Consider the following 71,744-nt stretch of genomic DNA (forward strand, 5'->3'; position numbering starts at 1 on the left):
TTGGGTGCAGGCCAGAGGTGCGAGGGAGGAGACAGGATTCACCAAATACAGAGCTGGGGAGCAGAACAGGCAGATCTACTGAAATACGCTGCTGAGGGGAGCAGCGGGTGAGACAGGAGAGGTCTGCCGCGCCATATGGGTCAGCTCCCTGGCCAACTGGGGATGGAACTCATGCTGCAGTGGCTGTCAACAGCTCGACAGTGCTGTCTTTAACCCCTGCGCCACCAGGGAGGCCCCTTCCACAAGCAAACTGGTATCCCAGGCAAAAAAGGACCCCACAGGTAAGTCACGCACAAGCCCTTTATAAAAATAACACTCGGAAGATGGTCAAACACAGCTTTAACCTTAACATTTTCAAACACAGCTTTCAGATATTTGGTGACGACATTATCAAATCTCGGCTTCGAGAATAGATGACATGTCTTCTGAAATTATGTCTACTAAGTGGGGTTATCATCAGAAAGTGTCCACTCCTTTAGCAGAGCATTTTCTTCTCAAGTTGAAGGCAATATTTTGCCTACAGTTCATTTCAGGTTAAACATTTCAAACACATTCCGACCTGGTCTGGCTTGCTTTGGTAGTGCACAAATTTCTGTCAGCTGAGCGAATACTAAGTTGTTGCCAAGTAAGATATACCCAGCTCAAAGTCGAAGCATCTTAGTTTCCAGAATCCTCAGATGCAGCAGGAAAGTGTTAGTCATTCACCTCCATCCAGTGGATGTTTGTAAAGGTCTTGCTGTCCATTTTGTCAATGAACAGGCAGCCCTGCAAGTGGTCCATCTCGTGCTGGATGATGCGGGCTGCCCACCCGCTGGCTTGCCACACCACCTGCTCGCCTCTAGGGTCCAGCCCTGCAAAGAAAGTTACAGACCGGGTAAGGCCGTGCTAAACCACATCACTCTCTTAACTCCTTATCCCTTCCCCGCCTCCTACCCTGACTTCCTTATTTGTAAGAGGCAACATCAGAGGGGAATGTCTACCTGCCGACTGTTGACCACAGTCCCTATCCTTCCCAGAAAAGCTGCCTCAACGGGGGCCATTGCCAAGTGTTGGGCCTGGTTTCCCACTCTGACAGTTAGGTTACAGGGCTCCCTAGGGGGCTAAGACATGAAGTGATCTTCCTGAGGTGTTTCTCTTCTGAACACGCCTCCCACTTTGGAAGTATTGCTGTTTGCCTTCAATTCTTTTTTTTTTTTTTTAAGATTTTATTTATTTTTGCATAGAAGAACTGGGATGGGGGGAGGATTCACCAGAGACAAGGTGGGGAGCAGAACTGGCAGCTCTATTGAAACACATTGCTAAGGGGAGCCGCAGGCGAGACAGGAGGGGTCTGCTGCGCCCTTTGGGTCAGCTCCCTGGCCTGGACTGAACTCAAGCTGTAGAGAGGGCAGCGCTGAGACTCAACCCCTAGACCACCAGGGAGGCCCCTGCCTTCAATTCTTAAAAGTATTTAAGCATGGCATGATATAAAATAAAGGGAATACCATGGACTTCTGACCCTTCTGGAGGGCCGGGGGCGGGGTGGAGAGAGTGTGTGTGCCTCTCGCGTTAGAGGCGCAGAGCAAACGAGGGGGGGTCCACCGCCGGGCATCGGCTGTAACAGCGGAACTAGGACCTCCCTCCAGCTTGGGCTAGGTCTGCTCCCACAGGAGCCTCCTTCCCTACTGAATTCTGCCCACTCCCGGGTCCTGCTTTGTTCATGCCGGAGGCTCCGCTGAGAAACCATCCCCTTTACAGCCAGCTTTGCGGAAACCCGTGGGATCCGACCCCGCCGCCCCGCACCTGAGATCTGCACGGCCTGGTAGCGGGGCACGTAGGCCAGGAAGCCGGCGACGCTCTCGCAGCCCTCGGGGAAGGTGACCAGGCGGCTGTCCAGCACCTGCAGACTGGGGTTCACGAACACGCGCAGGGGAAAGGGCTCCATCTGGCGGGCCGCGCGCAGGGCCGGCGCGCAGGCGCGGAGCAGCGCCTCGGGGAACTCCAGGGCCAGCACCTGCAGCGGCACCCCGAGCTGGGGCGCGCTCAGGCCCACGCAGCGCCGGCGCCGCATCACCTGCACCAGCCGCTGCACCAGGCGCTGCAGCTCGGGCCCCGCCAGCTGCGCCGGCTCCACCGGGGCCGCCACGACTCGCAGCGCCGGGTCCCCGACCTGGCACACGTGCTGGTACGGCGGCTCCGGCGCCCCCAGCACCAGACGCCGCACGTAGCGCCAGTAGGAGCGCGGGCGCACCGGGCCCTCCAGGCCGGCGGGCGCGGAGCTGCAGGCCCGGGTGCCGATGGCCGCCGACCGCACGCCGCAGCGCGCCCGCGCCAGCAGCGCCCGCAGCAGCAGCCCGGCGCCCAGGCGGCCCATGGCGAGCCCGGCGCGCGCGTCCCGCCCGGCCCCCGTAGCCGAGCGCCCGCCCTCGGGGACGCCGGGAAGCAGCGTCCCCCGCGCCTTCCGGGAGCGCCGGCACCGCCCACAGGACGCCGCTGGCCTCCGGGAAGTCAACCAGCTTTATTGAATTCCGTTTCTTACTGTGTGATCAACCAGGGGGCTCCCCCTGTACTGTCCTCTCGTGCCTGCCGGCGCAGACACTCCCCCGCCCCCCACCGCCCCGAGCTTCCCGGGCCCGCAGCGCAGGCCGCGCCCGAGTGTCCTCGCGCAGGACATTCCATCCGGCTGGCGGTGCAGGCAGAGGCCTGTTAGGAGTCTGCGCCAGGCTCGGGAGCCTGCTGTGGCTCCGCTGGTTCCTCCTGCTGCTCACACTCTGAGAGCGCCGGCGCGACAGGGTCAAGGCCTGGCTCCTCCGTGGGGAGTTCCGGCGCGGCGAGCTCAGGCACCACCTCCTTTTCATCTAGACAGAAGACGGTCTCTCTCTTCGGCAGGACAGACACAAGAGGCTCCTGGACGACGCTCATGTTGACGTGGCCAAGGTTTCCATACTTGGAGAGCTGAGTGGGTGGAATGCCTGACCCAGATGGTAGGGAAAGTTAAATGGAAAAAAACATTTAATAAGCTTCAATATTGATGTGTCACGGAAGGAAAAATTAAACTTAGAGAAAGTAACAGCCACAATCACCACGTTTGAATATGGTTAAGGTCATCTTTGTCACATGGCACAAGAAATTATACTGTAAATCAATGCTGGGAAGGTAACCTGATCAGCACAGTGTAAGGCACAAAGAGAACCTCAGTGGGCACTGGCTTCCTGTGACAGAGGAAGGGAAAAGCTAGGAGGAAGTGGGGAGCAGCCACTCTGAGTTGTATGAGTGCTGGCCCTCTGCCTTCTGGGAAGTTGTGCCTCCTCACCCCACTGCAACCCAACCTCTGCAAAGACAGAGGGCACAGGAAAATGAAGGCAAATTGGGAAATATCTTTGTAAAACACTGTCTCTGGACATTTTATATAAATAATATGATATAACCTGTGGCTCTTTTGTGACTAGCTTCTGCCACTTAGCCAGATATGCACATATTGTACCATTCCATTTACATGAAATGTCCCGAAAAGGCAAACCTATAGCAAAAGAAAGTAGTTAGTGGGTGCCTGCAGCAGGATGGGTGAATGACTACAAATGGGCACGAGCAATCTTTTGGGGGTGGTGGACATGTTCTAAAATTGGATAGTGGAAATGAAGGCACATCTCTGTACATTTACAAGAAAACACTGAACTTTACCAAGGAGTGAATTCCTTAGTATATGAATTATATCAACAGAATAGTTTTAAAAATCCCCCTTCTCTTACCTAAGGTCTGTGCTATCTGAGCTGGTGGAAAAAGGACTTGGAGACAGCGATTTAAATATGGAACAAGGTCTTCCAGGAAGACTGTACAGAACTGGACGAAGAGTTCTTGCTCTCCACTGGTGAAGGCAGCCTCTTCTGCACGATGGAAGGCCAGGATTATTTTGGTTACCTAAGAGATAAGGACACCATCACCTGCGAGAGCAGTCTATCTTCATCAGCAGTGCATGAGACTGTGCCAAAAGGTACAGTCTTCAAGTTTCATGAAGAAAGTTACTCCAAACTGTGCATACATTACTGTCTTGTTTAATCTCAGAACTGTGGTCAATCTCCACAGTTCTGTCACTTCACTGATGTATTTCTGATCCAAGTGGTTTCATTACTGGCACAGTTTCCAGTTCCAGTACATGAAATTGTACCAAGAATGCATGGTCCTTGACTCCCATGGGAGAAGAACCAAAATTATTTTAGATCCAGGAAAATGAAGCAAAACTATAAAAGGTTTCTACTGAGTAAAGCCTCTGAGGTTCTAGAAGTTAGAACCACTAGTATGATAAAGGAAAAAAAGAAACAGAGCTAGGAGTTCCGGGCCTCTGGTGGCACAGCAGTTGAGCACTGGGCTGCGAGGCTGCTCGCAGCCTCTGCAGCACCGGTTCGATCTCCGGCCGCCAGCGAGGGTCCCACAAAAAAAAAAAAAAAAAAAAACCACAACAAAAACAGAGCTAGAAGTTCCATCTACAAACAACAGAGCAGTCCCGCTGACATTAGACACATATCACAATGACAGGGTGAAGAACACGGGCTGGTTCCTGGGGTCAAGTCCCGGCTGTGCCACTTAGCACTTATGTGACTTCCAAGTGGCTACCAGAGCCTTCTATGCCCTCTCTGCCTGTTTCCTCACCTATAAAATAGGGTCAGCAGCAGGACCTACATACACTTACAGGTTGTGAGATCTAATCTCAGTATGTGTAAAGTATGATGACTGCTACGCAGCGTGGAATAAGTTCTATGTAACTATTAGCTAATTACTCTCTTCTGAATTTTATGGACTTTAAAAAAGCGTCAGTGCTCATGCTTTCCTGATTTTTTTCTAAAAGATTATTTATCCAAGCACTGGGGTACAGGTCAGAGGTGTGGGAGGGTGAGAGAATTCACTAGAGACAGAGTAGGCAGACGGACTAGAGACACTGCTGAGAGGTCTGCTGTGCCATGTGGGTTTCTTCCTGGCCAGCCGGGATCGAACCCGTGCTATAGAGGCTGCGGACAGCTTCACAGTGCTGCGCTCAACCCGCTGCGCCACCGAGGAGGCCCGCTTTCCTAATTTTATAGAACACTAACAGGACGATTTTATACCATGTCACAATGCCACCTGGCTGACAGAAATTGTAAGATGCCATCAGTTGTAAAAAGGATTCCAATATCTAAAGTTTAAATGTATAGATATTGTGCACCATACTAGGGAAGTAGGAGGAGGAGGAGGAGGACTAGAAGTTTATGTGTCAGGTGAATTCTAAGAGGGCTCTGTGATTCCTGCCTCAATTGTGTAAACCCTAACCCCCGAGCGTAGGCAGAGTCTGTGATCTCCTTCTAAACAAAGAAATGGGGTGGGGGGGGGAGTATGGCCAAGGTGAAGGTTGTGCAGATATAACTGAAGTCCCTTAACAGCTGACTCTAAATTCATCAGAAAGGAGCTCATCCTGGAAGGCTCTGACTTAGATAAGACTATTAAAAGAGGACTGTGCTAAAAAGACTCAAGCATGAGATGCTTTCCTGTTGACCTTTAAGAATCAAAAAGCCATTTTGTGAACTGCCTGTGGAGTGAGCAGGTCCCGAGGAACTGTGGCCTCAGGCCCAGAAACCCGCCAAAGTGAATGAGGCGGAACGGGCTCCCCTCCCCAAGTTCCAGATGAGAATGCAGCCCAGTTGACACTTAACTGCATCCTGTGCCGCAAGGAAAATGAAAAACGTTGTTTTGAGCTGCTAGGCTTGTGGGAGTTTGTTATGCAGCAAAAGAAAACTAACACATTGCTGAGTGTAAGCCACTTCATGGCTTGTTCTAGGTCCCAAAAAGGGAAATTAACCAGAGCTTCTCAACTAGGAATACATATAAAACCACACTCCCGCTCTCATAAGTTAGCAGCACCACCAACAAATGGACTGGCCCCCTGTTACTCAGGGCCGCCCCAGGAGAGCCAAGAGTATGCACTCACCTTGGCAAGGGCCTGCTCTAGGGCCCTGGTCACATCCTGTGCCAGGGCCACCGGGCAGCAAAGGCGCAGATCATTGAAGGCAACCAGAATATTGTTGAGGAAGCAGGCAAGTGGTGGGAAGTCTAATAGCACCATGGGTGGCTGCAGGGTCCCTGGCTGAGCAACTGGCACAGCAGCAGGCAGGTTACTGCTGCCCAGGATGGCTGGAGCCAAGATGAGGGTGTAGGAATTCATTTCATCCTGGAACTTCTCCACCGCTTCCTGAACTGCTTTCTGGAAAGTGCTGATGGCCACCCGCTGGAAAACAGGAGCCAACTGGCCCCGGAAATCAGCCCCCACCCGGCTGAAGGAGAGCCCGAAGTACATGCACTGGCCCAGCAGAGAGTCCAGGCGCCCACCTATCCCCCGGTGAAGGTCGGTCTCCAGCAACTGCAAGAACTGCGAGACTTTCTGCAGAACCCAGCCATGGAAGATGGCACTCTCATTCACGGTGTGCTCCCCCTTGGGAGGGGGCAGCAGCGGGTCCTCGTCTGAGAAGATGGCACGGTACTGGGTAATGATATCGAACAGATGGACACGGCAGGCCTCGATGGTTTTTGTGATGTGGAAATAGGGATCATCATTGGGGATGGCAGTCAGGATGGAACGGAGCCAAGCGTCACGGGCCTGAAGAAACTTCACCCTCAGCTCAGCCTCTGTGAATACATCCATGCGCCGCAGGAAGCCAATAACCCGGAGGCAGGCAGGGAGCTGAATGTTGGTCCTCAGTTGCTGGATCAGCTGGCTCAGCATCAGTTGCATGGACTGGCGCACTTCATTCACAATGCCCTGACAGTAAAAGGAGGTGAGTGTCACCACAATATGAAAAACACACTCTGGAGCCCATTCCATGAACGCTGAACACTGTAGACCAACATTTCACCGCTTTCCCAACATACAAACTTGATTTCCTTAAGGCGATATTTTATAGGTTAGCTAGCAAAGATCTGATTGATTCACTTCTGCTTAAAATGCTTAAAACCCTGGGCCTCCTTGGTGGACAAGGGGTTAAGTCTCAGTGCTGGCATCATGATGGCCCACCAAGGGGGCCTGAGTTCGATCCCCAGCCAGGGAGCCGACCCACATGGCACAGCAGACCTCTCCTGTCTCACTTGCTGCTCCCCTCAGCATTGTATTTCAGTGGATCCGCCTGTTCTGGTTCCCACTCTGTCTCTGGTGAATCCTTTTGCCCTCTGCACCTCTGGCTTACACCCCAGTTCTATGCAAAAATAAGTAAAATCTTTTAAAAAAAATTCTTAAAGCCCTCAAAGACTTCCCATTCTAATCAATAAAATTAAAACTCTTCACAATGGTCTACAGCCCTATCTGGGTCTCCAGCCTCAGGTACTTCCTAATGCTCTCCACTTGCTCACTACAATCCAGTCACACACTGGCTTTTTATTTCTTAAAGCCTCAACTTTCTCCTTCCTCAGCTCTGCTACATATTCTTCCTTTCTAGTTTGCTCACATCTTCATATGGCTGGGTCCTTATCATCTGGAGCTCAGTTTAAATGTTCTCTCTCCAGAAAGGCCTTTCCTGACCACTCTACCTGGAGTAGTCTCTCTCTACCCCAGTCCCCGGTTCATTTTCTTCAGGAGCTTCCCACCATCTCAAAGGATCATATTATTGATTCTCTTATTTACCAACACCTAGCTTACATTCATGAAAGCCAGGAGGAATGTTTTATGTTCAACCTTACCTGACTGGTAGAAATTGAAGTAAAACATGCAAGGAGTTTCCCTAAGTTTTTTGCCTAAAGGTTCAGTGATGACTACAGAATTACTGATTACAAGAATATCAGTTAGAGTTCTTTCTGGGCAGGTTGGCTACCTGGATGACAGGGATGAAGGAGTATTTCCTTTCCAGTCGGTGTACATAGGCTGCAAGCTCCAGGGCTTCTTCAAAATAGCTGTTCCGGACACACGTGTCCATGAGCTGGGGGATCTCCAGGATCTCCAGAATCTCCGTGTGCCGGTGTAGAGTCAGGGTGTTCATCCGGCGGTTAGAGCTGATCTCTTCAGCCTCTTTCATAAAGTTCCTAGTAACGATCAGCAGAATGTTAGTCCCTTAGTGCTGTATACCTAAATCTAGAGTTGCCGAGCACTTACTATGAACTGGGTACTGGGCTAGAGGGATAATCTGATTTAATCCACGCACTAAACCTATGTAGTAAATACTACTATTCTTGAGAATCTTTAATCCCAGTGAAGGTAAGCAATTTGTCGAAGATGACACTAAGTGACAGAGATATGAATCCAGAGCGGCCACTTAACCAGCTGTGGCAACGTACTTAGGCTCTATGAATCTCTTTCCTCATTAGTAAAACAGTAGTAATAGGACCTATCTTATGACTAAGTGAGATGGTAAACCGCTTAACAGAAACTGACAGGACAAATGTTCCCTTAACAGCTTTTTTGGTTTTCTTAATAAAGTGCAAGGTAATCTAGAAGCCACAACCTTACCCACAAATTCTCTCCGCCTTAGTCTTCTCCTATGCTTTTATTCAACTTTTGTTCCCACCAGTATCCATTTCTTCTCCATAATTTCAGAGACCTACTTTATGAAGTGCACTCTCTACCTTTCTTAGGAGTGCAGGGGTCGTGGGAGAGTGTAAAAAAAGCTGTTGTCAGAGATCCAAAGACTCAAGAAAAAACAAACTTCTATGACAGAAGGATGGAAGGAAGAATTAGAGATGAGTTGTGATTTCAGGGAGACAGAATGTACTTCAAAAAAGAGGGATTTCTGATAATTTTTGCCTCCTCCACCTGGGACTCTTTCCTTGTCAGTTTTCTATCAGTGAGAGTTATGAAGCAGATCACTTGTTTTCTAAAAATACATCAACATGCACATATACTAAACTAACAGAGTGTTAACTAGGACAGACTCCGTTTAAGTGCTTTGCATGTATTCTCTTTATTTAGTGCTCACAACAGTCTTATCGAGGGAGGGACGTGCTGCTGCTGGGTTCCAGTTCTGACTTAGAAACTTGACGAGCTGCGCCTTTTGACAATCACTAACCTCTCTGTGCCTCAACTTCCTCGTACATAAAATGGGAGTAACACTACCTACCTCTAAGACTGTCGTGAAGCTTAAAGGGATTAAAAAATGCTCAGAGGAGCACCTGGCCCATGGCAAGCCCCGTGTAAGTGTCTGCTATTGTAGCTGTTAAAAGCCCCTTTAAGCGCCTGGTCCGCCGCACCTGCAGCTCTGCTGGAAGCTGGGCAAGCGATCAAGCAAGTGGCCGAGCGACGCCTCCACGTCGCCAAAGAGGCGGTGGATGCGCTCCGTGCACTCGGCGCCGCGGATGAAGGTCTTGTAGTTGGCGAAGGCCAAATCGCGGGTCTGCTGCAGGAGCTGCGCCCGCTCCTCCGCCAGGCGCTCTGGCTCGCGTCGCAGCCGCTCCAGCTCGGAGCCGCTCAACTCCCGGAGGTAGCGGCCCACGTCGGGCCGCTCCCGCCATTGGGCCTCCGGGAAGCGGTCCCGGAACAGCGACGCCAGGAGCCCTTCATCTTCCACCTCCCCGAGAGCCGCCGCAGCCGAAGTGGGAGTCGAAGACGGGATTGTCGCCGGCGCCGCCGCCATCTTCCCGGCCACAGCGTCACTTCCCCTCCGCCCCGGGGAGGGCGCTGCGTCCCAATCTTGGACCGGAAGCGGGTGGGATGGACTTCCTGTCTCTGTGGTTTCCTCGTCGGGTAGACCGGTCGGTCCTCCAGGCTGCGCGTTGCCGGCGCAGGAGCAAAGAGACAGCGGCTAGAGAGGCCGGCTTTGGGCTTGCCAGGGAGCAGCTGGCGGCTGATTTCCGCTTCCGGCGGCTGAGGCACGAGGATCCGGTGTTCCGGCCCAGCGGGAAAATGCGGCCTTTGACTGAAGAGGAGACCCGTGTAATGTTTGAGAAAGTCGCAAAATAGTAAGGGCGCGCGGTGCGGGGCAGGTGGTGTGCGTGTGGCGGCGCGAGTCGTGGGCGGGGCGCGGGCCCCGTGCCGGGCGAGTCGTTCTGGGCGCGACCTCCACTCCTACTTTTTGCCCTCAGTATCGGGGAAAATCTTCAGCTCCTGGTCGACAGGCCCGACGGCACCTACTGTTTCAGGCTGCACAACGACCGGGTGTACTACGTGAGGTGAGGCGGGGCGCCCTGGACGGCGTGGGCCCAGACGGGGACCGTCTGGTCCCCCCCCCCCCCCGTCGCCTTGGCGTGACGCTTTTTCTTCCTCACCCCTTCAGTGAGAAGATTCTGAAGTTGGCCGCCAACATCTCTGGAGACAAGCTGGTGTCGCTGGGCACCTGCTTCGGAAAATTCACTAAGACCCATAAATTCCGGCTGCACGTCACGGCTCTGGATTACCTTGCACCCTATGCCAAGGTTTGTGGGGTGGTTTCCAGTCTTCATGGGGGTGGCGGAATCAAGGATGAGCGCTCCTCCAGAGGGCAGATAATTGGGCAGCTCCTCTGCCACAGAGTCCCTCATAGTGCTTGGGTCAGTGCCCGCACATGGAGGTGTTAGGTTTTGCCGCTCAGGCGTCATGAAGGTTCTGAGGTAATGGTATTAGCTGTGTGGTCGCAGTTATCTCCGGCAAAGGAGAAAGCCTATACAGACCCAGCTGAATGTGGAAAAGCAAATTAGGTGTCTATGATGAGGGGCATAATGGGATCCGGGGGTGGGGAAAGCCATTAAACTGTCTGTGGGAGACGTTGCTTGTAGAGTTGAGGAAAGAACCTCTTCCTGGTAGTTCTGTTCAGGTGGTGCAATTTGAGAGAAACATGGATCTTTCCTTAAATTTCTTTCAGGAAATTAATCATAGATCCAATAGCTAGCTTATCTGCAAGGATATAATTATTAGCATTTTTATGTCTATGGCATTGAATTCTTTTTCTTTCAGTATAAAGTGTGGATAAAACCTGGAGCAGAGCAGTCCTTCCTGTATGGGAACCATGTTTTGAAATCCGGTCTGGGTCGAATCACTGAAAATACTTCTCAGTACCAGGGAGTGGTGGTGTATTCCATGGCAGATATCCCTTTGGTGAGTAGACATGGTAGCTGTTACAAAAATCAAGTATTCTTTTGTTCAGGAAGGATGTCTGTGTGCTTGACAAACTAAATGCTAGCACTCTTTGAATTCCACAAAGATAAGAACTTTTCGTCTTTGTTAATTCTAGCCCTTGATACGTACTTGTTGAATGACTTGAGTGAACCAGTGTCTCTTCTTTTGAATCCCAGGGTTTTGGGGTGGCAGCAAAGTCTACACAAGACTGCAGGAAAGTAGACCCCATGGCGATTGTGGTATTTCATCAAGCAGACATTGGGGAATATGTGCGGCATGAAGAGACATTGACTTAAAACGAAATCATCGCAAGGACTTATGGCTGTGTGGAAGGGCCTAGCTTTGTTTCCTGTGTGTGTAGGCTCCGCCATCATGTTGAATTTTGTCAACACTGTGACTTCTTCAGGGGCTTGGTTTAATATTCTCTTAATTACAGATCCATGCAGGCTGATTTCTTACTGTGCAGAAATGGCTCAAAAATGGGGTATCAGATCGTTGTGTTTGTGACTAAATGGAACACTGTGTCTTATGTTTGAATCAAAAGACTTCTTGTTTTGAGTAACAAGTTCTACATCCTTGGCACTGAGCACAAGAATGGCTTATCTGTGTTATCTGTGATAACTGTTTTCTTAACTCATGATAAGAACTCAATGGATTTTCTTCATTGTTTATTTTGTGAAAGGTAGATAATGCTTATATGAGAACAGTGAGAGGTATGGGATTTTACAAATGAAATTTGACAAAAGTAATGAGAGTAGTTTATAATTTTCTATTTAGTAGATGCTATGTGGCATGGACGAAAATCTTGGATTCAAACCCCAGTTTTGATCGCTAAGTGGCTTCAATGAGTTGTTGAACTTTGTTTCATTCTTTTTTAAAAAACAGTTTATCGTCTCCCTAAGGATGGTTTTTAGAATTAGAAATCATGATTGTAAAGCACTTAGTACAGTGCCTGGCAAACAAATGGTAAGAATTATTTTCATATTGCTTTTACTGTAATTGAGTATGATAAGTAGGGTCTTAAGAGTATAATTTGATTTTATCATCTTGGTTTTTACAATCTGTTTTCTGGATCTTTGTTTTTCTTGGATGGTGTGATCCCTGGCTGTAATGTTTTCATCACCTTGATTTCCATAGAGAAACAGAATTTTTCTATGAACTTTTACTTACCTGACTGGACTGGACCAAAAGCAGTGATCAGACACCCTGAAATAATTCAACAGTCTTCCTCACTCCTCCCCAAACTGTGTTTAGAATTATTAAAGTTTTTTTTTTTAATGAAAAACATTTCACAAAGTTTTTGAAAGTACTTGTAAAATAATTTCTTTAATACACTACTTAATCTTGAATTCCAAAGGTGACTTATCTAAAAATAAAACATTTTTCAACTACAGAAAAACAGGCTACCCACTTCTGACTTTGTATGTAATATGTATCCCACTTTTTTCAAGTCTTCTCCCTTCCAAGTTTGTCTTGTTAAGGTGCTGTTGTATGATGAACACGGTTTTGGTAACACTTAGCACGTTAGAAATAGCACCAAAATTTCTTTATTGCTATTTTGCTTTGTAAATGAGAGCAGTAAACAAAAGCTTTCTGACTAGAGAAATTTATTATTTCCAAGAACTGCAAAGCTGATTTGACTAAAGTAAAGCTTTGACAAAGCCTCTGCCCCAGAAGAAAAGAAGCAGGGTACTGTAGTTAGCTTATTAACATCTTGGCTTGTTTGTGTCGGTAGTTGTTGGGGCATTGAAGAGGCGCTTCAAGAAATACAACTGCAGGACCCCAGAAAGAACAATGACAAGGCTCTGGATTGTTGACCACCAGTTCACATAGTTATAGTTTGATTGGAGAAGGAAAAAGTCAGCCGTTTTCCTCATGCGGGCAAAGTTGTAGTGTCGCCACATGTGAAATATGTTCCTCTGCACCTTCCGTGTACTCTCCTGTGGGAAAAGGTGAAATAAAGGTGGTGTCCTCCACTCCATCTAGCCTTACCTGGTTGCTCACCAGCGCTAATCTAAATTAATATGGAAGTTGAATAAGTCATCATTTTATGATATGTATTAAGTTGTGTCTAGTTGTTGAAAATGCTAGTTTTGCTGTAGATGAAAAAAATGGCCTGGATTTTAATTTTTTTAGTTTTTTTAATAATGAAAAATGTGGTGAAACTAGAGGTCTCTCCTAGAGTATCTCTAGATTTAGACATTTATTCAGCATATTGCCATTCTGGATAATATCTTCTGTTCTTCATATATGTGGACTACAAGGATCTACAAACTTTTTTTTTTTTTAAGATGTGTTTTATTTATACAAGCGCTCTGGGGTACAGGGCAGAGGCGCAGGAGGGTGAGAGGATTTACCAGAGACAGAGTGGGGAGCAGAACAGCCAGCCAGACTGAAAGCACTGCTGAGGGGAGCAGCAGGCAAGACAGGAGAGGTCTGCCACGCCATGTGGGAATCTCCCTGGCCAGCTGGGAATCAATCCCGTGCCACAGAGGCTGCGGACAGCTTCACAGCGCTGTGCTCAACCTGCTGCGCCATCAGGGAGGCCCTACAAACTTCTTTTAAAGGTCCAGGCAGTAAATATTTTAGGCTTTGCAGGCTATGTGTTCCGTCACAACTACTGAATTCTGCCATTGTAGCCCAAAAGTAGTGATTGACAATATGTAATTTTCAAATGATTATGGCAGTGTTCACCAGAACTTTCCAAAAACAGGGGAGACTATCAGAGAATGGGAGAAAAAAAATAAAATCACATGTTTGATAAGTGACATCTAGAATATATTTAAAAATCCTCTTCCAACTCAACAATAAAAAGACAAATAGCCCAGTTTTAAAATGGGCAAAGGATTCAAGTAGATATTTCTCTAAAGAAGATAAATTATCAAAAGCACATAAAAGATGATTGATGTCACTAGTCATTAGGGAGACACCACTTAATCCCCCAAGGCAGCACTTCACACCTGCTACGATGCCTGTACATGTTGGTTGATGAGGGTGTGGAGACATTGCAGTCATCATATCTGCTGGTGGGAGTGTAACCACATGACCCACAGTATATTCATACCACTTCTAGGTAAAAATAAATGAAAATGTTCGCACAAAACTGCATGCAATTGTTCACAGCATTATTCATAATAGCCCAAAATGGAAACAACCCAACTGTCTAGCAGCCCGAAGAATGCATAAAGTATATGTCTGTATAAAATAGAATACTACCCGTCCTTCACAAAGACTGAAGTACTAATAAGCACTCTCATTTAGCCTGAAACACACAAAGTGAAAGAAGCTAGCCACAAAGGCCACACTGTATGATTCCACTTGTGAAATGTACAGAGGAGGCAAATTTACGGAGTCAGAGAGTAGACTGATAATTGCCCAGAGGATGGGGGAAACGGTGACTAATGTGGTTGAGGTCTCTCTTTGTGTTGATAAAACTTTAGGAAGTGGATGTCGATGATGGTCATAGGACCTTGGAAATACACTAAAAATCGGTGGTGTGTGCACTTCAAACAGTAAATTGAGTGGTTTTGAATAATATATCAAAAAACAACTGGCACTGGGCCAGATTTGGCCTGTGAGCTGTGATTTGCCAACACCTAGTATAAAACAAATGAAGAATTTCAAGAGCTCCAAAGTCATAAAAATGAAAGGATTCAGATCCTCTTGCCTGTTTGGTTTCTACCCAAGTGAATCCTCACTTAATTGATACTATTCCCATAATTCTAATCTTTCCTCCAAACTTCAAATCCATTTCTACCGATCTTCTCTCCTACAAAAGTTACCTCAATTGCATCCAGAGTGTCATTCAGGTGTTTTCTCTCATTCTTTTGTTTGTGGTCCATCTCAGGGTCCTCGTAGAAGACTCCAAAGTTGAGGTATACTTGCACAGAACCGAAGTGATTTTGCTGATTTTTTATACAAAGCTGATAAAAACCTGTAAAAACCCTGAGATCATTACCAAGACTTGATTTCCTTCCCTCTGTTGACCTCCCACCCTTTTGGTCTCCCTGGAGATTTCTTTTTCCTGTTAAATGTGATGCCATAGCATCACCTTTTTACTTAGGAAGTACAAAGATCCAATTTTGACGGATAAGACAATGATCTTATCTGGAACTTACTTTACTAGAGATTATAATAGCATTAGTAACTTTAGTTCTGTATCAACTAGAAAACATTATTGCTCCCTCTTTTCTCACCTACAATTTGCACATGTCAAGGAATTTCTGCTCGACATGATGTTTCCCTACTCATATACTATTAGAGCTTGCGGATACCATCTTTAACTTGAAACTTGGAAAAAGAATTTATACATTGTGAGTAAAAGTTGCTGTCCTAGAGCAACTGCCTGAAAGGGGTTAATAGTTTGGGGTATGTACGGCTGCTGGTTGTCAACTGGGATGGCCTGTGTGTGTGTGTGAAGGGAAGTGGGGCAGTTAGGGCTGTGTGGCTTGTGTTGGTCAAAATGGAAAGCACTGCTACCATGTAGGGAGTCAAGGATGGTGAATTTCTTGTGATGCACGATGGTCTGATGCTGCTGTTGAGAAAGTATTATACTCCTGACCAGAAGAGAGGCCAATTAAAAATTGACTGGCACTGTCCAGTATCGATCTGGCTGTGGGAATTTTCTAGTGAATGGAGAGGCTTCGTTGTGGAATGTAGATTTTTTTTTTTTTTGTCATGGCCATGTGTTTCCTTTTGTTCTGAGTCAGCTTTTGGTAACAAGCTCAAATATTCTGATAATTGGAAAGAAATGCTGTCCAGTAATAATTTTTTTTTAAAGAGGCATGTATTTTTATTTATCTGTTTGTTTTTTGTTTATTTGTTTGTTTATACAAGCACTGGGTACAATCAGAAGCATGGGAGGGTGAGAGAATTCACCAGAGCCAGAGCGGGGAGCAGAGCAGGCAGAAGGACCCAAGTACACTGCTGAGGGGAGCAGCGGGCGGCAGGAGAGGTCTGCGCGCCATGCAGGACCCTCCTCCAGTGGCCGGGGAGCAGCCGGGGATCAAACCGGCGCCGCAGAGGCCGCGAGCAGCTTCCCAACCCAGCGCTCAACCGCTGCACCACCAGGGAGGCCCCAGTAATAAATTTCTTAAGTGGAATTCTGTATTAGAAATGGACCTCTCTGTTTTGGCCATTTTCCCATAATCTGATTAATTGGAGATGATGAGGTAAATGTAAGCATCTGGATCCTGGGGTTAATAGTCACCTGGAGGCTCTGCCCCTGCCCTGTCCATAGACTGCCACTTAATGTCCCTTGGCCATCAGCAATCCTCAGGAAAATTGTTTTTTTTTTTTCTTTTTTTTTTATTTATTTATACAAGCACTGGGTACAGTCAGAAGCGCGGGAGGGTGAGAGAATTCACCAGAGTCAGAGCGGAGAGCAGAGCAGGCAGACTTGACGAAATACACTGCTGAGGGGAGCAGTGGGCGGCAGGAGAGGTCTGCGCGCCATGTGAGACCATCACCTGGTGGCCGGGATTGAACCGGCGCTGCGGAGGCTGCGGGCAGCTTCGCAACCCAGCGCTCAACGGCTGTGCCACCAGAGAGGTCCCAGGAATATTGGTTTTTGATGTTGAATGGATGGTGATTTTTTTTTGTGTCACCATCCCTGTGAAAAACCAGGCTTTTTACATCTCAGTTAATGAATTTTAGTACTTCCTCATTAATTCCCCAACTTAAAAGAAACTTAATTGCTATTATAATGGTTGTGGTGATGAAAACAGACCTGTCTCTTGGGTAGAGAAGTTAATCTGGCCTCGAACATTCTGAGAGGTGTCTATGAGAAAACCCTGGGGCGTATGTGCAGTGGCAGTAACTTGCCGGTCATGTGACATTCCCAGTATCCGCTGAACCTGCCAAGACACATTAAAGGGGGAGAAAAGCCCTTGCTACATCACCATGAAGCTAGCATCGTGCTAAGACTGCAGTCCTGTGAACATCAGCACGGGACAGTCTGGCGGAATAGACATCTTGAGCCAGCGGTTCTGATTTGCCAGAATTGCCCCTAATGACAAGAGAGTAAACATTGCCCCCCCTCCCCCAGACCCCGTAAACTGCAGCATCTTTCCTTGACATCTCTGCCTACACCAGCAAAGGTCACGTTGCTTTTCTGACTTTGTAGCAGACCATGTCCAGCACAGTGGTTCTCAGCCTGAATTAGTACTGCCCAACCCCCCTGAGAATTTGCATTGAGACAGTGATAGTATTAGAAAGCGGGTTTGGGGAGGGATGGCAAAGTTGAATATCCTGCCGCGTTAGAAAGGGTATTGCAGGACAAAGAGTTGCCAATGGCACTGCAGCTAAGAAACTTGTCTCAGACCATGTAGCTGTCGTGTATTGGTTAGGATGTTTGATTCTGGCTAAGTTCATGACTGAACTTGCCGGGTTTTGACCTCCTGATGCTATCCCAGACTTGGGCTTCTTTGACGCTTCACAGCAAATAAAGAAGGCACTCAGTAGGTACTTGTTCTAAGCTGGGTCTTGATAGGCCTAAGCTACAGTGAGCTGACCAGCAGCTACTGTTCTAATACAAAGTTAGAGATAATAAAAAGCTGACAAGTTACTTTAAAATAAATTTTAAGTTACGGTGGGAGTAATATCAATATCATCTATTGCTATATAAATAAAAATTAGAAAGTTAACAGGTTTCTAAGATAAAGAGCAAAGGAAATGAATTGCCTCTAACTTTGCCATGGAACTCACCAAGCACTGTGGTGCTAGACTCAGGGCACCTGGTCTGTGAACAGGTGTCGAAAATAGTCACTTTCTTAGAAGAAATGACAGTCTGGCCAAATAGGGAGACTTTGAGCCAGCAGTTCTCCTACTTGCCAGAATTGCCCTTAAAGAGAAGAGAGTAAATGTTGCTCTCCCAGACCTCATAAACTGCAACATCTTTCTCTGAAATCTCTGGATCTACCTCCAAAGTTCATGTGACTTTTCTTTCATCTTGGTACCACACCCATATGTTTTAACATCTAAAAATGCATTCTCTTCCCCTCTCAGCTCCAAACCTGAGTACATGCTATGATTAGCTCTCTGAGATGCCGTCTGTGCTGTGCTGCTGTAGTCCCCCCCGAGAAGTCAACACACTTGAGAAGTCAAACCATATGTTTTTGTCATCATCTGTCCATCAAGAATTTTCATCCAACTCTAGGTCCATTTCATTAACAGATGGGAAATTACAGCATAATAAAGACAATCAAAATCCTGCGTTCATGTAAAACGTGACCCATATTATAAAAGGAAACCAAAAAATCCCCAGTATGGCCCAGGAGCCCAAGTACCTCATAAGTGAAATAGAAGAAGCCAGTCTGGTGGGCAAATTGCCAGAAGCATTCTGCACCTCCTGGAGGGATCATGATGGCAAAGTCATATCGATCGGCTCCGTGGAAGAGTGGCTGATCTCCAGAACCATTTAGGGGTTCTGTCTTCTGGCTCCTCACAGAGGTCACTAGGTTCAGAACCAGCAGTCCAGCACCAAGGAGCAAAGTGAACATGCTGCTTTCTGGAGACTCCCCTGTAAGTAAACTGCGTGCAGCTTGTGGAACCACGTAGTCCAGACAACCACTGTGGTAATCATTAACCCCACGAACCACATTTGGGCCAGTTTCAGGGCCATGCATAGATATTCCAGGATAGAGCTAGCATAGTACTCTCATATTTGGCTCACAGGAACAGTGACTTACAAAGCCTGTTTCACAGATACCAGGTAGAATGTGCTAGAATGTACTCAGAAGAGGTATTTAAATTCTTTGGGCTCATTTTCAGTTCTGTTTCTTGGAAATAAAGCATTTTGGGTACGTTTATTAACAGCTGTCTGAATATACTTAAGTTATCAGAGAAGATTGTTCTCACTTTTTCATCTTTAATTGCTAGAAGACACCTATTGCTCTTATGTCACACATAGGACATGTGATTTCAACAGACTTCCTTCTTCTCGGTGCTATAACTTTGAGAGCAAAAGCACAGCTTGGAAATGTGTGCAAAAATATTAATGGATGAATAGTGTGAACAAGACAATGGTCTGACCCCTCCACTGATAGTCCTTCTTGTTCTGCTACTTTGCACCTGTTAATTCATCTAAAGCAATCCAAAACTCATTTAAAGACTGTTGAATTGCTTAAACTCTTGATCTTTCTTCTTTTATCCCTGAATTCAGCACCCACGGGAAGGTTCATTGAACACCCACTCGCTTCATGGCTAGCACTGAGTTAAGGGATTTACATACCTGTATCTTATTCTCACAACGGCCCTGCAAGAGAAGTACCACTGCCCACTGCATTACAGATAAAGAGACACTTTCAAAGATTCCAGGAACTGGATCCACTGTCTAGTAAGCACAACTGGCATAGCTGGGGCTGAATGGACCTCACATATCTTACCTGCCAGGCCAGTGTTTGTCAGTTACTGAGTTCTGGACAATGTATAAATGGTTTTATTTCATCCATAATCTTAATAAAACAGTATTAGCACCTCCTACCTCAGAATTCACTGTACTGTTGACTCCAAGTGGTTAGCACTTTGTCACAAGCTAATAAAGGACAGCCTTCGTAACTGTGATCAGTTCTAGCAAAGGCCAGAAAACATCACAGCACTCAGGAGACACAATCACTCTGCAGTAGTCTTGCTTAGGAGAAGGTGGGCAAGACGGCAACGCTTTCTTAGTACACAGCAGCATCCTCAATCTGAGTCCCATCATTGCCACAGTCATGATCAGTGACTTAAAGTCAGCGAAACACAGTTACAGTGTATTTCAACAGTTCTAGAAAAGCTGTAGGCACAGTCTAACATTTGTATGCATTTCAGTGACACTCCAGTAACACAAAAGTTACATGAAACATGGAACTCTGCATTTTTTAAATTTGAGAAACAGTTGTTACAGTATTTTGCTTCCTTACATGCATCACAGTGTTGCCCTTCTGTTAAGGAAAGAAAAGCTTCGGGATTCCCCATCCAGTTTGGAAGGTGACCACAACTAGCTGCAACCAGAAGGTGGCTGGATCAGGAGGGATCAAGTTCTCACCTTCTCACTGCAGTTTCATTTGGGGTTAACAGAAAAACAGGAGTACCAAACCCAAACATGTAGTTATAGCAGTAAAGCTGTACAAAATTTCCAACTTACAGCTACAGGATACATTTTAAAATTTCAGTATTTTACACCTTGCCTTTCAAGGGATAATTTTTTTGTCTCCAAGAATATGGTATATGAAGAAGTGGACAAATTCAGAGGGATCTTCCACAACTTTTGTACACTGCTTGCAAAGATTATAAAATTCAGTACGGCCTTTGGATGACCTCAACTTCTTAACATAGTCAACATGGTTCATTAAAAGCCTGTTCAACATTTTGTTACCTCTGCCTATTCATACATGCTGTGCTGCAATTAAAATGCTACTTAAGTTTGAGAGAAGCAGTACTTTAATGAAGAATGCTACAAGTTATGGACAATAATTAGTTCCTGTATTTTAAAAAAAGATTACAGAAAACACTTTACTGAATTTTTTTTTTTTTTTTTGCTAAAAAGTCTTAAAGGATGTCCAAGAAACAGCAAGCACAACACGGTACAAAAGGAAAAGGGAGAAGGGAATGTTGAATTTCAGTGCAAGACACTAACACAGCACAACTAGGGAATCAAGCGGAAGCAACCATTTCACAAAGAATGGAATTAGACATTTATAGTCAATTGGGGTTTTCTTTTAGGCTTTAAAAGTCCAGCATAAGGTAGGGAATTGTCAGGAGAGGATGGGGGAGAGGCTAAGTTTATCTACAATCACCATTTTACCAAAAAACACATAGGTTCAACCACATGAGAAATGGAGGTTAAACCTGTCTGTGCAGCCCAGCAAATGATACAAGCAAATGCCAAGACAGTCAGATCTCAGTATTGATGTCACAACGGGCTAAGCAGTTTTAAAAGGACTCTGATTTTACCAGGACTGGTCTCATCAACCTGGGCTCATAACAAAGGTCCTTTGCATTTGCATTGGAAGGCCAAAGCTTTACCTGGATAGAGTTCACTCCAAATAATGCTCATGTTGCTGGTTTTAACAGGTTGTGAAGTCAAAAGTGGCTCCTAACAGACTCCACCATTTCCTAGGAGAGGTTCTACTAATTACCAGGAATTTAAATTCAAGCAAACCACTAAAGAAGGGAAATACTAATGATATTCTGGCACTGTACAAGCTATGTGCCTGTCATCTCTGCCAAGGGCATGGGGGGGGACTTGGCTTTGTTTCTTAGCTCCGAGAGCGGTAAAGTGAAACTGGGACCGCCCCTCATGTCGAAGGAGGATGCCCAAAATTCTCATCCCAGCCCAGCTTCTGAAAGAAACAGACTACCAGGGGCTATTATTAGGAACCATGCTCCTATGAATTCTGTGGAATGAAAGCCTGTTTCAGTTCATGCCAAGTCTTTTCATGGTCCGCCAGCGATCCTTTATCATCACAGCTGTTCGGTTAACAAATGGGTAATTTTTAGAAATGGCAGCCCAGTTTCCTTCCCCGTATTTCTGCACGCCAGCCTTGACCCACTCACTTTCTTCTACAGTCCATTTCTGCAAAAGAAAACCAAGAAGTTTATCACAACCTATCTCTGCACTTACTTTTTTTTAAGTTACTCACATTTTTATACAGTGAAGAGGAAACTAAAGAATCCTACAAGATTGGTCTGAACCCAAAGGACGGTTGTATTTTTAAAACATGACAAATAACACTGGATTTAGACATTTGATAATTTTAAATGGCCTGCCATTTCATCTCAGCTAATAATCACTTATACATATATTCAGAACTTCAGATGTGCATTGTGAAGGGTTGGTATATATGTCTAGCTTCTGTCCTACATTTTTCCTCCAGAAAGTAACTCCTACATTTTTCCTCCAGAAAGTAACTATTTAGTTTGAATTATCTGAAAATCACACAAAAGCACAAAATTTTAGAGCCAGGTTACACAGCCTTTGAGATGTAGGGACTTATCTTACCTCTGTTCTACCCACACAACCATAAAAGAGAATTTTTAATTACCTGTTTTTTTGTTATACTGGTTGCACTGTCTTCATCTGGTGCTGCTGGAAAACATTAAAAGTAGACTCATTTCAGAGTTCACCTTTCTCTACATAAACCATAAGAAAAAGACATATAATGTCCCTAAAGGGAAAAACTTGATTTAAATTTCACAAACTTTGAAAAATGTAAGGACATCCCTAAAGGATAGTTTATTTTTGTCCTTTGTTTGCAAGGCACCAATCATTTCAACCTATGAGAATCTGTACAATGAAAACAGAGGCATTCAATAAACATTGGTTAATGATGAATTTGGGGCTTTTTTTTTTAAATTTAGTTTTGCACAGAAGAACTGGGATGTAGGCCAGAGGTGCAGGGGGTGAGAGAGCTCACCAGAGACAGAGTGGAGAACAGAACAGTGGATCTACTGAAATACACTGCTGAGGGGAGCAGCGGGTGAGACAGGAGAGGTCTGCTGCGCCATGTGGGTAGCTCCCTGGCCGGGGATCAAACTTGTGCTGCAGTGGCCTGGTAGCCTTCTGTGACCAGGGAGGCCCCCCAAATGGTCATTTTCCAAAATTACTGAGGGGCTGGTATTTTAACCCCATATGAAAATGAATGTATGGCTAGATGAATGAGTATATACATGGACATACACCTTTATAGATGTGCATATAGGTATACATACATATGCATGTATATGTATGTACGTGTTTTTCATGGTTCATTTCCTTAAAAGAACAGGGTGATACTGCTTTTCTGCTTTGACAGACCATGCGGGATGTGGGCAGGTTCACCCTCCCACTATAGGAAATACCAGTCTTCAAAAAACATGCCCCAAGAGGTTAAAGACACAGCACTATCAAGCCTTCGATGCAACATGAGTTCCATCCCCCACCACCCAGGGAGCTAACCCACATGGTGCAGCAGACCTCTCCTGTCTTATCCGCTGCTCCCCTCAGCAGTGTATTTCAGTAAATCTCCCTGTTCTGCTCTCCACTCTCTGGTGAATCCTTTCACACACATACCCCACACCTCTGACCTACACCCCAGTTCTTGTATGCATAAATCAATCTTTTTTTAAAAATGCCCCAAGGTAATTTTAAGGACCAGAGGGCTACAGGATGGTCTAGAATTATAAAAGGTATGTCATGTCAAGCCTATGTGAGCCAGTGAAAAAAGCTGTAAGAAAAAGTAAAGTTGTATAATCATGAAACTTGACAGAGTGCCTTAGCAGATGCCACTCTTCCAGCAATGCTTCTTTTTTTTTTTTTTTTTATTTTAAGATTTATTTATTTATTTATACAAGCGCTGGGTGTAGTCAGAAGCGCAAGAGGGTGAGAGAATTCACCAGAGCCAGAGCGGGGAGCAGAGCAGGCAGAAGGACCAAAGTACACTGCTGAGGGGAGCAGCAGACGGCAGGAGAGGTCTGCGCACCATGTGGGACCCTCCTCCGGTGGCCGGGGAGCAGCTGGGGATCGAAATGGCACTGCAGAGGCTGCAGGCAGCTTCGCAACCCAGCGCTCAACCGCTGCGCCACAGGGGAGGCCCCCAGCAATGCTTCTTAAACAATGGAGAAAGGTGACTCAGGAAAGGGATACTTCTAAGATTATTTTTCATTTATAAAGTATTTCATACTACAGTGGAAGCAGATTTCTAAATATGACAAGTCTGGACTGTACTGGAAGTGAATGTTTTCTGTAACTTATATTCTGTTGTTCAGAATATTTAATGCCACTCGTACTGGTTTTATTTCCCCTACTTTCTATATGATCTTGCCAACTATGTTTTTCTCAATGAAGATATTTTTTAAGGACAGCCTTTGGAATTGGCAAAGGATTCCTGTTGCTGTGTTTCAAAGGTATTTAGAATCTCCAAAATTAAGATTTAATATTAAGATATTTCCATTAGAATGCAAAATATGTGATGAGGGATTCTAATGCAAATGCTGTTAAGTTCAGTATTAACTATGGAAAAAATGAAGCTTCTCATCTTAGGGGAAAAATATGAAAGAACTGGTAAGGGATTTTGTACTTAAGTAAATGCAGGGAATACCTACTTTTACCTTTTCCAATTAAAAGTCTTTAGGAAGAACATCAACTATAAATACAGGGCTTATTGAAACAAAACCAAGAATTTTCTTTAAAGTGTTGCTTTGACAGTCTTCATTGTTTAGTGGAAAAGGACATAAAATTGACTCCTTATGAATCAGTGAGGAACTTAACAAACTTTGTCTAGTTTGGAGACAAGCACTTTCTGGAAAATTAATGTGACAATAGCATGCATCAGCCATTCAGCAAGTGTCCAAGAAAGACAAGGAGAATCTCCTAGCTTACCCTGAACTGGAAACAGTTCTTCCTCTTCCACCCAAGACTCCTTTTCTTCAACCCCATTAGAGCTGTTCCACTTGCCTTTGGGTACTCTGAGGGGAGATCAGTGAGAGGACAAGTTGTAAAACAGATGCATCCTAGGTCATCCCATATTCTGCCCCTGGCTTGCTTTCGGCCCTAGACTTTGGTCCTGTTCTACTGCGACACCATTTGAGGTTCACCTACAGACAACTCTCAAACCCACTGTCCTTTTTCCTAACCTAGCCAGGCAGGTCCATGTCAACATCTCTCAGAAGCAGGATCACCCATCAAATTCAGCATTTCACTTTACCCTTCAAAATCTGTTCATTTTCTTTTTTGGTTTGGTTTTGACCCTTTCAAAGATCTTAACATTCTTCTAATGTAGAAGCTGCAAGCTCTTCCTCCTTCACAGACGTGCTCTATTTCTTATCTCTGGGCTGCTCTTTCCCCTAGTCCAAACCAATGGTACCCTTCACCATGGTACCCGTCACCAGTATTATGTCGCCTCTTAAGCAGAGCCTCTGCCCTCCACCCCTTCCCCTTCCAGAATCACCTGAACAGTCCTTAAATTACCATCCCTCCCCTATTTGTGATGGCGTCTCACTACCTAAACAAGGAAGCCTAAATGCATACATGGGGAAAATCAAGATCATCCAATCTGGCATGAGTTTCTTGTGACAGTGCCTCTTTTCCCACCACACTAACAGAACCATGCTCCTTTGCGCCTCCTCCCTCCTGTAAAATCTGTTCTTTGCTTCCTCTCTAGGTACGTTCCCTCTGCTTGGGATTACTTTCCTTGCTAAGTGAAATCCTACCTTTCTCTCAAGCCTATCTTTCTCCACAGAGCCTGCCCTAACTACTGACACCCAACACACACATTGCTCCTGCTCCTCTTTTCACAACACACCCTTAACCGTGAGTTTGAAGGCAGGGCCACATCTTCATTTGTCTGTCCCAAACAGCTAGCACCATAACGCATACCCTTTCAGGAACTAGAGAAATACAACTAAACAAATAATGGGATTACGAAGGAATGCACAGGAGTCATACCATCAAAAATTAGAATAAGCAAACAAGAATCCTTCCTGTGAACATAAAATGTCAAGTACTTGTGTGTAACCCAAAAAGTCCCAAAACAAAAAAAAATGTAGTTGATCTTTTTGAGTTAACTCTAACTATGTTTTCTTGAGTAATAATACAGCTGCTCTGGCACCAGAGCACAGCACAACTCTGACCTCAGTATTGTAACATCTTTTACAAAACAAACATGGAAAGCATTTGAAGTGATTTGGAAGAATTACCTCAAAATAATCAAGAAAACTTAACCAAGAGAGTAGACACAAACCTCTTTTTCCTTCTCTCCTAAGAAATTTAGTTTGAAGGCTGAGTATTTTTGCAAATGAGTAAGGAAAACAATTTGTTTACTAAGTGCATACACATGAAAATTCCTTAAGTTCCATATAAAATTACCTAGCTATAGGCTGAGACACTGGTGGATTACTTACTCTTCTTTTGTTTTAAAATCGAATCCTAGTCCCCAAAATGTTACTTCTGAGAATAAATTTACTTGAGACAAAGTGGGGGGAAAAATTACATGAGAATTTTCCTTCTCAGGAATATGTTGTTAATATTTATACATTAAGAGTCACGCTGGGTTACAGTTTATATTTTCTGTCTGCTTATCCCAGTTCTGGGACAAACCTTAACCTGTGGGCCCTCCAGTCCATCACTTTGAGGAATTGTTCTTTCTTCCTGTGTACAACCTATGCAGACTCAGCATTTATTGCATGCACGAGATGTTTTGGTTCTTCCTAATTTCGTGTTGAGGAAGGGGCTGAGATCTGGGTCTTCATCTTAACTGTCAGGTGGCTCTGCCACCCAGACAAGTCAGCTCACTTCCTGGTCCTTGCGCTTCTCATTGAAGTTAGAACTTGATGAGCAATGAAGGGTCTAGAGCTGTAGGCATACTATAGCCTACAGTGCTGGTCTTTGTACAGTCCTTGTGAAGAATGGTTTTTAAATTTTTAAAGGGTTGTAAGAAAAAAAAAACCTAACCAAAACTATGTGACAGAGACATAAATAACCCTCAAAGTCCAAAACATTAACCATTTGCTGACCTCTTTTTAATAGAAGTTTGGGGTATGGGCCATTAAATTGAAGGAACCCAAAATTATTATTTTATTTGGCTAATAAACATCTAGTAAGCACCTCTGTGCCAAGTATCATGGATGATATAAAAATCTAGTAGTTGTGGCTCTGTCCTCCAAATGAGTTACCCTAATCTTGCCTTTCCCTCTTGATTCCATTGCCCAGCTTCCCCCAGGCCCTGACTGCTCAGGTGGCAACAGTCTCCAGCCTCCCTCATCCCTCCTTTCCCTGGGTGCCACAATTCCTAAGGGTGTCTTATTAGGCCTTCAGGTTGCTGTGTTAGAATTATCTGGGGGCATAATTAGAAAAGCAGTTTATAGAGCATTCCTGCGTCCCTTCTAATTCAGGAGCCCGAGAATGTGTATTTCTTAAAATGTTCCACAGGTAACTGACATGAACCCCAATTTGAGAATCTTTGCCTAACAGATTACAACAGAAACTCAAGATCCAGCCCATCAACCCAGCCATATTTTTTTCTCCCCTCATCCTCTCATGCACTCTTCCATACAGACTACAGGAAGTTTTCTGGAACATGCCTTTCTCATGCCTGTATGCAAAGGGCTCCTGCTTCCCAGAACCCTCCACCCCCTCTGTTTGATGACCTCCTACTCCTTCAAGACCAGCCTGACTCTGCTTCTCTGCAAGATGTGCCCCACCCGCAACTGCCAAGCAGGCTCATCTCTCTTCTTTCCTAGAGCTGCTAGGACACCTCACATGCACCCCACCCTCCCCCCCTTTACAGCTAGGCTCACAGGATCCCTTTTTCCTTAAAGGGCCAGATAGTAACCATCTGCTTTTAGGCCTTACTCTATCTGTTGAAACTCAAAATAGCGTCAAAAGCAGCCAGACAATATGTAAACGATGGGTATGGCTGTGTTCCATAAAACTTTATTTACAATACAGGCAACAGGCAGATTTGGCCCAGGAGCCATAGTTTGCCAATCTCTGCTTTAGTGTACCCATCGAACTTTCATACCCTTGACAGATGAGAGGAGGCTATGTATGTCTAAAACCTTCATACAGCCCCCTTTGTAAAGCCGCTGTAATCACTCACACTTGAGTTCCTCATCTGTTCATGGAAGTAGACCTACCCTCCACAGGCCTGTGAGGAGCGCATGAGATCATCTATCAAATGGGAATAAGTGTGTGGAGCTGCATCTGCTTGCCCCTCAGCTATGTCCATCTGCCAGACTTACTTTCAAACACAGCAGTCATACACACAGTACAAATTTGTACCTGAGTGTAAATCACCTATCAGATGCCACAGCAGCTCAGGGCACCTAGTGCATACATGCCAGAGCACGGGTCCCCAAACAACTACAACAGAAAACAGTGGTAGATGGCAGTGGCCTTGGGAAACCAGTGAGGTGATGACTTAACAGCAGGTGACCGGGAGCGATGGAGGAGGCAACGTTTAAGATGCAGCCTGGTGTATATGGTACAGGCCACAATTTTTGTGTCAAGACTGACTTGGAGTAAAAATTCCAAAGCAAACTTTGCCACTTTTTAGCTGTCACTTCAGGAAAGTTAATAACGTCTCAATTTTCCTCATCTATAAAATGGGAATACTGTATCACAGAGTGAGGATTGCAGATTCAGTAAAATAACAGGCAGACATGCTGGGCCCACAGAAACACTTAGCATCAGGTTCTCTTCCCTTTGAAGGATGATGGGATTCTGACAAGCAATGATGGAGGGATGACAGTTAACCGTGGGCAATGAGAGAAAGCGAGAGGACAGTAGTAGAAATAAACGGGGTTCCAGAGAGAGGGAACAGGCCAGCTTGTCTGGAGGAAGGACCCACCACAGGGCACAAAGGGTAGCAAAACTCGAAACTCGGGTTGCAGTGATGATGGGGAGCAAAATGAGGGCTTTCTAATGACTGCCCCCACAGAACCTAGCAGAACGTGGGCAATTAGTAAATATTTACTGTGTTTGCCAAGTCTCAAATGCTCATAGAAGGTGCAAAGCTAAATTAGTCAAGTCTCTTCAAGGATCAAAGTAGGTGACTCAATTCAAACAAATTCCTTTTAACAAACAAGACTAATATTTAGTAGCGAAGGCGCTCAGAATGTTGCTAATAACGAAAGCAGTGATGATGAGGAAGAGGCTCTGTAAGCCTCCCATCCTCATTCATGCCCTGGAGTCCCAGGGGTGGGACTTCAGAACTGGCAGGGATGGCTATGTCATCACTTCCCACTCCCGAGTCACTTTCTAGCAGTCTGAGCAAGCCTTGGTGATGAATAACTTAGCTGAAAGTTACTTCATTCATGGAAGCAATACCAGGCCCAACCAGGACCACCAACCAGCCCCCAAACTGCTACAAAGGAGGTCTTCATACTTGGGATTCTTCTCCCCAGGGAGGGGTTGGTTGGGAACAGTGGGCTTGGATGGTGATGGTGGAACGACGTCCTGGGAGGAGTCGAGGCCTGTGCTCGGCTCAGTACTCTGGCTGTCCTCCTCCAAAACCAATCTGCTTATTGTCATGCGCTTGGTCTTGGGTTGCAGTTCAGAGCCACCCTCAGCAGAGGCTGAATTTTCATTTTCATCTTTTCTCGGTCTCTTGTTTTTGAGGGCTGGTGATGGTGGGGATACTTGATTAGGCAGTACCAGGTCTTTCTGGTCCAGTTTTGAGAAGGCTGCCTCAGAATCCTGTGCACTGGACAGAGTCTTGAAAGCTGCTTTCAGAGTCATAATTCCAATGGTGGTTGGAGTATTTCTTAATTGCCTACAAATAAAGCAAACAAAGATCCATTTTACCACTGCTGACACAGCCACTACTTTTTCAAAGTGTGGAGCTTCAAACTAGAGGACTCGTCATGTTGAGAACTCTTCTTTTAGAAGCTGCTTGATACAACCTTTATGAAAGCGTCCAATGAATATAAGCAAGAGCTTTAAATATGACATGTCAGTTAAATTATGGAGTTTAAATTCCAAGTAAGAGAAACATAAAGGAACAAGGCCAAGGTCTCTCTCCAGAGACTCTATGAGTGATGTGCTACCTCACTGTCTGTATGGACTGAAGTAATGCTTTCATTATAGAGCACACTGCATAGTCCCAAACAATTCCCAGTCCATCTGAAGAAACAACTGACAACTTGGCAGTCTCACCCTGAGATCCTTCTTCCAGTGTCCCAGCTAACATTTGTGTGAAAGAAATAAAAGACTGTCTACATTCCGCCCTTTTTTCCTACAGTAAAGTTATGCATGGGATCCTGAGAATTCCTCAGAGTAAGACGGTCTACACAGTGTTTGAACAGTAAGAAAATGCCCTTTCAAAAATAAAGTTCATCTGTCATTTGGAACAGCTCATGTGCTTAACTAAACAATTGTTTTCGGTGTTTTTTGGGTTTTTTTTTAACTAAACAATTGTTAAGAAAGGGCAAACTAGCAGCCTGCAGGCTGAACCCAGCTGGCAGATGTGTCCTGCTGCAAGTTTGTTTTCTTAAATTGGATTAACATATAAAAATAGAGAAATTTGAGAATGAAATGTCTCATGCAAAAATCTGAACTGACTTTTGGGTATCCTCGGACATGGTGATGTACCGGCAGTTACTGAAGCACGGCCCTCTCCGGTTCACAAGCCCTGGCGGTCTACTGTGTTATCCTAGACCCAATTTGCTCCTTTATATTTCCTACCAGACCCCAAAAGCATCTTGTGACGGTCTTGGGAATCTGATTCACAAGTCTGAATACTGTTTCTTGAATGTATTAAGAGATGTATCCACAAGGAAGTACTAGGTAGATACAGGTGAGGCAAGGAGAGAGAAACAGAAGGAAAGAACCTTTGAGGAATTTCTGTCAGGGATCCAAATCCCATCTCCAATGTCCTCACTTTCCCAGGGAGTTTTCTATAATTTCCACGGTGCCTTGTGTGAGTAACCCATGACCCCTTAGTAGGTCATACCATCAGAAGAAATGAACTGATCCTACTCTGGGAGGAGACTGCTCCGAGCGGGCCTCCCCAGCATTTCACCCGTGATCATGAGAAGGCATCCCTCTCACCTTGCAGGTTCTCTGATTGGCTTTTCCACGGGCTCTGGGGCTGGCTGTTTCTCTTCCTTCGCTGTAGCTGAGGCAGCAGATTCAGATTTCAAAGCCTTCTTAGCCATCTGGGAAAGGAAATCGGTCATCAGGAAGAGAGGAAGCTAGAGATTCTCACTGATCCTCTCTTCTCTCATCATGAACATACTCAATATGCAAACATGTTCACTTACAAATCCAATCTAGAAATAAATACAGGGAGGGGAGCATAAAGAGGGAGAGAGCTAACAAGATTTCTCTCAAATTTTTTCCTTCTCTCCTTCCTCAAAAAAAATAGCTCACAGTTATCTGTTCTAAAGGAGATCTCAATCTGAGTGGTGGTTACCATCTTGATATTGCAAAATTTCTTTAACCTTTGGGCAAAAAATAATTACATGATGTCACTCCATATCTCCTCATCTGTCTTTTCAATCTCATTGTTAATCTAGTTTTCTGAACCCCAAATGTACCTTTAGCATCATGGATAAAAGTCAAACTTTTCCCCTCAAACTTGGGATAGCTATATGTCTTTTAATTTGTGTACAGAATTGTTTATGACTCTATTTCTACAATGTTTTGTCTTATTAACAACTCTCTGAAAATCCTTACTTATGCCACATAAAACCCTGAGTAGGCCAATCTTGCTCTAACTCCAACTTTTCATATATCTCCCTCTGACTGAGTTTTATACATTTCCAGTCAGTCCACCATCATTTTGTTTCAGCTATGTGTATCTGTAATAAGTGGTATCTGAAGAGCTAAGAGCTCTATCTTTACACAGATACAGGGGCGAGTTATTTTCCAGTTATTTGGAATACAAAGAAAAGAATCCCAGGCCAGGCTCACTTTGTCTTGACACTCCCTGAATATTCCAAACAATCTGCTTTAAAAATAGTTTGGAATTTGCCAAATGAGTGCTATGATAATTGACACTGTTATAGGGGTCTGGCAGACCTGTTGTAAGGTAGGATACTTTAAACACTCAAAATCTTAGTTTTATATAAAAACTGTACCATCGCATTCAGTTTTCTCTTAACACGGAACTTGTAGGACATAATGGATTCTAATTCTTTCACACACTGTCCTAAGCCTCACTGTTTCCATTCTTTATGCTTATCTTTTTGATCCAGTTAAGGAATGCCTTCTTTTGGCCCCTTTTGCCTTATACTTCTAGTCACACCTTCGCTCCAGTTAGGCCTTCTTCCTGTTAACAACCTCATCATGCCATCTCTACCAAACCACTCTTCCTCACAAACTTAAATTTCATCTCCTTTGTGGACCCCCCATTATTGTGAGTGTTCCACCACAACAGATACATAGAGGAGCTAAAAATGGGAGGTGAGGGAGACCAGGTATATTCTTATTTGCTTCTATGAGGAGCTCTGCTTCTGCATATTTAAGGCATTAATTAAGGAAGATAGTGTAGATAATCCAAAGTCTTTTCCACACATTTACTCTTTTTACTACTAAAAAGAATAGTCCTCTTCTAATTGCCTGCACATCCTTCAATGACATGTCATGGTTACAGGAGGAGAAGGCCAAGGCCCACCGTGAGGAGGTAGGGTTCTGCATCATCCAGGTGACTCTCCAGGAAGCGCAGCATCTTCTGCTGGAAGGTCTCATAGGAAAAGTTCTGGATAACAGGATGTGCCAAGTTCTTTTCACGGATAATGTTCAAGAGATCATTCCTCAGCTTCTATACAAAGGACCGATATTTGCAACATGAGAAAGGAGAGCTCTGGCAAAAATTCATGATGAACTGAGACAGAACAATATCAAAACTTTCACAACTCTCTCAATGGAAACCACTGGCACCAATGGGAATGGAAGCCCACCACAGAGATCAATGCATTATGGATCGGCCACAGTGGGTTACTATAAAGCTATAAAAAAAAAAATATATAGATGAACTTAGGATCTAAAGCACCTTTATACATTAACATGAAGATTTTTAAACATTTCTGAAAAAGGATAAAACAGCTCCTTATGTGTTAATATAGCATAATCTCCAAAATATATTGTGAAAAAAGCCATTTACAAAATGTTCAAATTAGTGTGTGAAATATGTTCACATAGGTGTATGGGAAGATAGGAAAAATGAATATATGTGTATGTCTGTATATATATACATATCCACACTCATTTGCTGGCATATGCATAGATATTTCTGAAAGTATAAGCAAAAAATACTGGTTGCCTCTGAAGAGAGGAACAAGATGGCTGAGTCAATGATTAAGAGAATTTCTATTAAATTCTTTTGTTGTACATTTTGAGTTTTGTACTATATACATATATGAATTACTTTGCAAGAGCCAAAATTTCAATTTATTAAAAAAAATAAGAGCATGGTACCAACTGAGCTTTTGATACCAGAGAATAAAAGAGTTAAGTCCCCACCAAAATAGATTCTCAAGTATATAAGATCAACATTTACATAAATAAAGTTAGAGACGTTATAAATTGTTAGTTTAATACCTGGTGCTGATCGTTTAAATAAATACTGTGTCACACACCAGACTGACATGGTATCTAACAGGAAGTTATCCTGCATATAAAAGACAACATGCAGAGGGCAAAGGTGCTAAATATTAAAGATGAGTATTTAGATAACATTCCTGACAAAGAACCTTTTCTGTATTTCCCCACAAAACGCAATGAGATGGACCAAGTCAAACATCCATCAAATTTATCAAATTTACCTGAGTCGTAGGGTCCTTGGACATATGTTTTTTCAAAATTTTTGAAGCCTTTTCAAATTCTTTGTTTTTGATACAAATAATGACAGCCTACAAAAAGGGGAGGAAAACCTTTTTTTAAACTGTTGTTAATAATGACAGGTGTAATTAGAATATCAGTATCAAAATTAACTCTACTAGAAAGTAAAACTGAGTCTTACACATCCAAGAACCTTTTCATATTCTGTCAAATTCCTATATTTAAAAGCTAACAATTATTGTTCAAGTATGGTAAATAGCCATTAGCTCTCTATATTTTCAATATTACATTGGATTGGGAGAGGAAAAAAAAGACCAATATAGCAAAATTTGATCCCCTGAATTACAGACCTTCCAAGGCAGAACAGACAGGAGTCATTCCTGTCTATTATAGATCCCTGTAATTTCATGTCCCCAGAACTATTTCCCTTCAGGAAAGGCCTGAGGCCAGTTCTGCAGAACCAACATAGCCTCTCACTACCATATACCCCAGCTGGCAGTCTGAACCACTGTGCAGGGAATTGTAAAGACCAACAAACCCAGCTTGTCCACAGGCAGAAAGACAACAAAGTTCCAGGTAGGATGAGAAGTTCTCACTAGCCATAGAGAAAAAGAAGAGTTCTTCAGGGCCTCCCTGGTGGCACCAGGGGTTAAGTCTCAGCACTATGAAACTATCAGCAGCCACTGCAACAAGAGTTCAATCCCCAGCCAGTGAGCTAACCCACGTGATGCAGCAGACCTGTCCTGTCACTCCCGCTGCTCCCCTCAGCAGTGTATTTCAGTCAGTCCACCTGTTCTGCTCTCCAGTCTGTCTCTCCTGAATCCTCTCACTGCCCCCCCACACCTCTGGCCTACACCCCAGCTCTTGTATGTATAAATAAAATCATTTTTTTAAAATATTTTTAAATATTTATTTATACATACAAGCACTGGGTACAGTCAGAAGTGCGGGAGGGTGAGAGAATCCACCAGAGACAGAGCGGGAAGCAGAACAGGCAGACTGACCAAAGACACTGCTGAGGGGAGCAGCGGGCGAGGCAGGAGGGGTCTGCCGCCATGTGGGTTTTTCCCTGGCTGGCTGGGAATCGAACCTGTGCTGCAGAGACTGTGGACAGCTTCACAGCTCAGCGCTCAACCCGCTGCACCACCAGGGAGGCCCCTGGGAGCTCCTGAATTATCTAGTAGGATAAATCCTACTCCACAGAAAGGTATAAGAAACACACGCATGGAGGGAAAACTTGTCCATAGACATTTTCAGTCTTCACAGGGAAGAATTTAAAAAGATACCAAGAAAAAGAGGAATAGCACAGAATTCAGCAAGTACTAATCTCAGTGATTCTGTCTTCCTCCTGCTGAGCATAGCCATACCGGCAAAGGCAATGAGTCAAATGCTCCTGAATACCAAGCACCACTGTTAACTCTTGTGAAGGTACAAAGTCAGTCTTCTCACTTAATCAGATGACCATCTTCACTTTCATATTTACAGCAGGAAAACTATACTGACTATATTTTAATCATGAAATCCTGTATTTTCAAATTTTATTAAAACTGCATACAGTAAACTTGACCTTACTGTTCAGTTTGAAGGGACGTACTGACTTCTCTAACCATAAGGATAGACAACCATGCCATCCAAAAAACCCCATGTTGCCCTTCTGAGCTCACCCTCTCCCCATTCCTAAACCCTGGTGAACCACTCTTCACCATCTCATCTCTCATGTCACCTAAATAGAATCATACAGTATGCTGTACTTATTTGTAAAGGATGTAGCCTTCAGACTGGCTTTCACTCAGCAAGCCTTTGCAGTCCATGGATGTTGGTATCCATATGGTAACCATATCCATAGTTCCTTATTGCTGAGCAGTATTCCACTGTAGGGATGGACAGTTTACTCATGCACACACTGAAGAATGTTTGGGTTGCTTGCAATTTTTGGTGTGTACAAATAGAGATACTAGAACTTTCCCGCAGTTTTTGGTGTAAACATAATTTTTCATTTCTCTGCAATAGTCAGCAGTAGTATTGCTGGGTCATATGGAAAATGTATGTTTAACTTTTTATAAAAAAAATGGTCTGTTTTCTTTTTTTTTATAGAGGCATGTTTTATTTATTTGTTTGTTTGTTTTGTTTATACATGCACTGGGTACAGTCAGAAGCGCGGGAGGGTGAGAGAATTCACCAGAGCCAGAGCGGGGAGCAGAGCAGGCAGAAGGACCGAAGTACACTGCTGAGGGGAGCAGTGGGCGGCAGGGGAGGTCTGCGCGCCATGTGGGACCCTCCTCCGGTGGCCGGGGAGCAGCCGGGGATCAAACCGGCGCCGCAGAGGCTGCGGGAAGCTTCGCAACCCAGCGCTCAACCGCTGCGCCACCGGGGAGGCCCTGTTTTCTTAAGTAGTTATACCTGTCAGCCACATATGAGTGTGAGACTTGGCAGTTGCTCCACAACCTCATTAATACATGTTAGGGTCAGTATTTTTTTTAATACTGACTCACTGTAATAGGTATGTCTTAATATTCATTGTGGTTTTAATTTGTATTTACCTATTGACTAAATGATGTCAAGCATCTTTTCATGTGCTTATTTGCCATATGTATCTTTTTTTTTAAGATTTTTATTTATGCATATAAGAACTGGGGTACAGGTCAGAGGGGCGAGGAGAGGGGGGTAGTGAGAGGATTCACCAGAGACAGAGTGGGGAATAGAACAGGAGGATTGACTGAAATACACTGCTGAGGAGAGCAGCGGGCGAGTCAGGAGAGGTCTGCTGTGCCATGTGGGTTGCTCCCTGGCCGGGAATCGAACTTATACTGCAGTGGCTGCGGATAGCTTCATAGGTTACGTCCTAACCCCTTGGGCCACCAGGGAGGCCCCATATGTATTTTTTAAAATATTTATTTATGCATACAAGAGCTCAGGTATAGGCCGGAGGGGGGTGCGGAGAGGTGAGAGGATTCACCAGAGACAGTGGGGAACAGAACAGGTGGATTTACTGAAATACACTGCTAAAGGGAGCAGCGGGTAAGACAGGAGAGGTCTGCTGTGCCTTGTGTGGATTGGTTAGCTCCCTGGCTGGGAAATGAACTCAGGCCAGAGTGGTAATAGTGCTGAGACTTAACCCCTACCTGGTGAGGGAGGCCCCCTGAGAACTTTTTGCCTAAGTCTAAGACATATTTTCTTTTTCTTCTAAAATTCCAACAGCTTTATAATTTACATTTAGATTATGACTCAATTTGAATTTTTGTATGAGTTAGGTTACGTTTCATTTTTGTGGATGGCCATAATTGTTTCAGTACCATTTGTTGAACACTATCCTTTTCCCACTACATACCTTTCTCTGTTGAACTGCATTCACATTTTTGTCAAAAATCAACTAGTCATTTTTGTTTCGGTCTATTTTTGGACTCTCTTCTGTTCCACAAATGTATGCCTAGAGTCATGAACACCATAGCTTTATAATAATTCTTAATTGGGTAGAGTCCTCCAATTTTGTTCTTTTACAAAATTGTTCCAGTTATTTTAGTTCCTTCGCCTTTCCAAATGTATTTTAGAATCAGCCTATATCTACAGAAAATTCTGCTGATCCTGTGACTGGAATTATATTAAATTTATAGATCAATTGAAGAAAACTGACATCTGAACTATATTGTTTTCCAGTCACAAACATGGCCTTTCAATTGTTAGGTCTTCCTTCTTTGATCAGCATTTTGTATTTTTCCATGGATTCCGTACACACATTGCTAGACGTATACCCAAGGAGCTATAAATGCTACTGTTTCAATAATCTCATTTCAAAATGTTCACTGCTAATATATGGAAATGGTTTTTTTGTGTGCTGACCTTATAGCCTACAATCTTGTTTCTTAGTATAGCTTTTCTATATATTCCATGCATTTCTTTAAAGATTTATTTATTCATGCATACAAGAACTGGGGTACAGGCCAGCGGTGGGGGGGGGGGGGTGAGAGGATTCACCAGAGACAGGGTGGGGAACAGAACAGGCAGACTGACTGAAATACACTGCTGAGGGGAGCAGTGGGAGAGACAGGAGAGGTCTGCAGCACCATGTGGGTGGCTCCGTGGCTGGCAGGGATCAAACCGGCACTGCCGAGGCTGCAGACAGCTTCACAGTGCTGCGTTCAACAGCCTGCGCCACCAGGGAGGCCCGGATTTTATTTTTAATAGTGGTTTACAACATTGTGTGTAATTTGGGGGTACAGGTTCATCTCTCTTCAGATGTATGTTATCACACCATTTCCACGAAAGCACCCATAATCCTTCACAATATTCCACTGGATCCCCTCCCTTCCATGCTGCTCTCCCTGCCTTATTTCTCTCCAGCCCCCCATAAGTTCAGTTTTACAGTCAGATTTTTAGAATATGTTTAGGTTAGTTTTTCTGTTCGTTTGTTTTTCTGTATTCCACATGAGTGAAATCATCTGGTTATTTGTCTTTCTCCTTCTGACTTATTTCACTTAGCATAGTCCCCTCTCCAGTTTCATATATGTTCTCCCAAATGGCAAGAGTGCTTTTTTTTTTTTAATCACTTAAATTCCATTGTGTACTTATACCTCTTCTTAATCTATCTCATCTGTAGTTGGGTAATCAGGTTGTTTCCATAACTTTGCTATTGTAAATAGTGCTGCAATGAGCAGAGGAGTACATGTATCCATTCACATTAGTGTTTTTGAATCTTTTGGCTAGATACTTAGGAGTGGGATTGCTGGGTCTTAAGGTGGATCTGATTTTAAAATGTTGAGATATGTCCATGCTGTTTTCCATAGGGGGCTGGCCCAGTGTACATTTTGAGCAAAAAATTCCCTTTTCTCCACACCCTCGCCAACACTTGCTTTTTCGGTCTTTTTGATACTGGCCATTCTCAAAGGTGTGAGGTGGTACCTCATTGTGCTTTTGATTTGTATTGCCCTAATGACAAGTAATGTGTGGGCTTCATCTATCTTCTTTGGAAAAATGTCTGTTTAGCTCTTTTGACCATTTTTTAATTGGGCTGTTTTCTTTTTGTTGAGTTGCATGGTTCTTTGTAGTGCTTGGATTTTTGCCCTATCAGCCATTCCATGGGATTTTCTACAGACATGTCATCAGCAAATAGGTAGTTTAATTCCTTTCTTTCCAATCTGTTGCTTTTTCTTTTTCTATTTGTGTTCTATTTCTTTTTCTTGACTTACTAAATTTGCTAGGCCAATATGATGTAGAATGGAGATGGTAAGAACAGACAACCTTGCCTTGTTTTGGATCTTAGAAACAAAGCACTCCATCCTTCACCATTAAGAAGGACATTGGCTGTTAGTTTTCTGTAGGTGCCTTTTATCAGTTTGAGAAAATTCCCTCCAAGTTTGTTGTTTTTATCATGAACTAATGTTGAATGTTGTCAAATGCTTTTTCTGTATCAACTTATATAACCATTTCCCCCCTTTTAGATTAATAGTGTAGATAATAATGATTGATTTTCAAGTATTGAACCAGTCTTGCTTTCCCAGCCCTCAGTTTCCCGACTCTATCATATACTAACTACATCTGCATCCAGGGCTAAGTGGCAGAATAGGCAGTTAAAAAAAAAAAAAAAAGCAATGGAATTTGCCCTAAGCCCAAGGGAGGGTCATAGCTCCACTGCTAGAAAGGTTAGGTGCCTTCCCTCTTGCCACCAGTATAGTACTGCCTGCCTATCCAAATACCTTTCTCCCCATAATAAAATAATCTCGATAAAAGCAAAATTTAAAGGAGGTGTCAAAAGTTGAGTATAAAATCAAAGCTGTAGACTTCATCAAAGTCTGAAACCTCTCTTGAAGAATCATCTGTTATCATCAATCATGATTTATTGATGGAAACTTCATTTCAGCAATTACAGAGTCAGGGGAGATGCTTCCATTTCTGTCACTATATGTGCCCTTAGATGAGAGCCTGACGCCTTCCTGAAGGGTAATGCAATGCAGAAGGAAAAGGGGTGGGTTAACAAAACTGGGATTTCTCCTGCCTTCTCCAATCTCTAGTTCTCTGTCCTGTTCCTCAGACCTGAAGGAACCTCTCCTGGGGTTTTCTTTTCACACCTGGAGAACAATTCCAGGTTTCAGGAGCCTTCAAGTCCAGACCAGCTGATAACTAGAGAGGGGAAAAAGTGGTGAACTACTCATTACTAGCTTGGTGAACCTTCAAATTTTGGCTTGCCAGCTATCTGCTTATTCCCACTTACAGGTTCCATGCAGTTGGTCCAGGACTAATACTTTCACTAAGAGAAACAAAGAGTATGCTTACTCTAGCTTTCCTAAAACATAGACCCTACTATATTTAATTTGTGAAACAAGACAGGAAAGGCAAATGCTTTGAAATTCTAATTTAAAAGTATGTGCTATGAGCTTATGTTTTATTTATTTATTTATTTTAATAGAGGCATGCTTTTTATTTATTTGTTTGCTGGTTTGTTTGTTTTTTTGTTTATACATGCACTGGGTACAGTCAGAAGCGCGGGAGGGTGAGAGAATTCACCAGAGCCAGAGCGGGGAGCAGAGCAGGCAGAAGGACCGAAGTACACTGCTGAGGGGAGCAGTGGGCGGCAGGAGAGGTCTGCGCACCATGTGGGACCCTCCTCCAGTGGCCGGGGAGCAGCCGGGGATCAAACCGGCGCCGCAGAGGCTGCGGGCAGCTTCGCAACCCAGCGCTCAACCGCTGCGCCACCGGGGAGGCCCTATGAGCTTATGTTTTAAAACTGTGTATTAATTTCCTTTTTTAAAAAAGATTTATTTTTTATTTGTACAATAGTTGGGGTACAGGCTAGAGGCGTGGGAGGGTGAGAGGATTCACCAGAGACAGAGTGGGGAGCAGAACAGGCAGACGGACCAAAAGCACCGCTGAGGGGAGCAGCGGGCGCGACAGGAGAGGTCTGCTGCGCCATGTGGGAATCTCCCTGACCGGCCGGGGATCGAACCTGCGCTGCAGAGGCTGTGGACAGCTTCACAGCACCATGTTCAACCCGCTATGCCACCAGAGATGTCCTAAAACTGTGTATTAATTTCTTGTGAAGCTTCCAAAACGTATCACTGTTTTTTCACTTGGCACTTTTCAGAAAAAAGTATAATTTCTTCTCTTAGACACCTGTTAAGGCTCTTTGTGTAAGTAATAGCAAAAGTGTCTCGCTAATTTAAACAAAAAAGAAGTTCCAAGCACAGACCTTCCATATAGGTGCGAGAGGTTTGTGTTGTGAAAAAACCACAAAGGAAGAGAAAACCAAACTCATGAAGTGAAGACAGGCTAAAAGAGCCAGCTCTGAAAGAAGCCAGCCTGTTCTGAGAAGCCGGAATGCTCAAAAAGCCATGACAAAGCTTTTTGTTTCAAAAAATAAAGTTCTAAGACAGTGTGTCTGATGCACCAGCCCCGCAAATGGCTAAGGCCCCAAAAGAAAATCAAGGTGCTGCCACACAAGATGCAGGGAAAAATGCAGCACAGCAAAAGCAACAGATGACCATGTCTGCAGGAACACGCCCCACATATCCTCTCTGTTCTCCAAAGCAAGCTGAGGGGATTTTTTGTTATGAAGAAAAAACCAACAAAGTCTCAATATCAGTAACAACTTCTAGAAGCTGTGCTCAAAATTCCTTTATACTTTTCAAATGCTAAGGAGACCCCAAAGAGCTTTTGTTTGAGTTATATCTGTTGATAGCCACTGTATTAGAAATATAAAACTGAGAAAATTTAAAAATATTTATTAATTCATTAAAAAAATAACAACAAACTCATTACAGATAACACAATAACATCTTTATGAAAAAGTACTTTTTTTAAAGACAAAAGTTTAATGAGGAGGGTGGCACTGTATTACATTTTTGCAAATCTCCTTAATATCTGGCTTAATAGAAGAAAGGTGGATTCTAGTATCTGTTTCTACATTCATTTTGTTCTAATGTCATTTTAAGGTATATTAAAAAACCCAGCCTCGAACAGATATAAAGTTGGAAAAGGGAGGAATATTTTAATAGCCCTCCCAGAAAATTTAATAGCCCTCCCAGAGCTATTCCTTGATTCTACACCAAACTTTGACAAGGAACTTTTCATAATCTGTTACATTAAAGCCTGTTAATCTATCTTGCATATGAACTGGATCTTTTTACCCATGATTTTATAATCTCGTGCATTGATCTTATGGAAAATATTGGTTCAATGAGTTATGTAGATTTTTCCAAATGTTGACACATTCCTTAAAAATATTGTTTAAATCATAGTTGTTAATATCACCACACCAATCTTCTCAGAAAGGTTTAATAAAACATTGGGAAGCTACCAACCACATGAATACAAGTTTTCCAAAATTCTTAATTTCACTTGAAAACTTGAATTCTCTCACTAGCAACAAACACTGTCAACTATTTCCCTTGAAATGACAGGTTCACTTTGTTTTTCAAGAAAATTACTGCAAAATACCAACATCTGAATAACCACAGTTATTAAGTTCTGTCAAGTAAAAATGATATCCCATTAAAAAAGCAGTTTAATCAGCATGCAACTCAATCACACATGCTTTTCCGGAGGACAACCAGTTGCTTAGGCAAAATTTCTATTTTGTCACACGAAATACTGAAAAGATGTCTGTTCAACGGTCTAGACTTAATGAAATTAATTTTTTTTTTTTTTACTATTCATCAAAGGCATTCTTAATTGAAACTGGCTTTTTTTTTTTTCCTGCAAACACAGGCAGTAAAGACTGCAGTGACAACCAGTACAGCTTACCACAGCTCGTACTAAAGCAGCAGCAATTTTACCCATCATTGTTTTTGCACCAATGTTTTGGCAACATTATGAAAATAATTTTGACCTCTGAAAGATCCTGGAAACCCCTACAGACTTCCAAACCACACATGAGAAGTTCTAACTTAGCAAACAGCTTACTGATACACTTTAAAAAGTAAAATTCTTTTAAATAAGTTTTTGTGATACTTTACAAAGTTTAAAAGCATCAAAAAGTCTCACTGAGCCTAGGTATCTCATGGCATTTTCCCAAGGATGACCATTAACAGGTTCTATGACTCTACATGAGAAAAAAAAATTTTTTAACATAAATTTAAGAGACAAGTGATACATTATCATTTAATAACTAGGATATCAAGATAACTGTGGCTAGCCTCTAAAATAGTCCTCAAATCTCTCAACTTCCTGCATAGTCCCATTTTACACACTAATCCAGAGTTGGTATAGTCTTTGTGACCAAGAGTATATGGCAGAAGTGATGACACACTTCCTAGACTGGTTATAAAAGACTTGTTTCTCTCTTTCCTTCTTTCTGCACTCTTGCTTTCTTGGATCACTTGCCCGAGGGGAAGCAAGCTACCAAACTATATGCTACCATATGGAGGGGTGAGGAGCTAAGTCTTCAGATAAGAGCCAGTAAGGCAGTGAGTCCTTGGGGTAGTTTGTTAAACAACAGTAACAATAATGCCTTGCCAATACGTCTTTTCTGGTATTTCTCCTCCACCACAAACCTTATCTATACCCAAAAAAATTTTTTTTGTTGAAATTATACTAAAAATATTTACTTGAAATTATTTCTCCCTGAAACTGAGTAATAGTATCTAGGTATTCTTTGCAAGACCAAAAGTAGTTCCTACCCAAGATCCTTAACTGAATAAATATATCTGTACCTCACATACTAGTTTTTTTTTTTAATGGTACCTGAGCACCAAGCATACAGCCAAGGACAGAAAGTCTTTCTTGCTAAGCAAGATTTTACCTCCCACCCCCTCAGCCCAGTTTGAGATCCCATCCTTTTAGAGTACCCTTTTATTTTCTTACCTGTTTCCTTACTTTCCACCAAGGCAGTGCTGAGCTATTTTTCTTCATCCCCCACCTGAGCATCTGCTTCCACACCTCCAATCTCAGTTATTGGAAAAGAACAGTTTTCCCGACTGATTCCCATAGACACTTGTATGTTTTAAATAAATGTAAGTTCTACTAGTTGAAGCTACCTGAACCATGACACAAATTCCTAGGCACTTCACTGATTTTTTTTCTTGTCAAGAACATTGCCTGTGTCAGCCTCCTACCATTACTGTTTTTCTCACTGGCTGAAACTCCCAGCACCTGACTCTGCTGTTCAAAGGGAATGTTCTCTAAACTTCTCTTTCTGTAGATAATTGCATGACATAACTCATCCTTATCCCAAGGCCCCCGCTATTCTTAGTTTATTATAAACAAAGGTGACCAAACTCTAAGCTAGTTACATCTAGCCCTTTCGCAGTAAACCTGAATGGTGTAATAACTCCCAAAACGTTACTCTTCAGTGCCACCGCTTTCCTGCAACTGTGGCCCTCTGGCCAAAATCATAATAGCTGGGTACTTGCCATTAGGGATTCTAAATCTGAACTGGAAAGAGGTGGCCCGAAGAGAGAACATGTGGAATTTCACTTGCATTCTCCATCCATTTTTCCACCACACCACACAGAAAAGTTAAGCATTGTATCCTGAAAGACCTTTGATTTTTGTTATTATAATAATAAAAAAAAGAAATAAAAATAGAGCCTTACAGCCTCCTTGACCAGTTTTCTACTGGATTCGACCACTGCCTCTGTCAGTGTAAATTCCGTTTTAATCATCTCCAGCACATTGATAGCTGATTCCAGTGGAGTGAGCTCAGCCTCCATATCAAAGGAACAGTCTAGGACAAAGAGCACAGTTTTCACTTTAGGCTGTTTTCTAAGGAGTGGAAAAAGCTATGTCCAAATATGTATATATTTTATCAAAACATGCAAATACAGTAGGAAAATTTGCATTTAAATGATGGACTAGCTACAGGCTTTTTATAAGCATGTTAAAAGTTCAAATTAATGAAATGACTATCTTTTAGCATTTTAAAGGCAGGTTAAAAAAACTTTTAACACATGCATTTGAATCTCAAATTTCAGGATACACACATCCCCCTCAGATACAAGCAGTCAGAAACTAAAGACAGTTTTGCTAAACACCTGTCAAGTTCAATTCAGGGGGAAAAGACGTGCCTGAGAACCCACTTTACAATGGGAAAAAGATGTCCGTCCTAACTCACTTTATATAGCACCAAAATCGGGGCGAGCAAGAAACAGGTGGGAGAGGGGGTTAAAACAAAACAAAACAAAACAAAACAAAACAAAACACAACCAGAAAAGCAGCCAAGAGATTCTTAAGTGGAGGAAAAAAACTAGAGCCAGAGAAAAGACTTATCCTAGAAGGAAGACCGCTGTGATCAAAACATAGTACCGCACCTTCAGATCCGGATCTAAGTTTGAAAACAACAGACCCCTAAATAAGTAAGCTCAGAGAAGAACACCGAAACAGCCATACCTAAATTTTCCCCTTCTTCAATGCGCGACAGACACTGCATAACCCGCAGCAGCCGGGACACGGTGTGCTCCTTCCCCAAGGGCCTGACAAGCAAAGCTGGGAAAGAAGACATCATTTGCTCGGCGCCCCCCGATCCCGACCCCGGCGCCCGAAAGCTCCCCCTCCCAGGCGACCCCGCCTCCGGCCCCGGCCCGGCCCGGCCCTCACCCTGCATGATGTCCCGGATCTGCCTGAAGTCCCCGTACCGGCTGCCCCGAAAGGCCCGCAGCGCCTCGTGGAAGTAGAACTTGAGCACCCAGCGGTTGACCGCCTCTTCCAGCCGCGCTTCCCCCGCGCCCCGCTCCGCGGCGCCACCCAGCCCCGGCTCATGGCGCCCCCGCCGAGCCCGCCCGCCGCTGCGGGACGCCCGCCGGCCTGCCGACCGCCCGCTGCTGTCGCCGCTCCCGCCTCCTCCCGCCATCGCGTCCGCTCGCCGCGCGCCCTCCCCGCCCTCCCGGCCCGGCCGCTTCCTCGGCTGTGACGCCGCCGGGTCACGCACGACGCCCGGGCCGGAAGCGGGGCCCGCCGTCCCGGCTCCCGCGGCCATGATACGAACGCGCCGCGAGCCGCCCGCGGGCTTCTGGGAGGGAAGGGACCGTAGGGCCCAGCCCCCCTCTCGGACGCCGTAGTTCCCGGCGAGCCCGGCGCAAAGCCTGCTGGGGCGTGACGTGCGGGCCTCCCGGGCGGCGAGCCCCGCGCCCGGCGGCGTGGGCCGTTCAGAGGCCGGCTGGCCGCGGGGCTGTGCAGCGCCGCGCTGCGGACGCGGGTTACGTCCACGATGCCAAAAATAAGTACCTGCAGCTCATCCAACACTCTCCAAAGGCAGAATGTCGCGCACGGAAACAGTTTATGAAGCGTACGTGCGCGCGAGTCCGTCCTGGAGGAAACAAAGAGCGGCGCTCGCCCGGGGAGGTCGGCAGCTGCGGCGTGTCCGGCGCCTCTGGACGTGGCATAACTTTATTGCAAAAGTAGCACGTTTTGCTGCGGGACAATTAGGAAAAGATAAGCAAAAGGATGACATAAATCACTCATAATCTCACATGAAAAAATAAGTTGGCATTTAGGTTTGCAGTCTTCCAGTTCCGGTTGCGTACGTGTGTGTGTGTGTGTGTGTGTGTGTGTGTGTGTGTGTGTGTGTGTTGCTTTTGGCAAGGTGCAGGCTCCCTACATGATGTTTAAGGTCTGAAAAGGTCTTCTGCTAGCCAAACTCAGTTTTAGGCTCACCAGCGTGTATAAACTCCTATCATTTCCTTTTCAACTTGCTCCTCAGTTGGTTTGCAGCGTTTGTCTTATCCATTCCAGCCTAAATCTTTCTTGTCCTGCAAGCCTCATTTAAAAAATACTTGAGGGCCTCCCCAGTGGCGCAGCGGGTTGAGCACAGCGCTGTGAAGCTGGCCGTAGCCTCTGCAGCGCAGGTTCGATTCCCAGCCGGCCAGGGAGATACCCACATAGCAAGGCAGACTTCTCCTGTGGCGGCCACTGCTTCCCTCAGCAGTGTCTTTGTTAGGGGGAAATGATGTCCTGAGTTAATCCCATACAGGCTTTGTGGACTCCACCCCCACTCCAGACTAAAGCCATCAAGACATTGGGAAAGACAAATCCCATCACCACCAAAGGGAGGGTGGCTGGGACCTGAGGTTAAAATTGGGCAGCCAGGTTGGATATAAAAACCAAACACGTGGGCCTCGGGGTCTCTCTGGCTCGCGATAGCTCGCCTCCTGGCTTCACCGCTCCTGGCTGGCGGCCAACTCTGAGAGCGCCATTTTGGGATTCCTGATCGGCGGATCGGGTAGGACTCATTTAAAACTTTGTCTCCCACTTTTCTCCCAGAGCTGTACATTTCCTCATTTCCCCTTCCCTTGCAAATAAACCTTTTTTTATTAACCTTTCACGTGTGCCTGCAGTAAAGCATTGATAAGTCCTTTTAAGCGCGGGTGAGGACCCACAGTCAGGCACCCCATTTTGTATGGGGTTGCTCTACAACATCTTCAGTCCTTCTGCCTGCTCTGCTCCCTGCTCCATCTCGGGTGAATTCTCTCACTTTCCCCACCTCTGGCCTGTACCCCAGTGCTTTTATAAATAAATCTTAAAAAATAATAAAAAAAAAATTTCACCTTTTCTTAATTTTATGAGCTGCTGCTCCCTCCTTAGGATCCTCTTATTTCACCTTCTGGAAACGTTCTCCACAGTTAGCTCTTGTTTGGGAAGGCACCCTGTTTGCTTGTTGATACTACACCACAGATCCTAGTCCAGGGCCTGACGCATTTCTTGACTTTGTGTTGACTTGATTAGTCACATGAGTAAGGCTTTGTATACACACTGAAAAACTGCCACCAGGGAATTATATTTATGCAAATAGGAATGTTCTTGGAGTTCCCATTTCTTATCTGTTTGTATCAGGATGTATCAGTTTGTATCAGGATGTTGGAACAGCTAACTACTTAATTTTATAACTACTCAGTATGGCTTCCCTGTGTTATTTTCTCCCTTCCTCTTGTGGAATAGACTTGAGAGCACTTCAAAAGGAAAGTCATGATCCCTCTCCTCCAGCTACTCTTCTTGTCCAACTCTGGTTCCAAGTCCATGTCCAGCCCCATCTGCTGGACACATTCTTGAACTTACTTTCTTCACATTTCTATAATGAGATTGCCACGTTCATCTTGGAGCATCTATTCCCCACTTCTTCTTTAGGTATGTCATTGTGTGAACTGCCACAGCAGGAGAGCAAGTAAATGAGGGGCATTTCCAGTGGACTCAGTAGGCCTGGAATGGGTATGTATAGGAAGCAAATGGCAACGTATGGTGTGAGTCATTGTCAGGCATCAATTATGCACTTGGAATTCACCACCCAGTATCTAGTCTGAATAGAGGAATCCTGGTTCTGATGGGTGCACTTCCCTGAGAGGCTCTCTAACTGGTTGAGCTTCAAAGGCTAATCTATCAGTCTCATAAAACTGGAACCAACAAAGTTGCAGTTTGGGGCCACTAGAGGACAACTCAAAAGGACATGTGGCAACATCATTGAGTTGATGAAAACATGTTGGCTGCTTGAATTATGCATTAATCTGTGTAGTATCCTGGACTGACCAAATCTCCATAGGGTTGCCAATCCAGAATACTGGAAGAGGCCTCTCAGTCTGACAGATCTTTAGTGACCGTGACTGCTTTGCCCTCTTAGCCTGCCCGCCTTAACGAAAAAACCGAATTACCTATTTTAAATCCTGACCGTTCTGCTTGCTAGATGTATTACCTGGAGTACGTTCCTTAACCATCTCTGTGCCTCTGTTTCCTCGTCTGTCAAGCATAATTAACAGCGTTACCTCATAGGGGTTGTATGAAAATTGAATTGTCATTTCCAGTGCCCTTAGTGCAGAACTCAGCTTATTATAACAGATTGTTATACGTAAGCTATTTTTATTAACTCATTCAGTGCCTGCCTGGAAAGTCTTTTCTTATCTTTTCTATTTAAAAAAAAATAATAATTTTTGGCAGTTCTCCTCCCTGCCCGTGACTGTGTAGGTGCCTTTCTTTTTCTGTCTCCTTTTCGTAATAAACCTGTCTTTTTTAAATGTTAAAAAAAACAAAAACACCTAATTTTTCTTTTTTAAATTATGAAGTAACATGTAAAGTACCTAAGTATTAAGTGTACAATTTGATGCATCTTCTCCTTATTTTTCAGAGCCTTACCATCATCTGGTTTTCGCGACACCACCCCACTCTCTTCCTTATTCACTGCTCATACCCAAGTGTTGAGGGCTCAGCTTTGAGGATCTTCACTGCTTCACACCCTACCCCTGGGCACCAGCAGGCGGCAGTGTGGTATAGGAGAGAGAGACCAACAGTGGCCAGGTAGAAGACAGCAAGCTTATCCTGACCCAGCGATTTGCTGACGGGTAAGAACTTAAACTCGAGTAGCCTCGTTTCCCCTATCTGCTTTAGAGGCAAGACTTTTACTAAATGGACTTCATGGGATTGTAGTGAATATAAATGAGATGAAGTTTGTCAGTAATGCCTGACATATCCCAATGAAATTAGCAAGGCTTTTAAAATATATAATACCTAGTGTCAGGGAGCATGTTGTGAAACAAGCATTTTCATCCAGTGTTGATGAGAGTACAAACTTTCTGGAGAGCAACCCAAGAAAAAACAAACAAGAACCATAAAAAATCCATTTTTTAGAAAGTCAACCTATGGTAATAATCATCAATGAGCACAAAGATCTAAGTATAAGGATTGTCATCACAGCATTACTTATAATGTACAAAAATTGAAAGTCAAAAGATCTTTGCTAAAATAAATCATGGTGTGCTCATAGTAAGGAATTTTAATCTGTGGTGAAAGCCTCCCCCATAAAAATAAACAAATGTGTACCCAAAGAGTATTTCATTCTCAAGATATAATAACAAAAAAAGATACAAACATATAATGTGACCACAAATTTATATAAATGAGAATCACATTTTAAAAATTTGTGGAGCTCTTACTACAATATTTACCGGGTACTATGCTAGAGTGTTTTATCTCCTTTATGTTGCTTAATCTTCATCAAAGTCCTACAAAATAGGTGTTACTGTGCCAGTTTTGTAGATGAATAAACTGAGACTTCAGGAAGTTACATGACTTGTTCAAGATATCATAACAAGTGCATGTCTGAGGCAGATTTTCTTTTATTTTTTAAGATTTACTTATCCCAGAATTGGGGTACAGGCCAGAGGTGTGGGGGGTGAGAGAGCTCACCATAGACAGAGTGGGGAACTGAACAGGCAAACTGACTGAAATACACTGCTGAGGGGAGCAGCGGGTGAGTCAGAAGAGGTCTGCTGCATCCTCCCTGGCCAGGGATTAAACTTGTGCTGCAGTGGCTGCTGAAGGCTTCATAGGTTGCATCTTAACCCCTTGCGCCACCAGGGATGCCCTGAGGCAGATTTTAAATACAGATCTGTTTTATTTTTTTTTAAACATTTATTTATTTATGCATACAAAAACTGGGGTACAGGCCAGAGGTGTGGGGGGTGAGAGGATTCACCAGAGACAGAGTGAGGAGCAGAACAGGCAGATCTACTGAAATACACTGCTGAGGGGAGCAGCGGGCGAGACAGCAGAGGTCTTCTGCGCCATGTGTTTCAGCTCCCTGGCCCAGGATGAAACTCATCCAGCAGTGGCTGCCAATAGCTTGATAGTGCTGAGACTTTAACAACCCTGTTCTTGAATTTCACATAAAAAGAATTATACTGTAGTTACTCTTTGTGTCTGACTTCTTTTGCATAACAAAGATTTGAATATCCATCCACACTGTTCCTTTTTATTGCTGAGTAGTGTTTCATTGTACAAACTTCTACAATTTATCCCTTTTTCAGACATACTTGGGTTATTTCCAGTTCTGAGCAATTACAAGTAAGGCTGCTGTGAGCATTCTTGCTCAAGTTAAAAAAAAAAAATTTAAGATGTCAAATTTAAAATATGCAAGGGGATGCAGTTTCTTAGGCAGTCATTTCTTTTCTTTTTTCATTGTGAAATATGACATACATACCAAAGGATGACAGAGTGCTTTCCCAAGTATTTCTACTATTTAACACTGCTACCTCAGCCTAACATTGCAACAATCTGATGAGAACATAGTTGTATTTCTTGCAAATGGCTTCTCTCACTCTGTGGCTTATCTGTTATACTTTTAAAAAAATATTTATTTATTTATGCATATAAGAACTGGGGTATAGGCCAGAAGTGCAGAGGATTCACCAGAGACAGAATGGGGAACAGAATAGGCAGACTGACTGAAATATACTGTTGAGGGGAGTAGTGGATGAGACAGGAGAGGTCTGCTGCGTTGTGTGGGTAGCTGCACCATGTGGGTAGCCCCAGGGTTGGGGACTGAATTCGTGCTGCAAAGGCTATGGAGAGCTTCACAGTGCTGTGCTGTGCTTAACCCCTTGCGCCACCATGGAGGCCCTATCTGTTATACTCTTAAGGCACATATTCATGAATCAAAGTGTGTACCTTTAGAGAGTACCTGAAGCTATCACTCCTTTCTTTTATCATGAATGCTGTTACTGGCTGAATAAACCCTTTCCTATTTGTCAGCCATGAAGTTATTTTCTTGTATTTCTTTCTAAAAAGCTTCTAAAAGATTTTTTCCTCTCCCATTTAAATCTTCTATCCATTTGGATTTGTTTTTTTGTTTTTTGTTTTTTTAAAGATTTATTTATTATGCATCCAAGAGCAGGGGCACAGGCCAGAGGTGTGGGCATGAGAGAATTCACCAGAGATAGAGCAGGGAACAGAATAGGCAGATCGACCGAAGTACACTGCTGAGGGGAGCAGCAAGCGAGTCAGGAGAGGTCTGCTGCGCCATGTGGATTGCTCCCTGACCAACTCGTGCTGCAGAGACTGCGGGCAGCTTCATAGGCTGCATCTTAACCTTTGCCCCACCAGGGAGGCCCCTATATCTTCTATCCATCTAAATTTGATGTTTGTGTATGGTATGAAGTTGGATTCAATTTCATCCACCGTGCTCCCCACCCTCTCCCCCACATACACAGGGGTATCCAGCTGTTCCAGCACCATCTATTACACAGTTCTTCACTTACGTGCTGCAGTGCCTCCTTGGTTGTAAATTAAGTGGCCATAGATGTATGGGTCTGTTTCTAGGGATACACAGTGTTCAAAATCACTTGATGGGACATGCAAAGCAAAAATAAAAAAAAAAATCTATGAAGGCTATTCAAATGAACAAATCTTGTGACCTTTAGTTCACTTATCTGAACTCTCTGCCCAGTTGGGAGAATAAAATGGGATTATACCATGCATTGGCTAGATGTTCTGACATAGTAAGCCTCAGGGAGCAGTAGTAGTAGTTTCTGTGGTTTTCCTTTCTGTTGTTCTCTTTCAAGTGCTGTGGAATACCTGAAAACAATACTTGCCTGCAACAGGGCTGCCAGGGAAAGAGCCCAGTAGACGTGACATTTGGGTGGGTCATGAATGACAGCAGAATCTGTCATCTTTTATGCCCACAATCTGTTGGCTGTCCTTGGCATATTTCCTATGTGTGTTTCATCTGCATTATGTTTTATTTGGCTTAGAAGGGCCCGGAGGGAAAGATTGGTGCCCCACCCCATGTGTTGGCTTGTAGAGATCCCCAGCCACAGTTGCTTAAGACCTGAACATTGTGCTGGCTCTGTGTTTGTTAGACACACATACTTATCACGGCCCAGGGCAGGGCTGGGCCTTTTAAAAATTCCTACTACTACTGTAGTGTAGCAGCATTCCTAAGTTTCACCCACACATTGCTCCCTCCCCAAATCCAGCCACCAGTCACTGGCCAACACACTTACACCAACACTCACCCACTCAACCCCAGCACCACCACCCATGGGAGGGTTGAAATCTGTACCACACCCACTGTACAATCTTGCCTCTGTGAGAGAGAGCATAGGGTCTTGCACACAGTAGGCACCTGATAACCATCAGGTGAATAATAAATGACTAACCACATTAAGATTAGGATATGGTAGTACATTCCCATCTGCTGCAGTGTAGCTAGAAATGAGTAGATCATGTGGCTATTCCCAGTTCTTGTGCAGTGGAATCACATTGGTGAGGGGGAGGCAGTTAAATGGATGCCCACCCCTCACCCAACTATGAAATTAGAATACAGAGGGGATGTGCAGAAAGGAGCTATTTATTTTAAAGATTTATTTATTTATGCATACAAGAACTGGGGTGTAAACTAGAGATGCGGTGGGTGAGAGGATTCATCAAAGACAGAGTGGGCAACAGAACAGGCAGACTGACTGAAAAACACTGCTGAGGGGAGCAATAGGCAAGGCAGGAGAGGTCTGCTGCGCCATGTGGGTTGCTCTCTGGCTGGCTGGGCTCGAACTTGTGCTGCAGTGGTTGGCGATAGCTTGATAGCACTCTCTTTAACCCCTGCGCCACCTGGGAGGCCCCTATTCTATTTTTTTTTTAAAGATTTATTTACACAAACAAGAGCTGGGGTGCAGGCAAGAGCTGGGGGGGCATGGAGAGGATTTACCAGAGACAGAATCGGGAGCAGAACAGGTGTAGCTACTGAAATATACTGCTGAGGGAAGCAGCGGGCCAGACAGGAAAGGTCTGCTGTGCCAAATGGGTTACCTCCCTGGCCAGGGATGGAAATCATGCTGTAGTGGCTGCAGATAGCTTCATAGTGCTGCTACTTAACCCCTTGCGCCATCAGGGAGGCCCCCAAGGTTCCTATTCTTAAATTTACATTTTAGCCCATCAAGGGAGAGGTGAACAATTTGTGATACCCCCAAGCAATGAATATTATTCCCTCATCAAAAGGAGTGAAGTTTATTAATATATGCTACTTTGAAAAGATGTTGAGGACACACTGTTTCTTTAAAAATGTAATAGATTTTTGGGACCTCCCCTAGTGGTGCAGGTGATTGAGCGCTGCACTGTGAAGCTGTCCACAGCCTTTGCAGTGCTGGTTCGATCCAGGCCGGCCGACAAGGGTCCCACAAGGCATGGTAGGCCTCTCCTGTCATGCCTGCTGCTCCCCTCAGCAGTGTACCTTGGTCAGTCTGCCTGTTCTGTTCCCCACTCTGTCTCTGGTGAATTCTCTTACCCTCCCGCGCATCTGGCCTGTATTACCCCGGTTCTTGTATAAATAAATAAATAAATCTTTATTTAAAAAAATGTAGTCGATTTTTGAATGTGTTACCCATTCAAAATCAATAAAACAAACAAAAAAAGAGGAAAACAAGTTATAATACAGTGTCCATGGCATTGTCCTTTTTGTGCATAAAAGATTATCCATATGCTTGTGTGTATTTATGTATATATATTATACATATGCTTGTGTGTATATATACATATGTATGTGTCTACTGATGCATCTCCGTGTGTGTATATATCTGTAGTTATGTATACATAAGTAGAAAAATTGTGGAAGGATGTCTTAAAAATTGTTAACTAGTTATTCCTTCAGAGTACACTGAAGTGGGGAAGATTTTGCTTTTATTCTTACGGCTTTTCATGCAGTTTAAATTTTTTAACCTGAGGAAATAACTACATTATTTTTTTGAAAACAAGCAAAAAAAAACCCTATAATCTTGAGAGCCTGGGAGATTTTAAATTTCCAGCAGGGGGCAACAGTGGTTCTCCAATGTCTCTGACGTCAGAGCAACATTGAAGATTAGTCCACAGATTTACCAGTCCAGGCCCAAATACTGTACTTGCATCACCAGATCATAAAGGAAAGAAAAAGCAGTAACCCCAGGAAGCTTAATCTGCTGAATGAATTGTTGTGACAAAGCATTTCCTATACGCCTTTTTCTTTATTAACGTCTGTCCTTGAGTCTCAACTTCCTTTACTCTCTCTGCACCTCACAGTTTCTGTCTATTTAAATCAGTGGGTTTGATGAGATAATTTAAAAGGATTCTTTCAAATTCTAAAATCCTATGGCTTTAAAAATGTGCATCCACATCAGGAAGAAATAAGCCCCCATGCCCTCTGAAATTAAATGGCTTATCAAAGAATGTGCTTTATAACCTCTAGTTGAGCAGGATAAATTATTGCTAGTTTATCTTCCATGTAGATCAAAGAATTCCTTTTTTTTTTTTTTGGCTTGGGAGAGATGTTGGTATTTATTCAATTCACTGATGAAGGGAAAAGAGAACTCTCACTCTATAAATGTTTAGTATGTGTGTAAAGGTCGTAGGTCCGGTGTTTAGAAATTACACACAGGCTTACGAAAGAATCTTCACTGGCTTAGCCAAATTAAACAGCAGGCAGTTGTAGAGAAATAAACACAAGTTAACGTTTAACCACAAAGCCCTGTTCTTGCTGCTTGGTCTTTCTCAATAGGAGGAAACTGAGTGGTCAGCAAGCTGGTAGCTACTCTAGCAAGTCACTGGACTTCTCTGAGAACTCACCCAACTATTGTTCTTATAAATATATTTCAGATATATATTTTTCAGATGTATATTTATATCTGACTCAAACTTTTCCAGCTATTTCTCCATGCTTCAACAGCAATGCTCCTTGAGCAGATAACTCTTTATAATTTATAAAACTTGCTTTTGTTTTTGTTTTTGTTTTTAATTTTATTTATTTTTTAAAATAAATTTTATTTTTATATTCCCCATACAATTGCAACCCCCTTATTTTGACCCCAATCCTTCCCCCTCTCTGCCCCCCCCCCCATAGAGTGTCTCTGGTTCATAGTTTTTTGTTGATTTTGATTTTCACTTTCTTATAGTTATTCATTTTCCTGGTCCCTTATTTAAGTTTTCTAGATTCCTGCTATGAGCGAGACCATCCGGTATTTTTCTTTTTCTTTCTGGCTTATTTCGCTGAGCATGATCCCTTCCAGCGCCATCCATGTTGCTGCAAATTGCATGTGTTTATCTTTTTTGAATACTGAGTAATATTCCATGGTGTCTATGTACCACATCTTCTTGATCCAGTCATCTATTTTTGGGCATTTGGGTTGTTTCCAAAGCTTAGCTATTGTAAACAGTGCTGCTATAAACACAGGGGTGCAGGTGCTATTTGGAATTGATGTTTCTGTGTCCTTTGGGCAAATACCTAAGAGTGGAATTGCTGGATCCTATGGAAGCTCTATGTTTAGTAGGTCCAGAAATCTCCGCACAGCTCTCCATAGTGGTTGGACCAGTTTGCACTCCCACCAACAGTGCAGGAGTGTTCCTTTTTCTCCACATCCTCGCCAACATTTGTTGTTGCTAGTTTTTTTAATATGTGCCATTCTCACTGGTGTAAGATGATATCTCATTGTAGTTTTGATTTGCATTTCCCTGATGACAAGTGATGTTGAACATTTTTTTCATATGCCTGTTGGCCATTTGCATTTCCTCTTCAGAGAAGTTTCTTTTTAGCTTTTCTGCCCATTTTTTGACTGGATTATTTTCTTTGTTGTTGCTGAGTCTCATCAGCTCTTTGCAGATTTTTGTGATCAGTCCTTTATCATTAGTGTTGGGTGCAAAAATGTTCTCCCAGTCAGTGGGGTTTCTCTTTGTTTTTGTTATTGTCTCTTTTGCTGTGCAGAAGCTCTTTAATTTGATGTAGTCCCAGCTGTTTATCTTTGCCTTCACTATCACTGCTTTGGGTGATGTGTCTGTAAAGATGTCTTTGATGTGCAAATCACTGCTCCTCAATGACTGAGGCATGATTCAAACCTGTAACCGGCTCCAAGACCCTCATACCTGACTGTGGCAGTATATCACATGAAAGAACTTACTTCGTTTATTTGTCAACTGGAAGTTGTGACTATCTGCAAGGGAACTTGGATATAAGTATATGAAGTGAGTGATTATTACATCTCAGAGCCTGGTCTAGCGCACATATTTTAAACACTACATTCTAGTTTCTGTTAGGTGCAGGGTAAGGTATCAGAGTTGACGAAGACTTGATCATTGCTTTAAGATACTTCTAGTTTTTAGAGGAGTGACAAGTTGATAAGTAAACAAACATAACGTGAGGAATAATAGGGAAACACAGCTAAGGAAAAAGAAATCAAAGCAGTATAGCAGGACGGTTAAATCCATGAGCTATGGAGTCCAGTTGTTAGCGGTGGGACCTCTAGTGCAGTGGAATCACATTGGTGAGGGGGAGGCAGTTAAATGGATGCCCACCCCTCACCCAACTATGAAATTAGAATACAGAGGGGATGTGCAGAAAGGAGCTATTTATTTTAAAGATTTATTTATTTATGCATACAAGAACTGGGGTGTAAACTAGAGATGCGGTGGGTGAGAGGATTCATCAAAGACAGAGTGGGCAACAGAACAGGCAGACTGACTGAAAAACACTGCTGAGGGGAGCAATAGGCAAGGCAGGAGAGGTCTGCTGCGCCATGTGGGTTGCTCTCTGGCTGGCTGGGCTCGAACTTGTGCTGCAGTGGTTGGCGATAGTCCTCAGTTCCTCATCTGTAGACCCTAGTATAGGTACTGACTATGAGAGTTAAATGGTAAAATGCATTATCAAATTCCTTAGCATAGGACCTGTCAGATGGAAAGACTTGCTAAAATGTCAGTTAGGGCCTCCCTGGTGGCCCAAGTGGTTGAGCGCAGTGCTGTGAAGCACTGCAGCCTCCACAGCACGAGTTCAATCTCTGGCCTGCCAGCGAGCAAGCCACATGGCGCAGCAGACCTCTCCTATCTTGCCCCCTGCTCCCCTCAGCAGCGTATTTCAGTAAGTCTGCCTGTTCTGTTCCCACTCTGTCTCTGGTGAATCCTCTTACCCCCCACAGCTCTGGCCTATACCCCAGTTCTTGCATGCATAAATAAATAAATCTTTTTAAAAAGTCAGTTAATGATACTATTTGATAAAGCTTAAGCAAATCAAGAATCATGCATACAGTCATATTTGTAAGTTGTTGATACCTCTTTCTGAAATTATTCTGAACCTTCCAGCACCAAGAGACCCATTTCTTTGAGACTTATTCTTCCCCCTGACATAGTTTCTTTTGTGCCTTACTAGAATGTCTTTAAGGAAGAATGATGTGGCAGAGCCTGCATGCACCAAAAGCGTGGGCTGGGCTATAGGGCAAGAGACCATGAATAGAGCTCTTGACAGAAAATCTAGAGACTCAACCTGGCATGCTTGTTAGAAAATTTCTAGGCCCCTCTCCTCAAAATTTTTACTCTGCTCCAAATTGAAATTCAATACATATTTTGTGAATGTTTTCACCTACGTGTAATCATCAGAAGGATTTGCATGACTTCATCTTGCAATCCAGTCTCTTCCCAGCCCTCTTATTTGTTGTCTTCCTACTCACCTCCTTCATCCTCACTCAAGGATTTGCTTTGATGTGCTCGGGTGATGGCCTTTCTCAGCTTCTGAGTCTTGGCATGTGAGTTCTTTAATTTGAAACCCTCTGCCTTTTGACAGCCACAAGTAAACTAACATTTCCTCTCCAAAACTGACTAAAAATTTGTCTCCTTCTGGAAGCCTTCCTTGCTAAGTTCTTTACTTTTGCACTCTGTTCTTTGCCACAGATGCAGCTGGAGTTATTGGAATGTAACCAGGGAAGTGTTTTTATATCTTTGTGTGTGTAAATTCTGGTTCTTTCCATGGGGGGCAGCATGGGTTTGTGCAGAGAGCTAGGCCTTGGGAATCTGGCAGGAATTCATACAGCAGCACCACTCAGTGGTTCTCAAATTCTTGCTGTCTGTCCTTTGTCACCTTGGGACTGCTGTTTTATTCTCATGGGTTGTCTTCTGCCATCCTGGCTTCTAGGGGCAGCTGTCCCTGGTTTCACTTTACTTCTTTCTCTCCAAGAGTGGACAGAGGACCCTCTTTTAATTTTTCAAAGCACAACTAAAACCATACTATTTGTTCCACCATTTACTTTAGTATCTGCATCTGTTAAATGATTATAAGCTCTTCCTCACTGAATTTTTATAAGATTTAAATGAGACCAGGCATATTTACAGGACTTGGCATATGACAAGTTGTGGCAGATACTTTAGACTGCTTTGCTAAAAATCTATTCCAATCCTTTTTTAACTTGCTTCCTAGACTGCAGAGGCTAGAAAGCTAAATACTACATTTTCTCAGCCTATGCAGTTACAGTTCTGCTTGTGATTTAGATTCCATTTGTGTGACTTTATTTTTTAAATTTTTTTGTGGGACCCTCGCCGGTGGCCGGGGAACGAACTGGCACTGCAGAGGCTGCGGGCAGCCTCGCAGCCCAGCACTCAACCGCTGTGCCACCAGGGAAGGCCCTTATGTGAGACTTTAGAACCCTGGCTTGGGCCTCCCCGGTGGCGCAGCGGTTGAGCGCTGGGTTGTGAAACCGCGCGGCCTCTGCGGCACCGGTTCGATCCCCGGCTGCTCCCCGGCCACCGGAGGAGGGTCCCACATGGCGCGCAGACCTCTCCTGCCGCCCGCTGCTCCCCTCAGCAGTGTACTTTGGTCCTTCTGCCTGCTCTGCTCCCCGCTCTGGCTCTGGTGAATTCTCTCACCCTCCCGCACTTCTGACTGTACCCAGTGCTTGTATAAACAAAAACAAACAAACAAAACCAGCAAACAAATAAATAAAGCATGCCTCTATTAAAAAAAAAAAAAAAAAAAAGAACCCTGGCTTATATGGAGGGAGAAACAGGTATGAAGCATACATTTGCTGCAGAGACAACCTGTTTCTGGAGCTGGTAATGGTGGTGGCAACTTAGCGGCTCTGAAGCTTCTGCGTGGTGGCAGAGGCTGTGGCTTGTTCATCAACACAATTCCACAGTATAATTTTGGAATTCATTCCAGGATATTTACTCTAGAGTCTGTTTTTTAACTTTCCTGATGATTCTGTGAGTTATCCATTCCCTCCGTGCTTAAAGTAGAGAAAGTGAAGTCTGTTGTCTGCAACCGAAAAACAGACCAGTATATAAGTGTTTGATACATGCTAGCTGTTAACTATTTATTATTATTATTTATTATTTTCAGATTTATTTTATTTATACATATAAGAACTGGAGTCTAGGCCAGACGTGCAAGGGGGAGGGGTGAGAGGATTCACCAAGAACAGAGTGGGAAACAGAACAGGCGATCTACTAAAATACACTGCTGAGGGGAGCAGCAGGCGAGATAGGAGAGGTCTGCTGTGCCATGTGGGTCGCTCCCTGACTGGGGACTGAACTCATGCTGCAGCAGTGATAGCATGATAGCACTGAGACTTAAACCCCTGTGCCACCAGGGAGGTCCCACTGGCTGTTAATTATTATATTAAAACTTTGATGAAAGCTTGGCAATAAAGCAAGTAGTTACAATTCAAGAAAGAAAATTTAAAACTACTAGAGAAGACCATGTAAAGTTATTCCTAAAGTAGCACTATCCCATAGATTGTCTGTAATTATGGAAATGTTCTCTATTTTCACCCAGTGAGTTTGTACTTGAAGTATGGTTACTATGACTAAAGAACTAAATTTTTCAATTGAGCTCATAAAATTAAATAATCGGTGAATTATTTATTTTAATTAAGTAATTATTTTAAAATAATTAATGTGCCACTGGTGAATCCCTGGTGGCACAGGGCTGGAAGTCTCAGTGCTATCAAGCTGTTGCCAGCCACTGCAGCATGAGTTCGATCCCTGGCCAGGGAACTAACCCACATGGCACAGTAGACCTCTCCTGTCTCGCCTGCTGCTCCCCTCAGCAGTGTATTTCAATTGATCTGTCTATTCTGCTCCCCACTCTATTCCTGGTGAATCCTCTCACCCCCCTGCACCTCTGGCCAGCTCTTGTATGCATAAATAAATAAAATATATCTTAAAAAAAAAGAAGCTTTTCAATCAGTTCCTCCCTAAACCCCAGTCTCAGGTCACATGTTAACAATCTACAGAGGTGCCATGCTGGCAATAGTAACAACTTTTATCTGAGTTTAGGTCTCATTGTTCTCAAACTCCATTCTAGGATTGCATATTGACTTTTTATTTGCACATCCCAAAAGTACATAGTAGTGTTTTTGCTAAAAGGCAATTTGTCCTGAAAGGCAAATCTCACCTTCACTTAGGGAAATAGCATTGATTGTATTCGGGGAGGAAAACAACAACAATGTTTTTTGTTGTGTTTTTTTTTTTTTTTTAAGATTTTTATTTATTTATTTATTTGTTTATACAAGCACTGGGTACAGTCAGAGGCGTGGGAGGGTGAGAGAATTCACCAGAGCCAGAGCAGGGAGCAGAGCAGGCAGAAGGACCGAAGTTCACTGCTGGGGGGAACAGTGGGCGGCAGGAGAGGTCTAGCACGCCAAGTGGGACCCTCCTCCGGTGGCCTGGGAGCAGCCGGGGATCGAACCGGCACTGCAGAGGCCGCGGGCAGCTTCGCAACCCAGCGCACAACCGCTGTGCCACCGGGGAGGCCCAACAACAATGTTTTCTATCCTTTCTGGGTATTGAGTCTCCAAAGATATTGGCATCTATATCAGTTAGATAAGTGTTTTACTCACACATAATCATCATTAGATAAAGTAAAAATAGCTGTGCAGCCACACTCCAACAAATTAAATTAGAATCTCTGGTGACAAGGGAGATACTTTTTTTTATTTTAAAACTTTCCAGGTGATTCCACTGCGCAGCCAAGTGAGTTGAAAGACTCCTCTATACTTCATCAAAACAGAAAACCTTCGAAACATAATGACTTTTGTTTCTTAAAAATGAGGTTGATATAATTTTCATGCTTGGATTCTAAATTCATGAATGGAGACCTATATGTGTTTAATTTGTTTAAACTGATTGCTTTCTTTTTACTGATTGCTTTCAAATTAGGGTAAATTTAATTTTAATTTAAATGAAGGTAGGGTGTAAAGTCAACTTTTGAATAAGACTGTCTGAATAGCCCTATGCGTATTAAGTACATTGAACCAATGAAAAATAAATTGAATCAATAATTAATAACCCTCCAAAATAGAAAGCACAGGCCCAGATGGGTTCACTGGTAAAGTCTACCAAACACTTAAGGAAGAAATTATACCAATTCTCTACAATTTCTCTCAGAAGATAGAACAGAAGGAATATTTCCTAATTCATTCTGTGAGCTCTGCATTATCTGACTAACAAAAGCAGAAAAAGAGATTTTAATGAAAAAACCCTATAAATCAATATCACTCATGAACACAGATGCAAAATGGTCAACAAAATATTAGTATACTTAAAATCTTTCTGCTGCTAGGAAGTTGGGGAGATCCCCACTGGTCTGAGGATGTTGGATCTTGCCCCCCATTCTTTTTTCCCTCCCTTAAATAAAATGGTTTGACCCTAAAAAATTAGTATATTTAATCCAATAATGTGTTAAAAGAATTATGCAACATAATCAACGGCAGGTATGCAAGGCTGTCTCAGCATTTGAAAATCAATTAATGTGATCTATCGTGTCAACAAGCTAAAAAAAGAAAAAGTGCATGATCATATCAAGAGATGCAGAAAAAGCACTTGACAAAGTCCAACACTCCTTCATGGATGGAAAGATTTAATAAATGGAGAGCTGTTCCATATTCATGGATAGCAAGTATGTGGACTACATGTTTGTATTTCACCCCACATTCGTATATTGAAACAATGCATCCCAATGTGATGGCCTTGAGAGCTGGAGTCTCTGGGCAATAATTAGAATTGGATGAGGTCATGAAGGTGGCACCCTTGTGAATGGGACTAGTGCCCATATAAGAATCAGAAGAACACTTGCTTCTGCTGTTGTGCTCTGTCTTGTGAGGAATCAATGAGAAGTCATCAGACTACAACTTGGAAGACAATCCTCAGCATGACGCTAGAACCCTGTTCTCAGACTTCCATCCCCCAGAACTGTAAGAAAGAAACCTCTGTTTATAAGTCACCCAGTCTGTGATATTCTGTTACAGCAGTCCAGTCTAAGACAGGAAGACTCAATATTTAACAAAATGTCAGTTCTTCCCAACTTGATCTATAGGTCGAATGTAATCCCAAACAAATTCCCAACAAGTTATTTGTGGATATTTGCAAACTGATTCTAAAGTTTATATGGTGAGGCAAAAAGGCTAGACTACACAACACCATATTGAAGGAGGAGAACAAAGTTGGAGGACTGATACTACCTGACCATGAAGCTACGCTAATCAACTGTGTGGTATTGGTGAAATAATAAAAGAATAAAGAGTTTAGAGACACATCTCTGTAAATATGTTCAAGTGATCTTTGACAAAGGAACAAATACAATATAATAGATCACAATAGTTTTTTCAACAAATGATGCTGTAACAACTGAACATCCATCTGCAAAAAAAAAAAAAAATTAATCCAGACACAGACCTTACACCTTTCATAAAAATTAATTCAAAATGGATCATAGACCTAACTGTAAAATGCAAAACTATAAAACTCCTAGAAGATAACTTTGGAGGAAACCTAGTCTAGATGACTTTGTGCAAGGTGATGAGAGTGCATGAAAGAAAAAGAAAAAGAATTTATCTAAACATCTGTCAAAAGAAAAATAGTCAAATACAATGGAATATTGCACAAAAGCTAAACTTTTTTTTTTAAAAAAAAAACTCATTAATTTATGCATACAAGAGCTGGGATACAGGCCAGAGGCAAAGGGGGTAAGAGGATTCACCAGAGACAGAGTGGGGAACAAAACAGGCAGATTGACGGAAGCACACTGATGAGGGGAGCAGCGGGTGAGGGGAGCAGCAGGAGAGGTCTGCTGCGCCATGTGGGTTGCTCCCCGACCGGCTGGGGTATCAAACTCGTGCTGCAGTGGCTGTGGACAGCTTTATAGGCTGTGTCTCAACCCCCTGTCTCACCAGGCAGGCCCCAAAGCTAAACATTTTAAAAGAATGAATTAAATTATAATAACCATGTAAACATGGTTCAATCTTATTAAGTGAAAAAAGTCAAACTTCAGTACACTACAGAACATGTAGTATTATATACTTATATAAAACACGTGTGTAAGAATTTTCTAAGAGTGCATTTGTATGTATATAAAAGTATAATGAAAAGTCAGTAGCTTTAAATTTCTAGATGTGATCATATTGGGGAAGGAAGAAAAAATCAACATTGTAAGACATTAAAGAGAATCAAAACTATCTGTAGAACTGATTTTTTTTTCAAAAAGGAATCTATTCCTATATTAATTAGTAATTTAAAAGGTAGTTAGAAGAAAAATGATGTTAGAATGTAAAACGGGTAGTTTCCTATGAAATAAGATGAGTAATTATAAACTTGTTTTTTTTTTATTTTTTAAAAAGATTTATTTATTTATTTATACAAGCACTGGGTACAGTCAGAAGCGCGGGAGGGTGAGAGAATTCACCAGAGTCAGAGAGGAGAGCAGAGCAGGCAGACCAACGAAGTACACTGCTGAGGGGAGCAGCGGGCGTGGCAGGAGAGGTCTACGTGCCATGTGGGACCCTCGCCCAGCGGCCGGGGATTGAACTGGCGCTGTAGAGGCTGCGGGCAGCTTCGCAACCCAGCGCTCAACCGCTGTGCCACCAGGCAGGCCCTAAACTTATTTAAATCCAAACCTTTTTTTTGTCATTTAACTTGATAAAGGTCAGAAGAGACAGTAATCATAACAACCACCATCCAACAACTCAGGGGAGCTTCTGGAAAACAAACATTCACAAATAGTGCAGATTTTAGGGTACTTCCATATAGCCTCACATATTATATGAATAAACCCAAATAATTAACCATAACAGTTTTATAGATCTTCCTTCCCATAACCAAACAAATGTATAGCATAAGGGAAGCTGGGAAAAAAATACGAGAAGTGTCCAAGTTCAGTGTCAGATGTCTCTTTATTATGCTCCCCCTCCAATCACTTCCCCATACACAGATGTTCTCTGTGAATGAACTTGGCTTTGTGCAGTTCATACCAGAATGGGATGGTCCAAAAAAGTTTGAAGAGAGGAACTCACATTTCCTGAAATGATTCTTCCTTGACATTAATTCAAATTTAGGAAGGAGCTGCCTAAGCCTTTTATAAATATCCATGAAATATATGTGACTCAAGACAGAATTTATTTCCTTCTGTCCTCTGGGTGCCTCTTTTATCTTAACAGAGTGGTGCTATGACTTGGGTCATGCCTGCCATGAATGACAGCTGGGCGCTAGCCTTTTCCTCCTGCCCTGATTAAGAAAGGGTAGGGCGTTTCCCACAAATCGAGGGCCCAGGTGCATGGAAATACAGCCAAATACTTCTTCCAACTTAAAAAAAAAATTGTAATTATATCCATTTATTCTGGATTAGCTAACATGTTCAAAAATTTTAAAATTCAGAAGCTACAAAGAACTTAAAATGATATTTGTTCCACTGTGTCTCCCAGCTTGCTAGTTGCCTTCCCCGTGCCACCAGATATCTTCTCCAACAGATATTTTATGCATATTTGAAAGAACACATTTATGTTTCTTTTCCCCTTTATTCTTTTTTTTACATTAATAACTTACCATACAAATTTATTTTCATTTGTCTCATTTTCTTTTCTCTGTCCTACCACTAGAATGGAAGTTACTTGAGGGAAGGGATTTTATTTTGTATGATGGTGTGTCCTTACCATATGGGGTGGTATCCGGCATATTCTTTTTTTTAAAGATTTGTTTATTTAGGGGCCTCCCCTGGTGGCGCAGCGGTTGAGCGCTGGGCTGCAAAGCTGCCCGCGGCCTCTGCAGTGCCGGTTCAATCCCCGGCTGCCAGTGAGGGTCCCACATGGCGCTACAGACCTCTCCTGCCACGCCCGCTGCTCCCCTCAGCAGTGTATTTCATCAGTCTGCCTGTTCTGTTCCCCACTCTGGCTCTGGTGAATTCTCTCACCCTCCCGCGCTTCTGACTCTACCCAGTGCTTGTATAAATAAATTTTTTTTAAGATTTATTTATTTATTTATACAAGCACTGGGTACAGTCAGAAGCGCGGGAGGGTGAGAGAATTCACCAGAGCCAGAGCTGGGAGCAGAGCAGGCAGAAGGACCGAAGTACACTGCTGAGGGGAGCAGCGGGCGGCAAGAGAGGTCTGTGCGCCATGTGGGACCCTCCTCTGGTGGCCGGGGAGCAGCCGGGGATTGAACCGGCGCTGCAGAGGCTGCGGGCAGCTTCGCAACCCAGCGCTCAACTGCTGTGCCACCGGGGAGGCCCACATCTTTAAAAAAAAAAAAAAAAAAGATTTATTTATTTATGCACACAAAAACTGGGTTACAGATCAAAGGTGTGGGGAGTGAGAGGATTCATCAGAGACAGAGTAGGGAGCAGAACAGGCAGATGTACTGAAAAACACTGCTGAGGGAGCAGAAGGTGAGACAGGAGAGGTCTGCTGTACCATGTGGGTTGTTCCCTGGCCAGGGATCAAACTTGTGCTGCAGTGGATGCAGATAGCTTCATAGTGCTCAGACTTAACCCCTTGCACCACCAGGGAGGCCCTGGCATATTTTTCACATTGGAGATCATGTCATTTGAGTAGATATGGAATATCCTTATTATTTTCATGACTGTATAGCATTCCATCATCTAGATTCACTATGGTTTACTTAGTTATATCCCCACTAATGGATAAATATTTTTAATCCTTGGCTATTAAAAATAATCCTGCCATTCATATCTTTGTATAGTTTTCATGTCACACATGTGTGAGTATATCTATCTGTAAGATAAACTTGAAAATGTAGAATGGCTGGATCAAAGGTTTAGGTGTGAAGTATATTTTGCCAACTTTTTCATCAGAGGCACTTTGCCATGTTCAAGTAATATGGTGATATGTCCTAAAAAATGCTGTCATTTGGCAATTTCATTGTTATAGGATTATCATAGACTATAATTACACAAACCTAGATGGTGTAGCCTATTACTCACCTCAGCTCTTCAGCATAGCCTGTTGGGACCACCATTGTATATGTGATCCATCTGAAATGTTACCCATAACTGTAGCATAACTGGTGTTTATGGCAGTTGACTTAAGCCCATTCCAAGGAAATGTTTCATTAATGAAACTGTTGTGGTTGGGCCTGAATTTACTACCTTCAAGGATCCCTGTAAATCCAACAGAAAAATACCACAGAGGTGAATCTCAAAAACATATGTAGAAAGAAAGAAGTCCACCCCCACATTTGCATACTCTGTGATTCCATGTATACACTGGTAAATCAAGAACATACAAACAAATCTATGCAGATAGAAATCAGAACTGTGGCTGCCTGAGATTGGGGTCATTGACTAGAAAGGGATCTGAGGGAACTATTGAGAAGATAGAAAAGTTCTGTATTTTGATCTGGTGGTGATTATATGTCAACTGAAATAACACCAAGAGAAGAAAATTCAAAATTTAGTAAAATAAATTCATTGAAGAGATTTTTCAAAGCAAAGTGAGGCCTGTGGCCAGGAGACCAATATCATATTTCTCTTGAGTGACTGGTCTCCACCTTCAGGGATGTTGGCCTTGTTTATCTAGGCTAAGTTACATGCACAGAAAGAATTCATAATTGTTTTTTTCTTAACAAAGCAAAAAGATATCTGGTTAACTAAAGGAGGTTTCAGTAAACCAAAGCTGACTGGTTTCTAACAAACTTAATTCATTGATAAAGGAGAAACACTATTCATTAAAGCAGTACCTTATTCACACAGAGCTAATTTAGCCAGAGCTAAATTAGCATTTGGAAAGATTTAAGGGCCAAAAGTTTTTGTATCTCTGTACTCTTCAAAGTACAGAGATAAAAGTTTTGTATCTCTTTTACTATCCTAAAAGTACCTCTGTAGACACAAGGACACATTCAGGCCATTATCTCATGCTTTTTTCCCCTGCAACTCATAGACATGACAAGGGCTCAGTCTATGGACATTTTCTTTGTTTCTTAACACAGGGTTCTTCACAACAAACAAGACCCATTGTTGGAGTCTACTGACTCCTGACTATTGAGGCAGTCCTGGCAGGAATGAGTTAGATATTTTCCAACAGAGCAAATAGCAGTTTTCTTTTCTTGATCCTTGCAATTTAAGTTAAAACCTATTGGCCTGCACATGAAAATGTGACATCTTATTTTATGTAAACTATACCTCAATTTTAAAAACTTGAAAGAACTGGATCGTGATCATGGAACATGTTACTATCTGTAGATTTCAGTCACAATGACCTTTTTTCAATTCCCCAAATACACCATGCTCTTCTCCATCTGACTGGGGCATATATGCTATTCGCACTGCCTAGAAAGCTCTTCCCATTTACCACATACAACCATGCCCATGGTTGTATACTTCTCCCCCCCACACCTGTCTCTTCACTCTATGTCAAAGCACAGGTAGCATAGAAAATGACTGGAATGATGCGCATATGTCATAACCTAGATGAATTATTTTGAAAAATTCAGATATAAGAAATTGCACATTTCTCAATTTTGGAGAGATTCAAACTTACATGCAGCTCTATAACTTCTGTCTTCCTGGTTGGTGGTGGGTAACACAATTGCAATCATTTTGGGCCACTCTGCCCACTTGGCCTCCTGAGATTAGAGAAGTAACTGAGACTTGGGATAATCAGAAAATTTGGAGAAGGCTTTGGTTCATGTGGTGGTCACTGAGATGCTTATTGTTCTGGTTTGCTCAAAGATCAAAGGCTCAGCCTCAGAGTCAAGTTCAATCATTGGGACCTTCTCGGAGTGTCCCCACATCTAGGAAGTGCTTAGTAGAGCTCAATCCTCCTGGGCCCACCAGCCACACCTAACCTGCCACCTTCTGGGGCTTGGTGTGATACTGGGGTGGGAGTCTGTCACTCTAGAACCTGTCCTTTTCTTGTCCTCCCAGATGGATTTATACTTTAAAAAAAAAAAAGCCTGTGGAGAACAGGTGGGAAGGGGCTGGAGAAGACATGGTAAATTTGATAACTCCACAGGCCAGAGTCAGCCTCACCTTCCATTAAATAGCAAATGTGAAAACTGGGGAAGGAGAAATAAATATATATATATATTTTTTTTTTCCAAGCTTCTAAGACTTTTGAGAACAATTGAAGTAATTAAAAGTTCTCAGAAGTAGCCGATGGTGCCCTTTTCACCGAGGGAATGTGGGCCAAGCATGATATATTAAAAGAGAGGGAGCTGCTCTATTGAAGTTAAAAATAATCTTCTGTCACATGGCTAATTTGTTGGAATGCAGCAATTAAAGGGCTGTGGGCAGAGGGAGAGCTGGAAGCAGCTGGGGAGTTAGCAGGCAGAGTGCGTGCTCTGGGGACTATGTTTGCAGAGTGAAAAAACAGTGTCACAGCTGACTTAGGGCACCTTATCAGAAAACCCACAAGAGGGGCAGGAAGAAGGAAAAGTGGGGTTGAGTTCAGAGCTGTGACCTTTGGGCTTATCAGACAGTGAAGGGATGGGTCAGGACTTGTCACCTGTGCTCACGGGATGCTGATTCACTCTGCAAGGATGAAGGCTTTAAAGTTCCTCCTTTGAATCCATTTCAAAGGAATACATAACCCAAAGGAGCCCTTTGATCCTAAATCCATGGGAAAAACCAATCTATACAGTCTTAAGGGGAAAAACTCAAGCCAGGAATACAAATCCTAGTTTGAAGAGTTGGAGAATTTTTAAGTTTTTGAAATTTTTTAATTTGGGGGAAATTTTTAGCTGGAAGAGACTATTTTTAAATAATTATCTAGCATAACTTTTGAAAGTCCAGGTGAGGCAACAACTCAGAGAGGCTGATTTGCTCAAGCTCACTCAAGTAGCAGTTGACAGAAGTTAGATTCTAACCCAGGTCTCTAACTAGAGAGGGAAGGACAAGGTGGTTGGAAAGTGCAAGAATCAGTCTACCCGCACGTGGAATCCTGCACTAGGAATTCTTTCTCTTTCGTTTCCTCCTCCAACTATCACCCATTATAAAGAAAGTGAGGACATGGACACTCTCCTCTATTGTTTCCTGCATTCTGCACACCCATGTTACTGTTTTTCCTCAAGCTATGTACCCTCCAGCTTGTACTTTCAGTATGACTTCCAAATTGCTGGCAAGCAAAAATGGTGCCAAGCCAGTACTGTGCCCAAAATGCAATAGCTAGATGTAGCTGAATCTTTTAGATGAATTGATCTATTTTCAGAATTAGAATGGCTACCACTAGCAGAAGGGGTCTGAATGTCAGGTGGGGGTTGGCCTCATAGTCTGAGCACCCCCGGAAGTGGAAACCAAGTTCTGTGTCCCTGCGCATATATTACAAGGAACACAAACCGACCTCTCACCAACTTGAGAAAATAAAAGGTGATTAGTGGTTCATGTAACCACAAGACCAGATTTAATTTATGACTAGATTTCAAGGGTTCAACAATGTCCTCCAGGCACATTTCTGCTTGGTTAGGCTCCATTCTTTAGGCTCTTTCCATTTGGCAGTCAAATAGCTGCTAAGAATCCCAGATTTACTTTTTTTTCTAGAATAGTGTTCTTCAAATAAAGAGCAGTCTCCACCACCACCTTAGTTCTCTTTCTGTGATTGCCTTAAATAATGTGCCCATCAGAAACTTCGGGGTAGGGGAGGAACATGTCTGATTGGACAGATTGGACCCCTTTAGTTTGGGGAGGCAGCGCATATTGATTGGCAGCCCTACTGGCTTTATATAGGCTAGACCCAGACCAGTTCCTTCTGGCACGATGTGGGTACTACAGCACGAGTTCAATCCCCAGCAGGTCAGGGAGAATCCCACATGGTGCAGCGGACCTCTCCTGGCTCACCCACTGCTCCCCTTAGCAGTGTACTTCAGTTGGTCTGCCTGTTCTGTTTCCCACTCTGTCTCTGGTGAGTCCTCTCACCCCCCGCATCTCAGGCCTGTGCCCCAGCTCTTGTGTGCATAAATAAATAAATCTTAAAAAAAAATAAAAGAGGGCCTCTCCGGTGGTACAGTGGTTGAGCGCTGGGTTGCGAAGCTGCCCGCAGACTCTGCAGTGCCAGTTCAATCCCCAGCTGCTCCCCGGCCGCCGGAGGAGGGTCCCACATGGCGCGCAGACCTCTCCTGCCGCCCACTGCTCCCCTCAGCAGTGTGCTTCGGTCCTTCTGCCTGCTCTGCTCCCCGCTCTGGCTCTGGTGGATTCTCTCACCCTCCCGCGCTTCTGTCTGTACCCAGTGCTTGTATAAATAAATAAATAAATCTTTGAAAATAAATAAATGAAAGAAAGGGCAAGGAGGGCAGATACAAACCATTACTACCAAAGTCTCACAATTAATGTTCACTTTTCTGTGGTGGTGATTTATAGCTTGCTTCATCCTCAAGGCGTTCTATAATCCAAGAACTAGTAATTTTTGGAGAGGAAAATGCTTTCTCCCGACTCCAGATACTTCCTTCCGCTAAAGGGTCATCCATTAACTTATCGCACTGGGTCCTTTTCATGCCTTACTTCTGGACCCCAGTGGAAAGGAAAGCGTCCAGGAGTGGCCCAGTCTCTTCCTCTTCCTCTTCCTGGTCTCGAGATTTTGGGTGGGAACACATATTCCCTTGCCCCAGAAATGGCGGGCACGCTGATCCACTGCTGTCTGGGACTGGTGGGAGAGTCTTTTTAATTTGGCTTACAGGGACACCTATTTGGCACACACACTAAGCCATGTTCACCATCTGCAGCCATTTTGCACTTGATCTAGCCAAAAGGTTGAGAAGCGATTGCAGCCATTTTGGAAGAGACTCTATCTCCTGGCTGCCCTTCCTCCAACTTATTAGATCTTAGTAGGGCAGAGGCATGCTACCTATTCAGTCCCTTTCCAAAATACAACAAGAACCTCAAGGACCTAAGGCAAGAACTCAGAGCTGGGCCAGCCTTGTGGCACAGGGGTTAAAGTCTCAGTGCTATCAAGCTGTCACCAGCCACTGTAGCATGAGTTCGATTCCTGGCCAGGGAGCTACCCACATGGCGCAGCAGACCACTCCTGCCTCGCCCGCAGCTCCCCTCAGCAGTGTAGTTCAGTAGATCTGCCTGTTCTGCTCCACACCCTGTTTCTGGTGAATCCTCTCACCCCTGCACCTCTGGCCTACAGCCCAGTTCTTATATGCATAAACCATTAAAATAAATTTTTTTTTAAGATTTATTTATTTATTTATACAAGCACAGGGTACAGTCAGAAGCGTGGGAGGGTGAGAGGGTGAGAGAATTCACCAGAGCCAGAGCGGAGAGCAGAGCAGGCAGATTGACGAAGTACACTGCTAAGGGGAGCAGCGGGCGGCAGGAGAGGTCTGCGCGCCACGTGGGACCCTCCTCCCGTGGCCGGGGAACAGCCGGGGATCGAACCGGCGCTGCAGAGGCTGCGGGCAGCTTCGCAACCCAGCGCTCAACCACTGCGCCACTGGGGAGGCCCTAAAATAAATCTTAAGAAAAGAACTCAGGGCTTCAGGTATATGTGTGGGGATTCATCCTCTCACTCTCCTCCTCCTTTCTGGGTCCCCTGCCCAATGACCTGGTCACCTGTGAGTGCACAGAGAATGGAGGGCTAGGGGCCTGCTCAGAGGGAAGTCACAGAAAGGAAGCAAGGCAAGGAAGCCAGATATTCAAGAGCAAGTGAGAAGCACTGAAATTATTTCATATGGAGGGGGAAACAACCCGGCAGAGGGGTGATTTACTAGTGGACTTAATAGGACCCAACCGAGGGTGTGGCATCCCTGGTACTTTTCCACAGCCTCACCCTGACCTTGGTTGTAGTCACATCTGTCCCCCACCTCTCC

The 71,744-nt window shown here is 43.6% G+C and overlaps 4 protein-coding genes across 6 annotated transcripts; 1 reads left to right on the top strand and 3 right to left on the bottom strand.

Moving 5' to 3' along the window:
- Positions 1-693: 693 nt before the first annotated feature.
- Positions 694-9,557, bottom strand: COG8 (component of oligomeric golgi complex 8; the record flags this gene model as incomplete). The annotated part of the gene is made up of 6 exons (XM_084256560.1): positions 694-851; positions 2,781-2,951; positions 3,729-3,897; positions 5,936-6,763; positions 7,806-8,013; positions 9,175-9,557. The coding sequence occupies 6 exons, from the start codon at positions 9,555-9,557 to the stop codon at positions 694-696; spliced, it is 1,917 nt and encodes a 638-aa protein (XP_084112686.1).
- A 269-nt stretch (positions 9,558-9,826) lies between these two features.
- On the top strand, positions 9,827-11,310 carry NIP7 (nucleolar pre-rRNA processing protein NIP7; the record flags this gene model as incomplete). 2 transcript variants are annotated; one of them, XM_084256787.1, is made up of 5 exons in its annotated part: positions 9,827-9,882; positions 10,006-10,092; positions 10,197-10,335; positions 10,853-10,993; positions 11,191-11,310. In XM_084256787.1, the coding sequence occupies 5 exons, from the start codon at positions 9,827-9,829 to the stop codon at positions 11,308-11,310; spliced, it is 543 nt and encodes a 180-aa protein (XP_084112913.1). The 2 variants fall into 2 exon arrangements, with proteins under 2 accessions (XP_084112913.1, XP_084112914.1); XM_084256788.1 differs by lacking the exon at positions 10,853-10,993.
- A 1,410-nt stretch (positions 11,311-12,720) lies between these two features.
- TMED6 (transmembrane p24 trafficking protein 6) lies at positions 12,721-18,642 on the bottom strand (the record flags this gene model as incomplete). Its single annotated transcript, XM_084257242.1, has 4 exons — positions 18,301-18,642; positions 16,743-16,869; positions 14,797-14,948; positions 12,721-12,954 (listed from the first exon to the last, which is right to left on the bottom strand). The coding sequence occupies exons 1-4, from the start codon at positions 18,637-18,639 to the stop codon at positions 12,721-12,723; spliced, it is 852 nt and encodes a 283-aa protein (XP_084113368.1). The 5' UTR covers positions 18,640-18,642.
- Positions 18,643-21,410: 2,768 nt separating this feature from the next.
- Positions 21,411-45,156, bottom strand: TERF2 (telomeric repeat binding factor 2; the record flags this gene model as incomplete). Of its 2 annotated transcripts, none has more annotated exons than XM_084256710.1 (10): positions 21,411-21,569; positions 22,039-22,079; positions 24,354-24,439; positions 28,858-29,244; positions 30,522-30,628; positions 32,089-32,235; positions 33,239-33,325; positions 43,778-43,908; positions 44,571-44,666; positions 44,778-45,156. In XM_084256710.1, 10 exons carry the CDS (start codon positions 45,154-45,156, stop codon positions 21,411-21,413), a joined length of 1,620 nt encoding a protein of 539 aa, XP_084112836.1. The 2 variants fall into 2 exon arrangements, with proteins under 2 accessions (XP_084112836.1, XP_084112835.1); XM_084256709.1 differs by having other exon boundaries at positions 22,039-22,082.
- Between the last annotated feature and the right edge of the window lie 26,588 nt (positions 45,157-71,744).

The sequence above is a fragment of the Talpa europaea genome (assembly GCF_964194135.1).
Source record: "Talpa europaea genome assembly, chromosome: 16".
Taxonomy (NCBI): Eukaryota; Metazoa; Chordata; class Mammalia; order Eulipotyphla; family Talpidae; genus Talpa; species Talpa europaea.